This window comes from Carya illinoinensis, chromosome 15 (genome assembly GCF_018687715.1).
Source record: "Carya illinoinensis cultivar Pawnee chromosome 15, C.illinoinensisPawnee_v1, whole genome shotgun sequence".
NCBI classification, from domain to species: Eukaryota; Viridiplantae; Streptophyta; class Magnoliopsida; order Fagales; family Juglandaceae; genus Carya; species Carya illinoinensis.
In genome coordinates, this window is record NC_056766.1 from 1,003,489 (window position 1) to 1,064,436 (window position 60,948).

At 37.4% G+C, this 60,948-nt stretch overlaps 2 protein-coding genes across 3 annotated transcripts; one reads left to right on the forward strand and one right to left on the reverse strand.

Moving 5' to 3' along the window:
• Positions 1-2,200: 2,200 nt before the first annotated feature.
• On the forward strand, positions 2,201-3,142 carry LOC122295806. The gene is made up of 2 exons (XM_043105061.1): positions 2,201-2,671; positions 2,755-3,142. Exons 1-2 carry the CDS (start codon positions 2,384-2,386, stop codon positions 2,836-2,838), a joined length of 372 nt encoding a protein of 123 aa, XP_042960995.1. The 5' UTR covers positions 2,201-2,383; the 3' UTR covers positions 2,839-3,142.
• Positions 3,143-21,907: 18,765 nt separating this feature from the next.
• LOC122296235 (exocyst complex component SEC6) lies at positions 21,908-59,290 on the reverse strand. Of its 2 annotated transcripts, XM_043105777.1 has the most exons (26): positions 58,713-58,824; positions 57,892-57,942; positions 52,007-52,045; positions 51,752-51,840; positions 51,534-51,624; positions 51,105-51,194; positions 50,940-51,019; positions 48,887-48,979; positions 47,683-47,709; positions 46,594-46,701; positions 46,270-46,408; positions 45,967-46,011; positions 44,048-44,103; positions 42,119-42,227; positions 41,382-41,522; positions 41,090-41,269; positions 39,839-39,922; positions 39,621-39,707; positions 26,421-26,465; positions 25,086-25,164; positions 24,727-24,796; positions 23,452-23,539; positions 23,231-23,320; positions 22,959-23,075; positions 22,660-22,722; positions 21,908-22,181 (listed from the first exon to the last, which is right to left on the reverse strand). In XM_043105777.1, exons 3-26 carry the CDS (start codon positions 52,019-52,021, stop codon positions 22,050-22,052), a joined length of 2,118 nt encoding a protein of 705 aa, XP_042961711.1. In that variant the 5' UTR covers positions 52,022-52,045; positions 57,892-57,942; positions 58,713-58,824; the 3' UTR covers positions 21,908-22,049. The 2 variants fall into 2 exon arrangements, with proteins under 2 accessions (XP_042961711.1, XP_042961710.1); XM_043105776.1 differs by lacking the exon at positions 57,892-57,942 and having other exon boundaries at positions 58,713-59,290.
• Between the last annotated feature and the right edge of the window lie 1,658 nt (positions 59,291-60,948).

A 60,948-nucleotide genomic window follows, 5' to 3' on the forward strand; every position in this document is an offset into this window, starting at 1 on the left:
TCTTCGATCCCTAAAAGAGAAATGGGAATCCAGATCACTAGGAAAAACAAAGAGTCATAATCTTCAAACATGTATAGGTGGAGGGCCCCGTTTAAAAGGTAATTACCTTTTATGAATGGAGATATTGGACTATGTATATATATATTATATTATATTATATTATATTATATTATATATCATGTGTCATGTGTGTGTAAGCTCAAGGCTTCCACATTTAATTATGGTAGGGACGCTAGCTGATGATCTTCTTCGAGTGCGTGCTGACCAAGCCATCAAAATGATACAGCTAGGTTTGCTGGTTTATTTAGTGCCTCTCTCTCCCTAGGGAAGAAGGGGAAGACTTAACTCCAAGTACTAACCTACTAACATATGTTTGAAGATTAGGGTTAATCCTATGGAAGTTTGCGAAATGTCCGATCGATGCCATTAAATCCGTGACAGTGAGCTAGCTTAACATCAAGTTTAGGGTTCTATGGAAGTTTACGAGTGACAGCTTGTAGAGAGTTAGGTTAATTAATTCATGCAGATCATGACATTGTTCTAATTGAAATTTATGATATTTTTTTCCCCTTATCACTAAATGTATACATATATATATATTTATATATATATATATATATATATATATGTATAGCGGTTACATACATGATATGTACGGCACTCTGGTGTCGGTTGATGATCATGCAATACATTTATATGGATATCCCACATGTACATTAATTACATACAAAAAAGAAAAGAAAAGAGAGAGATAAAACTAGCTGATCAATTCATAATATAAAACGCATGCCTCTTATCTATATGCAACATATATAATATGCTAACATCTATACACTACAACAGATTTCATATAAATCGTCACAAAAAATTGGCAAACCATCACTAAAAAGCATTTATGTTATAGATCATATAAATGATGCGACCAAACCCATTTTTGGAATGATGGATATATAGGCCGGGCTAGATGCAGTACTTGATCTATCTAGCTTTGATGTCAAAACTTGCAGGCAAAACCATTCAAGGTGCAGCATCGTATGAAAAATGGAGCTGCCTGAGGCCGGCGGCCGGCCATCATGTGTAGTTGTTAGTGTACGTAGATCTAGAAAATAGTTCAGAAATGATAACCATCTTAAGTCAGTTAAGAAATTACTGGCGTATCGATCGCCAACGTCAAAACTAAACTCTGAATTTGAAGCCAGAATGTAAATCCTAGCTACCCTAAAAATGTCGACTCTTCTAGCTAGTGATCACCTTTAACACTTAGACAAACATGAAAACAACACAAAACGTGGTATTTGGAATAGATCAAATCAGTCAAAGCAATAGAAATTATTGGCCTACAGATCTACCTTATTGTCAATGTGATTATATATATCATGAATAACATGATCATCATGTTCCGCAACATGCAGTAGGACTAGGTCATGGTTTTCTAAAATTTTTGCAGCTAGCCTGATATATGGACCAGAAAATTAATGCATGCCTGTCCGTATGTGTGTCAGAGGTGTGAAATATATTAGTGAAAGCAAACAGACAAAAATTAGCTGGAGTAATGAGAAGAGTCGTATAATATATGATTAATTAGGTACATATAAAATTAATTAGATGGAGTAATATTTAAAAGCGTCGTTCAATATATGATTAGGTCCATATATATAAGAAGACAAGAGAGAACGTCCATGAGTTAATAATATCTGACATCCTGATCTGCTGAAGTAGGTAGCCTAGCTGTTATTGCTCTTTAATTCTCTTTACTACCTACCATATGCACTAGTAGCACTTGCCATTATTATTATTATTATTACACGTACTGCCCTTAACATCATCAAGTATCGAGTCTGATGTAATGATCTATATATCTACTACGTACAGTACTCAACGAGGGTACTTACCCTAGTTCTGCACATGATAATGCTCATTGATGAAATGACTTCATTCATATAACCTGTGAGCAGTACTAGCTAGCGAGTACTAGCAGAATGTTCTTGATTTTGTGAACAATTAGAAAAACATGTTATATATACAGTCCTGATCATTAAAATGTGTTTGATCAGTAGTGTCTTGAGATGATTGCAACGACTAGAATCAAAGAACAATTACAAATTTGTATCTATTGCCCTAATAATGTGTACTGTGAGCGTATACATATATCTGTATGTATATATGTATATAGCACAAAAGTAGAAGATAAAAAGGAGGATAATATTGTACTTTAATCGGGCAGACTGGCAGAGGTGAAGCTAGGAACGCAGTTCATTTAAGAATGCAGGAGACCACCAAGCTGCAACTTGTTAGAAGTAGCTGCTCGTAAAGAAGGAAGAACTATCATTTAGGAGAGATATACACGGAAGTCGATGTACCCCAGGAAGAACAGGTTTAAAAAATGGAGGAGTCAAGAAAAAGAGATGTCTATTATTATGCTCACAATCCATGCTATGTTCTTGAAGAAGCTCTAAAGGCTATGTTCAAGTGTTTTGGTTTTGAGACTCAGCCCAGAGAGGATTCTTCAAGCTTAGAACATAAAGATGAGTTGCTCGCTGGAACGAGTACTCAAGATACTTCTTTAATCAGTGAACAGGTTGCAGATACTCCCTTAACATCTGACCCTGACCCACCATCTGCAACAACAGACCCAGAAGCTGATGATCTTCGTTCCAACGCAGAAACTTTTGTAAGCGCCCCCCCCCCCCCCCCTCTCTCTCTCTCTCTCTCTCTCTGAAGAATCTTTGTTTCATGTGTTTTCAACATATACAGGGACTTGCTGAGACTGTAATGGCTGTGCGCGTGCCTCCAAGGCCACCAATAAGCAGATCACGGATTGGTCCACAGATTAATTAACTTCAATCGGTTCTGCTCTCAATTTAAAGATATCTTATCTGTGGGTCAAAAACCTTGCTAAAATATTCTATAATGGGTGCCCCGGTCGAGTACTAGTTGTCTCTATATGTTTCCTCTTCTCCTATCATGTATAATATGGTTCTGCTTATGTTACAGATCTACTACTGAAAAGAAATCTGTGTTGTGTAAAATGTAGGAGCTAGGGCATGTCATCCACTTTTCTTTATGCATGGATTGTAAATCTTCTGAAATCTGTAACACATGAATTTTGTTGATGATGAATGGTCTAATTAATTCATATATATATAGCACTTGTATGGAGATAGATATATAATATTATTTAGAACCATCATCTATATTTGTACGAGCCTAATTATTACAATATTCCCGATGATGAAATATTGTTTGATATCTCTCTCATGAAGGGACGGGCTTACAACAAACCTAATTAGGTAGCTAGCCAGGTTATGCTTGGACTTTGTTTCCAACATTTGAAGGATTTAATTTCCAGGTGGGTGGCCAGGCTGGGCAGCCATAAATTGTCTGATATTAGGACGGTTCATCCAAACCGGATTCCAGTTTCGGGTTCCGACCCGCATTTAATCCGAGCCGAAACCCTAATTGCAAAATCCAGACCTATGCGGTCCGGGTACGGATTTAAAATCCAGGTACCGGATTAAAAAGCCGGTACCCGGTTTCATTTATTTCCCCTCGGCTAAATATCCCCCCCCTCTCTCTCTCTCTCTCATCTTTGATTTTGAAACCCTAGCTGCCGCTTTATCTTTGCCTCGTTCTCTCTCGCTCTCATCAGTCGTGGGGGCGTTTTCTTTTTCTTTTTCCAGATTTGCAGAGAGTCCCAAGCCAACTTCACAGAGAATCCATTTGCGTCTAAAATACAAAAAAAAAATCCAAAGCCCAACGTGTATTTTTCAAACACCAAACCTATTGCTCCTGATTTTCCTGATCTGACAGACCATTACTAAAGCCAGAGGTAGCCGAAGAAGAAGAGGAGGAAGCAGCAACTTTGAGACGACAGAAAATGGTGAAGGATAGGAAAATAGGTGTGGCCATGGACTTCTCAAAGAGCAGCAAGCATGCTCTGCAATGGGCAATAGACCTATAAACCTTTGCCTTCATGGAAGGAGACCCAAGGTTGGGGTGTGAATATAGGTCTCCATGAAAGTAATTTTCTTTCCCCTTTTTTTTCAAAATGTTTTCAATAAACTTTGCTTAAATCTTGTTCCCCTTTTGATCTTTTTTATTTAGTACAAAGATTTGGGATGCTCTGCTTTTGCATCACTGTCAATAATTTCCACCCATGGCTCATTTGGGTTTGTATCATCGTATCTCATTAACGTTAATTTTTTGGTTAGTGGGTTTGATAGTTTTATGAATTTTATGAACATGATTTTAGTTAATTACAAGTGAGGATTGGGATGACAATGATAGAAGAGATATTAGCTATGACTTCTGAGTATACCCTGTTGAGTCGGTGAGAAAATTTGGGTTTTATTGAAGTTCTAAAAGCTTATGATGTTTGTGGCCACGATTCAACTACAACCTCTGTAATTTGTGGTTTTTCTACATTTTCCTTCTTTTTATCTTAATATTCAAGATCATGATCTATACAAACTTTGATCCGTTCTAATTTGATATTGGTTTTTTTTTTTTTTTATTGATTGATGCATTGATAGCATTTTGCAAATCATTGAGAGTTTTGCAAGATTGGTCGCATATAAAGCACTGCACTATTATATAAGAAATGGCTTTTTTCTTTTTTCCTTGGTAAGAAATGGCTCTGGTTGTCCACTCAATGTTTGCAATCTGGGTAGCCTTTAGAACTAAAAGGCTGCCAAGTCAATATCATTTGTAGTTTCTGGATTCTATTGGATGCCAAGTCAATATCATTTTTTTCAACATAAAAAAATTAATAACAGAATGATAGTTAAAAAAATAAAAAGCCCAGTTTTGATCCGGAATCCAGATTTCCGAGTTGTAAAAATCTGGATTAATCTGAGTTTCGGACTTGGTCATAACCTGGGTATAATTGGACAGGAACCCGGTCCGGATATTGAACCCAGGTTTCGGATCGGGTATACCCGGATACCCGGTCCGAAACCCAGTTGAACACCCCTATCTGATATTGAGGCAAATTATAACTGTTGGGTTTTCTAAATTTAGATCATTTTGACACATCTCAATGTGGCACCGGTGTACGTGGTGAATGTCTTTCTTAATTCTCTCAATTTGAAATTGAAAGTCTTGAAAAGAAATAGTATTATGTTAGGCCATGTTAACTGCGATATGTGTGAAAAGTACTTACTTTTGTAGTCATGATGCAGTAGCTCATGGAATCTTCCATATTAGGTTACAAAAAGGAACACATAAAAATCTGTCCTCGATTCTCTCATGCATCTACTATATTTTCCATTCGAGTTTTAGCCACAAGTTCAGGCTAGGAGCTTCAGTTGCAAGTCATGCACATGTAATCCCAATTAGAAGAACTGAGGAGGCTGTTTCTAGTGATACCAGCTTGACATATATTCTTGTATTTATAATGATATTTACATATTTGAATACATAGATAAGATAAAACATTTAAAATACAAAGTTAAAGATTACAACAACTGGATAAAATGAAAACTATCATTCCTAAATTTTCTGCATAACTTTCAGAACTGATTGAAATTTATCTCTAGAGTAAGATTCTGTTGTGTATTGTTCATCTTGTCCAACATTCCCCCTCAAGTTGATGGGGAGGGAGCGTAGCATCAACTTGTATGGAAGTAGTAAGAAATGGGAAGAAGAGAGGCCTTTAGTGAATATGTCTGAGGGTTGATCATAAGTGGAAATATAATGAGCTTGTAAATCCTTGTTTAGAATCTTCTCATGGATGAAGTGACAGTTCACTTCAATGTGTTTTGTCCTAGCATGAAACACAGGGTTGTAAGATAAAGCTAAAGCTCCAATGTAGTCAACCCACAGGCAAGGAGCATAAGTTAGTGGAATTTGAAGTTCACGAAATAGCATTCTCAACCAATATAGCTCAGCCACTGTGAGAGCCATGAATTGGTACTCAGCCTTAGTACTAGATCTAGCTACTACAAGTTGTTTCTTAGCAGTCCATGAAATCAAGCATGGACCAAGATATATGGCATAGCCTGTTATTGATTTGCGATCATTTGGGCTGGTAGCCCAATTAGAATAACAGAAGCCATGTAATTGCAGAGAGCCCTTTGTGAAACGAAGACCAAACTGAAGTGTTCCCTTAAGATACCTTAATACCTGGTTAGCAGCAATGAGATGAACTGATGTGGGGCAATGCAAAAATTGGCAAACCTGGTTGACACTATAATAGATATCTGATCAATGTAAGATATTGCAAAGCACCTACCATTATTCGATACTCTGTAGGATCAAGCAAAGGTTCACTAGAAAACTTGAAGAGTTTGCTACCTGAACAACAAGGAGTTGATGCAAGCTTGGCACCAACCATCTTATTGTGATGAAGAAGATCTGTCACATATTTTCCCTGATGAAGATGAAGGCCATTAGTGGTGTTTGTGACTTGAATGCCTAAGAAAAATGAGATTGCACCAAGATCTTTGACTACAAATTCATGGCTCAAGGTAGAAATAAGTTGAGAAACAGTAGTAGAAGAGTTGGTGGTAACTATTATATCATCTATGTAAATAAGAACATGAATACATATATTATGATGATGAAAAGTGAACAAAGAAGTGTCAACATTGGAACCAACAAAGCCAAACTCCAATAAAGCTTGTGAGAGACGTATGAACCAGACTCTAGGTGTTTGTTTTAATTCATATAATGATTTCTAAAGTTTACAGACATAATCTGGATGTTGAGGGTCTTTAAAACCTTTAGGTTGCTCTATAAAAACCTCCCATTCAAGAAACCCATGGAGGAAGGCATTAGAAATGTCTAGTTGTCTAATGGACCAATTGTAGTGTACAACAAGAGCTAGGACAAGTCAAATAGTTGCTGGTTTGATGATTGGGCTAAATGTCTCGGGGAATTCAATGTTGTTTTCTTGATCAAAATTACCTTTTGCCATAAGCTGTGCTTTGTAACTGTCACTGGAGCCATCAGATTTTTACAAGCCGTGTTTTGTACCTGTCAATGGAGCCATCAGATTTTTGTTTGAGTTCAAATACCCATTTGTTCCTCACTACTTTCTTAGATCAGAACGTGAACATAAAGTCCAAGTTTTATTGGTCAAAAGGGCATTGAATTAAGCCTGCATAGCATCACACCTGATCCTTCATTGCTTGAGAGTAAGTTGTTGGTTCTAAAGTAAGGGTGACTGTCGAAAGAGCTTGAAGAGGATGTTTAGTGGAATAAAAGAGTTTGTAGTCAGAAAATTGTTTTGGTTTTAAGAAGTTTGTTTCGGACCTTGTAACCATATGAGAAGGTAAGGAAGGAGCAGTTTCTGAAGTTGAAGGTAGAGAAAAAGGAGAAATGGTAGGAGAAGTTGATAGAGTCAAAAAGAAGGGTGAATGATTTCATGACTCGAAAGGTGCTTCAGATTCTGTTGTGGCCACTGTAGGAGATTAATTGTAAGAACCTAGTTGTTGAGCATGATTAAGAGCATTTGAGGGAATAGAAAGATCAATAGGAGAGGCAAAGGTGGAAAGAGACAAACTTGGGACAGTGGAAGGTGTAGAACTAGGAGTAGCAACCTCTGCAGGCCGAGTAAGCATAGATGAGTCTTGTGCATCAAAATTCAGTTTATCAAACACCACATGTCTTGAGATATAGACACGACCAGTATGAGCATCTAAGCAATGGTACTAACCCTTTTGGTTAGCACTATATCCCAGGAAAATATACTTCTTACTATGATAGTGTAGTTTATGAGTGTTATATAGGCAAAAAAGGGGATAACAAGCACAACCAAATGTTTTAAGAACAGAATAATCTGGTTGTTTATTGAATGACTTGAAATATGGAGATACATTGGCAAGAACTGGAGTAGGGAGTCGATTTATAAGATAAGTTGAAGTTAAGAAAGCATCAATCTAATACTTCGATGGAAGTTTGGATTGTGCAAGAAGAGATCAACTAGTCTTAGTGATATGTCTGTGCTTTCTTTCAGAGACCCCGTTTTTTTCAGATGTATATGGACGAGTTAGGCGATGGAGGATATCATGTGTTTCAAGGAATGATTTGAATGTGATTGAAATATATTTTCCTCCATTATCAATTTGTAACTGTTTTATTTTACAAGAGAATAAATTTTCAACCAAGCACTTGAATTTAATTAAACACATAGTGATATCGGATTTGTGATGTAAAGGAAAGAGCCATGCAAATTGAGAAAAATCATCAATAAAAACCGCATAGAATTTTAGAATTTGCAGCCACTTATAGAAGATATTGGTGAGGTCCACAATCCAAATGGATTAAGTCCAAAGGAGATGTAGACCTACTATTTCACTCACTAAATTGAAGTTTGTGACTTTTGGCCACTTGACAAGATTCACAAAGTTTATTAAACCTATCTCTGATACCAAGTTAGAAGAATTGAGGAGGCTAGCTAGTTAAAGTGATACTAGCTTGACATATATTCTTATATTTATAATGATATTTACATATTTGAATACATAGATAAGATAAAACATTTGAAATACAAAGTTAATGTAACACCTGGGTCCAGCACTCAACCACTTTCTAAAGTTTTTGGATTTATATGGGTGCCCAACTTAAGAATAACGAGTATCTTTCAAATAGACTGCGGACCCAAAATTTTGTTTGGCAGATACTGACTTTAGTTTTATTGGGTTTGCTAATTAAATTAAAATCTTTATATATTTTTGGATTAAGCAAAATTTTTTTTATGGGTGAAATTGGTGGGACAAGTTGGATTATTTTTAGAGGTTGAATGGTAATCCAAAACTCAAGGAAAAAGAGTCGAAACCTTCTGGATTATTTTAGAGGTTGAATGGTGAGACCTTGTTTAATACTCTACGTTCTTCGTGATGCTCGTCCATTTGTTATGCATGCATGCTTCAATCACGTTCGTTTTACACGGCTTGCTGTTGCTCATCTCTCTTTTTAATTCCTCTCTAGAGTTATGTTTTCAATCCTCTTTATATATATACTTATGCACGTCACAACCAGCCCTTATGCTCGAAAAAACCCTAGTTGCCCCTTCTTTCTCTTCTCAGTTTCTCATTGTCGCTATCTCACCCTTTCCTTGTTTCCTCACTGTCCGAAACCAGCCTCCAAGCTCGCGTCACCGCTTGTGCCTAGCCACCAGTTCATCACAAGAATACCGTTGCATAGAGCACCTTTGTTTTTCTGCCCAAAATTAGAGCATTATTTGTGCTCTCAAGCCATGCATAGTAGAAGCGTGTGATGTTGCCGCACATCGCGAACCACCGTTGATCGTTAGTCCTACTTGATTGTCGTCACCCTCACACTGTCTCGGTATGCACTTATAGACCTCCTGCCATTTCATCACTCTGTGTTCTCTCATTGTGATCGCTCTCTCTCTCATCACTTTGACTCTCTTTCTCATCTTTATTTGTCTCTCATGCCTAGTTATCAATCCAACGAAATCATCATTTGCACCACCATAGCAAGCTCACGGTGACCTTCTTTCCGCAAGATGTACGTAGTTTGTGCTCGTTGTGTAAGTTGTCACACATCTCCTTTTTCCTCACTGTAAGTACAGCCGCAAGACTCTTATGATTTTAGTTTTCAGTCTGCTGGGTTGGGATGACTGTAGTCTCAGGTCATGCTTGTAATTTTAGGTCTTGTTTTTATTTGTCACTTTCCCGATGGTTTGGTAAAGTCAAGGAGATCTTTTTATTTTACTTTTACACAAATATCCTTAAAGTCGCGTATTGGTAAGCTTTCGTAAATCCTTCTAAACGAACTTTTTGAGTATTTGTGTTTTTAAATTTAAATATCCATTTCGGACTTTTATGTTTTAAAACTGATCATTTACGTGAGCTATTTTCCTATGGGTTGGGATTAGGTTTTGATTGGGACTTGGGTTTTAAAATTAGTTTGGGCCGAGTTACATTTTTTTAGAAACTAGTATAATGGGTTTTTCTTTTTCTTTTTTTTTTTTAATTTGGATATTGATGGTTTTAGAAAATGATGATGTTTTAGAATTAAGAGAATTTAAGGATTTTGATAGATTAAATTAAGCATTTTAGGTGTTATTATAAGGTAATTGTTCAATTAGAGATTTATTCAGGTTGCATGTCTTTTCTATAGGTGTCGATTGATTTTCCTTCGCTCTATTGTGCGTAAATTCTGAAAAACTAAAAAGCTCAGGTAAGCAGGGTTCATATGCTAGATTTTGCATAAAAGGAAAATGAAATGAGGTTGACTTTCAAAATATGCATCTTTTGGTTTTTGAAAAGAAATATAAAAAAAAAAAAAAAAAAAACCTCAATTGTTTGTTTCAACATTACTCATGAACTCTATATCAAAGCAAAAGTATTTTTGTCATGACTGGTGTAGACATGAACTTATTTTCTAGCATTTTATTTCTAAACTGTGCAAAAGAGAATGAATATGAAATTTTGTGCATAAATTATATTTTTGTGATATGATTTTGTTCTGTTCTGAAGATATTCTGAACTTTGATATGATATGATGTGATTTCTGAAAACTTTTGGCATGACATTCTGAATTTGATTTGGAATGGTTGTAGATGGCGATCTGTTTGACATATCATGGGTTCTAATAGTGGCTTCTGTCTGGGTTGGTACCAACTATTCTATTTCTGGTACACCCACTTTGGAAACAAAATGATTTTCTAGTGGTCTTTCATGTGTGCACACTCGGAGTTCTGAAAATAATAAGAAAAAAATTCACATTCTGTTTCTGCTTGGTTAGCTACTAGGGTTTGCACAACCTTACCACGGGGGTTAAACGTGGCCTCTGATATGATATGATGTTTTGGTATGATGGTGGTCAGTTATACTATGCCAAAGAGGATTTTGAATAAGTATATTTTTGAACTTTTGCTCTGACATTTTCTGATAACATGTTTTGACTCTGCATTATGAAAATAAAAAGGGTTTCCGTTCTGCATTCTAAACTTTGTAAATGCTCATATTTGCACACTAGTATATGTTCTTTACTTATTGAGTTATTGATAACTCACCCATTGTCTCTAAATATTTTTCATATAATTTTGATGGTTCAGCTGGAGAACAAAAGTAGGGAGTTTTAGCAAGATGTGATGATCGTAGTGGAATAAGTACCCAAGGGTACAAATGCTTATTTGAGAGTCATAGTTAGTAAATTGATTTATTTTTAGATATTTTGATTTGATGAGTTAAGATTATTTTCGAGTCTTTGGGAAGTTTTTAATTTTTGTTATTGAGAATTTCTTTGTTGTCCCTATGAAAGAACATGAATATTTGGGTTGAGTGAATAAATTAATATTTTATGGAGTTTTCTGAATTTTATAGCTGTGATATTGAAGTTGATATTAAGTAATAAGAGCTAACTCTCAAGACCTCCGAAAACGGGGTGTTACAATTAAAGATTACAACAGCTGGATAAAATGCAAACTATCATTCATAGATTTTCTGCATAACTTTCGGAACTGATTGAAGTTTTTCTCTAGAGTCAAATTCTGTTGTGTGTTGTTTATCTTGTCTAACAATCCTGAGTGCTGAACTACTAATCCAAAAGCTAGCTAGCATTATCTTAATTTTTCTTCTTGATCTTCTTATTATTTTCTGATCTATTTGCTGTTTTACCATTGTTGCCCAGATGACTAACACAAGAGGGGGGGTGAATTGAGTTGTATTAAAAAAAATAACAATTATAAATCAAATATATAATATAAAATATAAACAAAATATGAAATAACAATAAATATAAAGAGTAAGGGTAAGAGAGAAGCAAACTCAGTATGTTAACGAGGTTCGGCCCCACTGCCTACGTCCTCGCCTCAAGCTACCCCTTGAGGATTCCCAAATTCACTATTCAACCTCCTTCAGGTGGAGATAGAAACCTATTACACCTTTGAACAACACCGCTACAAAGGATCCGTGTAGAACACCCTCTACACTTGCAATCACCTTACACGTGGTGATTCAACTATTCCCCGTGTAGAATACTTTCTACACACACAAGGGTTATACACACCCTTTTTCTGATACAAAAGCTGATAGTGGGTAGGTTATCAGAAAACACTCCTCAACGAGTGAAATAAGAACAATACAGCGCAAGCTATATCTCTCAAAATGAACAAGGATTAAGGCTCAATGTTTAGAGAAGAGAGAATGAAAGCTTTGAATGAATGTTGTATGCTCTTGGTGTTGTGAATGTGAAGCTCTCAAATGATCTATTTATAGGCATATGAGACTTCATATTCAAATTTAAAAAGATTCACATGTCAAAGACAACATCATTCACTTTTTCAAAAAAATTCAAATAAAAGATTCTTCTTTTTCAATTGTCAAAGACAACATCATTCACTTTTTCAAAGAATTCAAATAAAAAGTTCTTCTTTTTCAATTGTCAAAGACAACATCATTCACTTTTTCAAAAAAATCAAACCTAATCTTTTACTTTTGGCATATGACAAAATGAGCACACTTTCATTTTCAAAAAATTCAAACCTAATCTTTTACTTTTTGTATAAGTCTAAAAAAGCATCAATCACTTTTGAAAATATTCAAATAAAACATGCACATGTGAAAGATGACAATCAATCATCTTTAATATTTTCAAAGTTCAACCCTTTAATCAAGGCATGCACATGCAAAAGATGACAATCAATCATCTTTCAAAATTTTCAAATTTAATTTTCAAAAATATTCATGCACATGTGGAAAATGTATTTTAATGCTTTATGATAAAATATTAATTTTGAGCATTAATCCTAATTTCGAATTTTGAAGAGATTTACAACATTACTCTATAATTTTAATGTGAACTTGTTCCCTTCTTGCTCATGCTTGTTTCCTTGATGTGCTTGACTCCATTGTGTAGACAACTTGAGTTTGAGACTTCTTTATTCTTTGAATTCATTTGTTATCATCAAAATCCATGTGTAGATTTATAATCACATGAAACTTGAAACCTTGAGTTCAACAATCTCCCCCTTTTTGATGATGACAAATATTTGATAGAACTTGAAACCTGTATTAATACTTAAGCTCCCCCTGAAAATATGCGTTAGTTTTTCAAGCAAAAGTATAAATATAATTCCAAGCATATATAACAAGTTTAGCAATTTAAACAGTGTTAATATTCTAGTCTAACACTTCTCCCCCTTTTGGCATCATTAAAAAGGATCCGCAACAAGTAAATAGACTGAAGAAAACGGTGCGTAAGTAGACACTATAGATAATTGAAAAATGGAGCCGTCCGTGACCCGACAAGTGCTGCAAAGCCTCGAGGCCTAACTCTATGAATTTAATACGGCTGAAGATTTAAACAATCGCCTGATGTTGTTGACAAACGGGATTGAAGGCTCCGAGTTTCTATAAAAAAATGATCATTTTCATCTATCGGCTGCCAAAAAATAATCGCTTCTTGACCTGAGTTCTGTTTTTCCACAAAGATAGAATGGCTGAGCAATTCTCTTCCACTAATGTTCCGGACTTGAATCAGGAACCCTTGACGCATCAATCATCAATCTTCTCTCCTGAGGCCGTCAATACCATGATAGAAGCAGTGAACCGTTTTTCTAGTAAGGCTGATTCTGAGATTATTGCAGAATCAAGAATGCTCAGTAGTCAATATGCTGCATCTGTTACGATCTTGTCTCGAAGGTTAATGGTGAGGGTGAGTGAGATTGATCATCTTAACATGCAAATATCTGAGTTACGACAGAAGCTTGCTAATAAGGATAGTGAGAATAAAAGGCTAAAGCAAGAAAACCAAGAGTTGAAAAAATTTGCAGATTGGTATGATCATGATCTGCAACCACGAATAGAAGAGCTGGAACGAGAAAGGGTTCAGATACAAGGTCAACATCGGCAGATAACAGCAGAGGTTCATCGTTTACTAGAGAAATAGGGACAATCTACTGTTAATCTCGCTGGCTTAGTAAGAAAACTTTTGACAATGTGTGTCCAGCATATCTTGTATTTCTTTTGACTAAATAAGATTTGAAGAGAAAATAGTTTGTCTTATTCTTTATGCTATCTCTATAAAATCAGTCCTGAAGTTCATCTAATCCGCATCAAGTTTTCATCTCATCTCTATAACTCATCTGCATTCCTTCAGCATTCTCGTTTTAAGCCTTCTATTCTTTTCTCAATGGCTCATTCTTCTAACATTTCTCTAGATCCATCCATGAGGCATTCTGCATCTCAACCTCCTGCTCTTTCTGCAGCTACCATTGGTGCCATGTTGCAGCAAGAAAATAATAATCTGACTAATAAGTCAGATTCTGATGCTATTTATGACTTGGTGAGTCTTGGGACTCGCTACTCTTCCTCTATTGTGGCTTTTTCTCAGCGGCTACAAGCCAAAAATCACGAAGTTGAAAAGCTCAAAGAACAAATTGTTGTACTTCAACAAATTGTTCAAGAGTCTCACACAAGGGAAGGAATCATTCGGCAGAAGAATAAACAGTTGAAATCTTTATTAGATTCTTCATTCCGCTTGCCGGTTCCCATGAATAAGAATGACATGATATTGTATGAAGAGAATGAGCGTCTCAAACATGAGGCTAAGAATCTCAAATTTATGTAAAAGTATTAAAAAAATCTATCTCTATTTTTATTGACTCTGGTCTATCTTTTAAGAGATATTCATAGCATGCATCATACCTATTTCTCTTCTGATCATACATAATCTATCTTCTGGTAAAGGTTTTGTGAAAATATCTGCTAACTGATCGTGTGTGTTTGTGAACTCTAACATTATATCACCTTTTTGCACATGATCTCGAAGAAAATGATACCTTATTTCAATATGCTTAGTTCTAGAATGTTGTATTGGGTTCTTTGAAAGATTTATAGCACTTGTATTATCACATTTGATTGGAATGTGATTATACATGAGTTTAAAATCTTCAAGTTGTTGCTTCATGTAGAGAACTTGAGCACAACAACTACCCGCAGCAACATATTCTGCCTCAGCAGTAGATAGTGCAACAGAATTTTGTTTTTTACTAAACCAGGAAACTAATGCATGACCTAAGAAATGGCATGCTCCACTAGTGCTTTTTCGATCTATTTTACAGCCAGCATAATCTGCATCTGTGTAGCTGATTAGATCGAAAGATGTGTGCTTAGGGTACCATAACCCTAGGTTAATTGTACCACTAAGATATCTAAGAATGCGCTTAACTGCAATTAAATGTGATTCTTTTGGAGATGATTGAAAACGTGCACATAAGCACACACTAAACATAATATCTGGTCTACTGGCTGTTAAATATAATAAGCTACCAATCATACCTCGATATATCTTCGAGTTAACTGGCTTACCGGATTCATCTTTATCAAGTTTAGTTGATGGGCTCATTGGTGTTCCAATTTCCTTAGCATTTTCCATCCCAAACTTCTTCAGTAATTCCTTAATATATTTTGATTGATTGATGAATGTCCCACTTTTTGCTTGCTTAATTTGCAATCCGAGAAAGAATGTAAGTTCACCCATCATGCTCATCTCAAATTCTTCCTGCATAGTCTTAGCAAAAACTTGACACATATTTTCATTAGTAGCACCGAATATTATATCATCAACATAAATCTGAATCAAAAGAATATCATCATTTTCATATTTAATGAAAAGAGTTGTGTCGATTTTTCCTCTTGAAAAACCTTTTTCAATCAAGAAACCACTGAGTCTCTCGTACCAAGCTCTAGGAGCTTGTTTAAGTCCATATAGTGCTTTTGTGAGTTTGAAAACATGATTTGGGGAAATATGATTTTCAAAACCTGGAGGTTGCTCAACATATACCTCTTCATTTATAAAACCATTTAAGAAAGCACTTTTAACATCCATTTGAAAAAGTTTGAAATCTTTATAACAAGCATATGCAAGTAGCATTCGAATAGCTTCTAATCTTGCGACAGGTGCATATGTCTCATCATAATCGATTCCTTCTTCTTGATTAAAACCTTGGGCTACAAGTCGAGCCTTATTTCTAGTAATGACTCCAGACTCATCTTTCTTGTTTCTAAAAACCCATTTTGTTCCAATAATAGTATAATTTTTGGGTCTAGGAACAAGTGTCCAAACATCATTTCTTTCAAATTGATTCAACTCTTCTTGCATAGCTAGAATCCAAGATTCATCAAGAAGTGCGTCATCAATATTTTTGGGTTCAATTTGAGATAGAAAAGCAGTATGATTACAAATATTTCTAAGAGATGATCGAGTACTTACACCTTGTGAAGGTTCTCCCAAAATTTGTTCCACTGGATGATCTTTCACAAATTTCCACTGTTTGGTTGCATCTTGTATTAAATTTTGATGATCTTTCCTGATGGCTCCATGTTGAACTTCCTCTATTGCTTTCTCTTTGTTGAGATTGAGACTTTCTGTGTTATTTATACCTTCTGTTTCTTCATCAATAGATTTCTTGGAGAGTGGAGAATTAGATTCATCAAATACTACATGCATAGATTCTTGTACAGTTAAAGTCTTTTTGTTGAATACTCTATAAGCTTTACTATTAGTAGAATACCCGAGAAAAATACCTTCATCAGATTTTGCATCAAACTTGCCTAAATTATCTCTGTCATTCAAAATAAAACATTTGCATCCAAATACATGAAAGTAACCAATGTTGGGCTTTTTCTCATTCCAAAGCTCATAGGGGGTTTTATCTAATTTAGACCTTAACATAACTCTATTTATAACATAACATGCAGTACTTACCGCTTCGGCCCAAAAATAACTAGGCAAGTTGTTCTCATTGAGCATTGTTCTTGCCATCTCTTGAAGAGATCTATTTTTCCTCTCTACTACCCCATTTTGTTGAGGAGTTCGAGGAGCAGAAAAATTATGAATAAAACCGTTTTCATCACAAAATGTTTCAATATTTTTATTAACAAACTCTTTTCCCCTATCACTTCGGATACTTGAAATAGTATAGCCCTTTTCATTTTGAATTCTCTTGCATAACTTGGTAAAGGCATTATGTGCCTCATCTTTATGAGCAAGAAAGATGACCCAAGTATATCTAGAGAAATCATCAACAATAACAAATGCATAATATTTTCCTCCTAGACTTGCAACTCTATTTGGTCCAAAAAGATCCATGTGTATCAGTTGCAATGGTCTAGTAGTGGAAATATGTTTCTTAGTTTTAAAAGAAGTTTTTGTTTGTTTACCAAATTGACATGCATCACAAATTTTGTCTTTAAGAAAATATGTTTTTGGTAAACCTCTCACAAGATCATTTTTTGAAAGTTTGGAAATAAGTTCCATGTTGGCATGACCTAATCTTCTATGCCATAACCAACTAGTTTCATTTTGAGCTGACAAGCAAATAGCATCTTGTGAGGTAATTTCTTCAAAATCAATTGTATAAACATTATTGTTTCTAAAAGCAATAAAACAAATATTACAATCATGATCATTCAAAATAATGCATTTATCCATTTTAAAAGTAACTGTAAATCCTTTATCACATAATTGACTTATGCTCAAAAGATTATGTTTTAAACCTTCAACAAGTAGAACATCTTCAATTATGAGAGAAGATTCATTACCAATTTTACCTATTCCCACGATCTTCCCTTTCGAGTTGTCTCCAAATGTCACGTGTCCTTCTTCTTTAGATCTAAGATCAAAGAACTTAGTCTTGTCTCCCGTCATGTGTCTTGAACATCCACTATCTAAAAACCACTTATTTTTGCTTGTGGATGACTTCATGCATACCTATAAAAACAATTAAAATGATTTTTCTTGGTACCCAAGTTCTTTGGGTCCTTTATTTATTAGTATTAGAAGAAACAAGATTTTTAGGTACCCATATGGCCCTAATAGTCATTGTATGATTTCTTCTAATAGGACAAGTATGATAATTATGACCATTTCTATTACAAAAATTACAAATAGCATGTGACATATATGAAAAACTTGAATGATTATAATAATATCCTTTTTTGACAAAATTATTTTTATGAAAAGAATTTTGAATATTAGTCTTTGAGGTAGAATGATTATCAAAGAAATTTTTATAAGGTTTGTATTTTTGTTTTGGCATATATCCCAAACCTGCCTTGTCAAAAACACATCTTTGACTACCAAGAAGTTTTTCAAAATTTCTTTTTCCATTCGTAAAGTTTTCAACAATATTTTCTAAATCGGTTTTCTTCTTATTCAATTCAAGATTTTCATCTTTCAAAATGATACTTTCTTTTCTTAAAATTTCAATTTCGTTTGTTAAAGAAGAATTTTTCTTTTTCAAAGCAGTATACTTGATACCCAATTTTTCAAATTCCTCATAAATCTCTTCTAAAACATTTTGCAATTCTTCATATGAACGATTTTCAATATTATCAAGATTTGTTACCTCAATGTCATCTTTAGCCATAAGACAAAGATTTGCTGATTCTTCATTGCTTGCTTCACTATCTGAGCTACTTGAATCATCATCCCATGTAGCTTTCATTGCTTTCTTGCCCTTGTTTCGATCTTTCTTTAGCAGAGGACAATCTGGCTTGATATGACCAGGTTTATTGCATTTATAACAAATTAAAGTGTCGTTTTTACCTGAATCTTTCTTGGAAAACTTTTTGAAAGATTTCCTCGGAGGAGTTCTATTTTTCTTCAAGAACCTCTGAATTCTTCTTGTTATCATCGCAACTTCTTCATCTTTATCGTCATTTTCCTCATTTTCATCACTTTCACTTTCATGAGGAACAGCTTTAAGTGCTAAGCTCTTCTTTGGCTTTCCTTCTTCTTCTCCTCTTTTCAATGTGTACTCATGGGTGATAAGTGACCCAATGAGTTCATTGACTTCGAGCTTCTTGAGGTCTCTAGCTTCAAGAATCGCTGTAATTTTTGATTCCCAACGTTTTGGTAAAGAGTTGAGAATTTTTCTTACTATCTCCACCTTGGAATAAACTTTGCCAAGAGCTGTCAAGCTGTTTATGATGTTAGTAAAACGAGTGTGCATACTAGAAATAGATTCATCATCATTCATCTTAAACATTTCATACTCATGAGTAAGAATATAAATTTTTGATTCCTTGACTTGCGAAGTTCCTTCATAAGTTACTTCCAAGTTATCCCAAATTTCCTTTGCCGTAGCGCAATTCATTATTCTATTAAACTCATTTCCATTAAGAGCATTATATAATAAATTCATAGCAGTTAAATTTAAAGTATAAAGTCTATCGTCTTCACGATCAAACTCTTCTTCTTCCTTTTTGACCTTTACTCCACCAACCACTTTTGTTGGAATATAAGGTCCATTTACAATACATTTCCATATTTCTCTACCTTGAGCTTGAAGAAATATTCTCATTCTAACTTTCCAGAATGAGTAATTATCTCCACAAAAGAGTGGAGGCCGACTACTAGATTGACCTTCACCAAATGAAGCTGCAATGTTAGCCATAAGATCTTAATTCAAAAGATAGTTAATCTTATAATAGAGCTCTTAGCTCTGATACCAATTGTTGCCCAGATGACTAACACAAGAGGGGGGGTGAATTGAGTTGTATTAAAAAAAATAACAATTATAAATCAAATATATAATATAAAATATAAACAAAATATGAAATAACAATAAATATAAAGAGTAAGGGTAAGAGAGAAGCAAACTCAGTATGTTAACGAGGTTCGGCCCCACTGCCTACGTCCTCGCCTCAAGCTACCCCTTGAGGATTCCCAAATTCACTATTCAACCTCCTTCAGGTGGAGATAGAAACCTATTACACCTTTGAACAACACCGCTACAAAGGATCCGTGTAGAACACCCTCTACACTTGCAATCACCTTACACGTGGTGATTCAACTATTCCCCGTGTAGAATACTTTCTACACACACAAGGGTTATACACACCCTTTTTCTGATACAAAAGTTGATAGTGGGTAGGTTATCAGAAAACACTCCTCAACGAGTGAAATAAGAACAATACAGCGCAAGCTATATCTCTCAAAATGAACAAGGATTAAGGCTCAATGTTTAGAGAAGAGAGAATGAAAGCTTTGAATGAATGTTGTATGCTCTTGGTGTTGTGAATGTGAAGCTCTCAAATGATCTATTTATAGGCATATGAGACTTCATATTCAAATTTAAAAAGATTCACATGTCAAAGACAACATCATTCACTTTTTCAAAAAAATTCAAATAAAAGGTTCTTCTTTTTCAATTGTCAAAGACAACATCATTCACTTTTTCAAAGAATTCAAATAAAAAGTTCTTCTTTTTCAATTGTCAAAGACAACATCATTCACTTTTTCAAAAAAATCAAACCTAATCTTTTACTTTTGGCATATGACAAAATGAGCACACTTTCATTTTCAAAAAATTCAAACCTAATCTTTTACTTTTTGTATAAGTCTAAAAAAGCATCAATCACTTTTGAAAATATTCAAATAAAACATGCACATGTGAAAGATGACAATCAATCATCTTTAATATTTTCAAAGTTCAACCCTTTAATCAAGGCATGCACATGCAAAAGATGACAATCAATCATCTTTCAAAATTTTCAAATTTAATTTTCAAAAATATTCATGCACATGTGGAAAATGTATTTTAATGCTTTATGATAAAATATTAATTTTGAGCATTAATCCTAATTTCGAATTTTGAAGAGATTTACAACATTACTCTATAATTTTAATGTGAACTTGTTCCCTTCTTGCTCATGCTTGTTTCCTTGATGTGCTTGACTCCATTGTGTAGACAACTTGAGTTTGAGACTTCTTTATTCTTTGAATTCATTTGTTATCATCAAAATCCATGTGTAGATTTATAATCACATGAAACTTGAAACCTTGAGTTCAACAACCATGCATGGAAGACGTGCGTCTTGATCCATGGAAATTAATGTCTGATCAGCTGGTATCTAGAGATACTAATTCTATTGGTGATTTTATATTTGGGGCCCAGTTATAATGATCAGTCTTGATAGCTAGCTACATACTCAGCATTTTTCATTTAAATGCATGGCGTTCACTGAGAAAACCAATAGTTAACCAAGAATAAATTATGGAAATTAGAAGCTAATGAAAATTTTTCTATGCTAATGAAAAAAACCGATGCTAGAAAAGTTCACGATTCAGTATCATCATGGCCGAATGAAGTATTTTATTACAATTTGGTTTAAAAGTAAATTAAGTACTGATCAGTACTACTTCTCATGTTATGCACATGCATTTTCAATTCAACTAAAAGAGATGGATGAAAGATCAAATTAAACCTATAGCACCTTCCTCAGGAGTCAGTAGTGTCAAAGGAACCGAGCCAGTGTCTCTCTTTGGTGTAGGCCAGGGTTCCGAATCTCGGCTGTATACCTTCCCCATTTATGGCCTTGGCCGAACACCAAGGTATTTGCTAGGTTGCAGGGTGCTTCTTCTTCTTGGGTTTTAGTAAAGCAATGGAGTGAGATTTTCCATTGATTTTTCTGTTGAGAACTTCAACTAGCTAGCTGGTGGTAGATATCTAGTCTTTGGAGGCTCGCCATGTGGGTTTCACGCATGCATGGTAACTATACCCGCATGAAGTCCACTAGTATGGTCAAGTGGGTTAGGTTAGATTCATAGCCAGCGACAATGTAAGCAATACGCGTAAAACCTATATTTGGTTCTCTAAAGCTTGTTTGCTCTGTTTCCATTCCTTATTTTCCTCGCAAATGACACATGAATTAGCATCAGAAAAATGCGTAAATCAATTCATGCACGATACACATACAACCGTTTTTACAGTCAAATTTTAAATTGAGATTCTTTCTATAAACGATGTAACTTTTATAATTTATTTCACAAAAATGCTCATAATTTAAAACAGCATTGCATGAAGGATTGAAAAAAATACTAGTACGTGTATCATTTTCCAAAGGGGAATTAAAGGTAAGATGTTAAAATCAATTAACTTCATACGACTTGAATTCATTTCCAGAGAAATAGAAAGAATAGAATGTACAAGAAACGCAGGCTCTTCATTTCTAATCAAAATTAATATAAATGGGAAATACTCCATTGAAAAAATAAAAAAGATTACAGGTCTATACAGCTGATAGCGTTGTTTTTCTGATCATAACACAGGTGTTGAAGTTGCACTATTAAGTCAGCTTTCTCCAAATAGATCCCTTGGAGGCTGATAAGCACTTCACCTTCGGGAAAACAAAACCTGCCTTTGGGGGGTTACCATCAACAAGGGAATTCTCGTATATCTCTTTGCACTCTTGCACTACCTGTTTGACACGCAAAGCAGACAATATCAAACCTGCAGAGGACAGATTCCAAGCCTCTTCCTACCAAGCAATGACATTACAGACAGCTAAATGAAATAAAAACAAATGACATCGAATTTTGTTTCTCGTCTTGCAGAATAAGAAAATGTTTTCGTCTTATACTAGTGGTCGAAGGAGACTGTCCCTAAACAGTCCCCAAAGTTACATGTTCAAAATTAGATAAAAATTAAAACACGAAATATTCCGCAACAGTTTATACACACAAATAAGCCAACTTTGTCCTTACAGCAAGAGCAGCTACACATTTCATTAGCTAGTCAATTGCAACATTTACTACTTAAACCCCTTCTGTAAAACACTCTCAAGTGATTATTTCCCATGGGCATCATTATACACCCCAAGGAAATTCGAGACTATTCATATTTTAGTGTCCAATAAATAGTACATCTCTGAGCTCAGGAAAATAATTATAAATTACCTCCTTTGCGTCCTTCCTTGGTATGCCTTCTCGTAATCCAACAAGCTTCTCAACAACCTCAGGCTGTAAGAGGGAAAGATCAAGACTTTTTAACAGAAAAACCCAAAGCAGAAACCTTCAGATACTTTAGGGCCAGATTTCTACTATATTAAACTCCATGGAAGAAGTAGCATAAACCAACAACAAAGCGTTTTGAATGCCGACTTAATGCTACTCTTAAAAGAAGGTTTCTTTGGGAGTTTGAGAAGCAAGATTGTGGTGCAAAATAACTCAAGAATTTCATTGACAGAAGAAATTACCGGGCAGTCAGGTTGATGCTCGAGAATATTTGTGTATATGAGCGTGAAGGTATCCAGACTCTCTGCCGAAGCAAGTTCTCTTAAATCACTCAATATCCTGACTCTGTTTTCCACTTTCTGCAACCGAGTCAGGAAGATGGTGATAAAAATTAATAGATACAACAAACCAATGATAAAATGGTTAACATCTCGATGATAGGGATTTCTTTCAAATGAAATACTTCATGTGGAGGAAAAAAAAAGACATTGTACGAAATATAAACAGCACTCACAGAAACACTTATATATTCCCTAAAAAAGTCCATGAGAACCTCTTCATCTAGCCTCATCCGCTCTATGGTCTCTTCCTTGATGTAGTTCCTCTACAGTCACAAGCATCAATCATTAAGGACCATCATGTCATGGCAATCAAAATAACAATATAAATACAGGAGAATACATTCAATTGAACTTCCCAAAAAAATCATGGTTAGCTTTAATGCAGAATAAAAACCTGTAATAGAAGATGATCAACATAAACAATTACTGTTTCCTCCAGGCAAGCTTCAACAAATTTCCTAAAAGATCTTTCTTCAATGTACCTTAAATTCAGAAAATAACAATCCAATCATAACTATTCTAAATTTTACGAGACAAAGAAGTAACAGAAGCATCATTGTACCAAAGTATAAAACTTAAAGAGCGAGAGAATCAAGTGTTTTTCAACACCAAGTTTTGCTCTAACTAAGGCAGTGCCCCAAAATTAGTGATAACTAAAGAAGTCTTGGTTCAAATTAATGAATAGTTTTTGGTGTAAACTGAAACAAAACGATCATTTAGAAGGAAGCTCAATCACAAGCATGTGGAATTAACATGTACTAGAAGTTATATCTTGGAAGTGTAAGGAACCAGTCCTTAAGAATCTCTTGAATTTAATTGCAACATGTGTCAGCGTTAAATTAAAGGGCAGAGGAGAAGATCAGGACATGCACCAACCATAAGGTCTATACCCTTGTTTTCTTTTTTGATTGGTAAACAACATCTTATTGATCATAAGAATAGGCAAGAGCCTAAGTATACGGGGCTATCCCCTTGTAAAATGTGAACTGCCACTCCTTCTAAATTCGGACAGGAAAACAGGGAAGAAGTAAATACAATAAGAGGTTTTGGGGCAGTAGGGCTGGGGGTGGAGGGGTGGAGGGATTAATATTTTCCCCTAACAAATAAACAAGATGGGCGATAGTGGCCTACAGTCAAGAGAATTTATGTGAATACATATTTGACCAACATAATGGATCAAATCGAGAAATGAGAGACATGTCATCCTACGTTTTAGATAGCCAGTCCTGAAATTAAATTTTGCATATCAAGCAATGTAATCAGCACTTATTACCTGCATGCTTTTACCTTCTTTTTGACCCCCAAAATAAGGCATATCCTTAAAAGTAGAAGATCCAATCATGTATCCTATTAATCTTAGCAAGTCCCGTATTGGTACATAAATCATGCTCTAGTTTTGAGGTATAGAAAAAAACTATCAATACAAACTCAGATAAAATCATAAAATCAAGGATATCAAATGGTTGTAAGGTGGAAGGGCCACACTAAAGGCTGTAAATCATGTCCATGCTAATACAATACTTTTAATAGGAAAAAAATAAAGGCAAACCATTGATAATTCAAGTCAAATCCTTGCTTTATGCATCGAATCAACAAAAGCATGTTGTGCTGAAACCTTAGGACTGAAAAAATAAAAAGGTCGCTGGGGGCAAGGAAAAAGAAAGCTCACATCTTCACATCCGTAAAATAATCACCGAATGTTGCAACCAGGTACTCAGTAACCTGTCCTTCACACCACTCTGGAATTTACAAAAGGAAAAAACCCAACTCAGATGCAAAAAGAGGGTTTCAAGAGATGGTAAGAATTTTGATTAAGCTGTTCTCCAACTAAAACACATTAATTATTAACAGGTGAAAAAATATTGCATCAGAATATCATGACTGCATGATTCCATATCCCTAGTAGATTACATTTCAAGCAATTTGCATCAAGTTAGTCCCGGGATCTTTTGCAGCTACAGCGTCAAAATTTTTCAAGCTATTGAAAGCGTAGCAAATACAGAAATAATATAAGGAACAATCTCTTACCTTTTAGATATAGCTTTATGAGTAGCTCCTGCACTCCTGGGTCCTCAAATATCACACGAACAGTTTGATGCACAGACTCCTACCATCAGTGTAGAATATAAACATGATAATTTGATTCAACATGTTATATCCATCAATATTTATTATGTATGATAAAACATTATAAATTGATGTAAGCAATCTTCTCATAACACTACAATCAAGAACCCATCTTCTCATTTCAATTTAATCAAAATCAATGTCGTGGATTGTTCTGAGCCTATCAAAAAATTCTTCTATGATTAGTGTTATATATTAAAAAAGAATAAAAAAATAAATAAGTATTCTTCTAACGTCATAAGGCAAAGCCCGAGTACAAGAAGATTAAATAAAGATTTACTTGTGTATTTTGTAACAATAATCAAAATATTTATAGTGGCTAGATCTATTTTTCACAAAAATGTAAGCCAGCCTGCTAGTAGCCTCTAGGGGGGGGCTCATTGCCACCTCTGAAACAAATAAACTCAGCAAACCTTTAACCCAACTAGGTAGAATATATTTTACGGATTCTTTTTCACATAATGGGTGTCTGAAACATGAATCATCTTACCCTATATAGAATCATACTTTTTCTTACCCCTAGTCGTCATAACCCTCTTTCCTACCATACCCTCTTTACCACATTACCCATGTTTTTAAGACTCCTCTCTACATTTTTTCAGTAATTCAACTTGCAATTAAACCAATCTTCGTAAAACATATATTGATTTCTGTTGTACATGATGAAACCATCTTGAATGACTCCATGTTTTTCTCAATATGGGCTATGCTGAATTTTACTTGAGTGCCTTCTGGTGTTATCTTTTCCAGTATCTCTACTCATCTATCTTAACATTCTCCTTTCGGCTACACCGTGAACATGGTGTAATTTAAAGATGCAACTTTATATGGAGGTTCTTTGAAGATAACAAATTCTGGTTAAGTATATTAAATTCATCAAAAATATGTACAGAGAGCAAAATCTAATGTTGGACTGTTGAAGAAATGTCAAGCTGACTTCCCAATTACAATAGCATAACGTCTAAGATATTTCAATTGGTGGGTATAGATAAACTTCACAAATTTAAGTTGAGGTCCCTTGGGCAACCCAGCAACTTGTCAAGAAAATGGGTTAAGTGAAAATGATGTCCCAATGGTTGTGTGATAACACTAAAAAAGGATAGGATTCCATGACAGCATGCAAGCCACCAAGTACAATCCACATGGAAGCTTTAAATAGGGAATGCAACTGGATCATGTTGCAATAGAATAGTGAACAGCATGTATTCCATGCAAAACCTTCAAATTTGATCATACCTTTGCAACCTCTAGGAAGCCCTTGCAAGTGTCTTCAAAATTAACCTATAATTGAAATAGGAGAAAAATTTTAAGAAAGAAAAAGGATAGGCATATATTTTAAAAATTCCAGTATATAAACTTCGAGCCTATACAAAATGATAAGAAAGGAGAAAAAGATAGCAAATGGGATGATAAAGATCACACCAACAGGAGCTAGAATCAAAATACAAAAATAACAGCATGACAGAAATATACACATGATCTACACATTAACAAAAGCTACCACGTGTAGTTTATTAAAGAATCTAAGTACATGTGCTTTGTGGTGGGCCTCAAGATAGGAAGAGTTATGCTTATAGGTTAACCATGGTGAGCAAACCTTTAGGGTTTGTTGAATATATTATGGTCTAAGAAGATAGGAAATAAAGGCAACAGAAGCTATTTCTTTGAGAAAGCCGGTTGCACGAATTTGCTGTGAGTGGCCATTCGAAGAGTATTGGGTCTGATTTTGGAAAACTATCTCTGAAACTCTTTAGGTCTTTGGGTTCCAAAGCATATAAGAGAAGTGATACCATTTGGGTTTGTAAAGAAAGAATAAAAAGACAGAAGGCATTATGAATGCACTTTGGCTGGTGTTGCAGTAGTTGTAATTTCCCACAATTACCCAGTCTTGTGCCAGCGAGGCATTGAATGATGACTAAAATTGGGGAAATAATAGATTTTAGGAAACATAGGAGTCAAAAAAAAAAAATGTTGAAGGATGAGATTCACAAATCAGAAGAGTTGGAAGAGTTTTTTTCTTCCAAGTATGAAAGACAATTTTATTACTACAAATGAAATAGGAAGTATGAAAGACAATTTTATTACCACAAATGATATAGGTGAAGCCCATGAACAACGGAAGTATACAAAAAAGAAGACCTAAATACATTCTAAGAAGCAGAAAATGACAATAGAAAATCATGAGCCGAGACTCTATTTATCACTAAAGCAGAAAACCAAAGCAATAAAGAGTGCACAAAAAAGTTCCAAATTTTCTCCAAAGTAGCTACTTATCTTTGAAACACCGCTCATTTCTTTCTATCCAAATAGACCACATAAGATACAAAGGAACCATCTTCCAAACTGCATCCACTTGAGCACAACCATGAAGCCCATTCCAACAAGCAAGAAGAACAACCACTCTCAAAGGCATCACCCAAGCCAAACCTGTTCTACAAAAAATTGCATCCCAAATTGCCCTTGCTACCTCACTAAATGATCTACATATTCCCCATGCTTCTTACACATTGCATAAAAAATAAGACCACACTTCCTCAAATTGTCCATCGTCAAGATTTTCCCAAGAGAGGCAGTCCATATGAAAAAAGCAACTTTGGAAGGCACATGAGACCTCCAAATACACTTCCAAGGAAAAAGGAGGACCATTCTGATATGTCAACAGCTTATAATATGATCAAACTGTAAAATTTTCACTCCCCTTGGACTTGCACATCTATCCCCATCATTACCACCAAGCCTCAAAGAGTATAAAAAGCTGAAACTTCATCAACTTCCCAATCCTGAACAGCTCTAGTAAAACATACATCCCACTGAGACGAGCCATTAGAACGAACTAGAAGATCAGATACAGATGCATATCGATCAGAAACCAGACGAAAAATGGCTGGAAACTCCCTATAGAGGGCCCGATCACCACACCAAATTTCAAACCGGAAACAGATCCTAGATCCCTCTCCAACAGCATAACTAACATGACTTACAAACCTCTCCCAGTCATTTCTAATGAACTTCCAAAGACCTACACAGTATGCTCCCCTTACCCCATTAGAACGCCAACCCCCAAACACTTCCATATTTCTGATCAATAACCTCCCTCCAAAGCGACTCCCCAACCTCCATTCAAAATAGGATAACAAACTTTACTCCAACTAACCAGATGGAATTTAGCTTCCTCTTTCAGTCCACCCCATCAGAAAGCACGAAATAACTTCTCAATCAGGTTGGCCACCCCTGCAGGCAATGGAAATAAAGATCGAAAGTAAGTGGGAAGATTGGAAAGGGTGCTCCTGATTAAAGTAATCCTGCCCCCTTTAGATAAATACAACAGCTTCCAACCAGCCAACCTTTTCTCAAATTTCTCAACAACCCCATCCCATATATCACTAGCCTTAAAAGGCGCCCCCAATGGGAGGCCTAAATATTTCATTGGCAAAGAAGCAACTTTACAACCCAAAAAACTAGACAAACTCTTAATGTTGCGTACCACCCCCATTGGAACCATATCAGACTTTCCAAGATTCACCTCAAGGCCTGAGACAGCTTTAAAACATAATAACACTGTGTTAATGCTTGAATCTGACCACAATCCGCATTGCAAAAAAATAAGAGCATCATTGCGAAGAGAAGATGAGAAAGTGTGACAGACCCATTATTAGCATTACCCACCGAAAAACTGGAAAGAAATACATTTGATGGCTGTAAGATAAAAGGATCCAAATGATAGATGAAATGTTGCAGGGTAATGACTTGTTTGCTCTAAAATTGTTGGAAAGTTTCCAAAAATCTGCCTAGTCAACTCTGCTGTATTCTAGGAGATATTGGCTGTAAATGTGTGAATATTCTAGGAGATTTAGTTTCCTTAGAAGTTAGCATTTAATTTATTCTTTCCTTTTCCTTCTGCTGTAATCTATTTATACTGCCTTGTACCTGTGTTACGAATTCAATGAGAATTATTCCTACAAATTATTCTCTCAATCTAGATGGTATCAAGAGCAAGGTTCCGTTTCTGATTCATGTAAAAACCCTACTCCCTCTTCTGTTGCTGTCAAGCCTTTTACCATGGCTGATACTTCAAACAAGGCCAAATTAAAAAACAAACCAGAACTAAAACCTACCCATTCTGAACCATACTCTGTCCAAATTACAAACATATGACTGAATGGGGTTAACTTCCTACGAGGGTCACAATCAGTCAGGATGTATATTCGAGGGAGAGGGAAGATAGGGTACTTGACTGGTGAAACCAAGGAGCCTGAGAAAACAGACTCATCCTATGCTGTATGGGATGCAGAAAATTCCATGGTGATGGCGTGGCTTGTGAATGCTATGGATGAAGAAATTAGTGCCAACTACATGTCCTATTCGACTACAAAGGAGCTCTGGGACAATGTTAGTCAGATTTAGTCTGACCTTGGAAATTATTCTCAGATATACGAATTGCAGCAGAAAATCAGCAATACTCACCAAGGAGAAGGCAGTGTGACCAGGTATTTCAATGTTCTTAAGGGACTTTGGCAAGATTTAGACTTATTTAATGATTAAGAATGGAAAAATTCTAATGATTGCAATCATAATAAGAAGATGGGGGAGAATGCCAGAATTTTTAAATTCTTGGCTGGACTTAATAATGAATTTGATGAAGTTGGGGGAAGGATTCTAGGGAGACAGCCATTACCTCCACTTGGAGAGTGGTATTTTCGGAGGTGCGAAGAGAAGATTGTTGTTGGATTGTCATGATGAAAAAAAAGGAGGATGAAACTGTGGAGAACTCTACATTAGTTGCTGCCAACCCTGCTCCTTATTGTGCTACTAGCACAAATTTGTCCACTGCCAATATTTCTGCACAGCGGTCCTATTCTAACCAAAGGGGGTATGAAGATAAGTCTCGGGTATGGTGTGATTATTGCAATAAACCACACCACACTAGAGAGACTTGCTGGAGACTCCATGGAAAGCCTGCAAATTGGAAGAGCAGCAAATCTGGAACCTCTGGCAGCAACTATATAGCCCCTAGAGCCAATGAAGCAAAGGCTAATTTCCTAAGTGTTGAGCAGGTGGATCATCTTCTTCAATTGCTGAAATCCACTCCTACATCCAGTCCTCCTACTGGTTCCTTGGCCCAAACAGGTAATACAGTACCTACTCCTGTGGCTTAACTCTTGCACCATGGATTATTGATTCTGGTACATCTGACCATATGACCAGTAATTCACAATTTTTTCAATCTTATTACCCTTGTCCTGGTAATAAAAAAAGCCAGAATTGCAGATGGAAGTTTCTCATCCATTGCAGGAACAGGTTCTGTCCAAATCTCTGAGAAAATTGAACTAAAATCTGTCTTTCATGTTCCTAAACTTGCTTGTAACTTGTTGTCTGTTAGTAAACTCTCACAGGATTCTAACTGTCGTGTCATATTTGTGAATTTCAGGACCAACTCTCAGGGAGGATGATTGGCAGTGCTAGGATGATTGATGGACTCTGTTATTTTGATGAGACCCTATTCAACATTAAACAAGCTCAGGGTTTGAGTAGTGGTAGTGCAAGTTCTATGCCTGTACAAGAACAAATAATGCTTTGGCATCTTAGACTTGGACATCCTAGTTTTCTCTATCTAAAACATTTGTTTCCCAGCTTATTTAAAATTGTCGATTGCAACTCTCTTCATTGTGATACTTGTCATCTATCCAAGAGTCATCGGAACACTTATCAATCAAAAGGTTATCGTGCTTCAAAACCTTTTTATTTAATTCACAGTGATGTTTGGGGTCTCTCAAAAATCACCACTGCATCTGGAAAAAAATGGTTTGTGACATTTATTGACAATCATACACGGTTGTGTTGGGTGTATTTGATGAGTGATAAATCTGAAGTTGAAAAATTATTCAAGGATTTTTATCATATGGTTCAAAATCAGTTCCAAACACAAATAAGTATCCTTAGAACTGATAATGGTACTAAATACTTCAGCAAAACTTACTGTTGAGCGCCCCTCGCCGGAGTTGATTTCTCCCTTCCCTCCCTATCCTCCCTATAATCCTCCCCCTTCCTCACCTTTTCCCTTATCTTTCTTCTCTCCCCCTCTCTCTTTCTCCCCTGTTTTTTCTGCGATGGATAACATTAGGCATTTTACAGTGGAGTCCAAAACCTTTGTTTTCTCGAAGTGGGTGCAAATTGTTTTCGTATTCTAGAGAAAAGCAGACGCATGGCTCTTTATCTACTTATCAATGGGGCGGCGGCTTCATGGGTGTTGAAAATGGTGGTGGAAGCTGCCGAGACTAGGTGGTGTGAGAATTTCTTTAGAAAAATGAGGATCGGCAATGGGTTTCTCACCCTTCATCTACTCAGAAATGCTAGGGGCTGCTACCTCCACCTAGAGGAATTCATCAACGGCAGAAGAAGAGGCTCTCTGATCATCCCTGAAGGCACCAAGAGTTGTGGATGGGAGGGGTTTGCCTACAATCTCAAAAAGGTGGCCGAGCGTGAGGCGGCACTTGCTGAGGCTCCAAGTCGGGTTGGGGAGCTTGGATTCAGGCCATCAGCCATGCCGCCGGCTTCTTATGCCGCGGCTTTGTCTGGTGCAGTGGGAGAGTGCAGTAATGCAAAGGAGTTGCAGTCTGGTTTTTGCCCAGCGGTTGCGGAGGGGACTCCTGACAGTGGTACAAAATTAGGTGAAATAGAAGGGGTGTTCTGGGATGTTAAATCCAAACTTTCAGGTGTACTCCAAGAGATTGCTATTCTGATGAATAAAGTAGACACAGGACTCGGCATGTTGATGGGACGGAGTAAGGTGCACACGTCTGTCTCGCTCCAGCCAACCTCGAAAGACTTTTTTCCCTTTATGGAAGGGAAGGCCTCTGCATGTGCAGAGATAAGAGAAAGCTGTGGGGCTTTGGTAACCAGTTGGCCTCTTGGGTCTTTGCCTGCCTCTGGGCTTAATAGGCCTCCAAGCCCGCAAAGGGAAATAAGAATATTGAGCCCCCAACAGGCTGGTTCCCCCACCCGGCAGCCCCCCCTTTCACGGGCCTCGGGCCCTCTCCCTCGGGCTTCAGGCCCAAGTCCTCAGGAGGGTTCCCCCACTCGGGTCAAGCCTGTGACCTGGCAAGTATCTTCAACACACGGATCTCGGTCCCATGACACTCCTTCAGGCTCCATCAACCCAACCCCGCCGGCCACCCTGCCGGCGTCGCAGACAGCACTGACCAACTCCAACAACCCTACCGGCATAGTCGATGCATCGCCTAGGGCCACAACGGCAGCAGGTGTGTCCTCGATAGAGTCGCCCATGGAGGAAAACGACGTCACCGTCGATCCTCTAGCCTCCGTGGGCCCGAATCCGGCACAGAAGCTTCCAATCTGTCTTTTGGAAGCTCCTAGGTCCACTTCCAAGGGCCTTTTCTCCACCCGGGATGAAGATCTCTCCTCCCCAACAATCTACGTTGCCCCTTCCTTGATGGATTCTTCTATGCTTACCTCCAGGGTTCTCTGTACACTTGGGAAGGCCTTGAACTTGGCTCTGAAGAGGAGGAAGAAGGGGAGGCAGATTTAGGGTCAAGTCTTATAGTACCTTTCATTGCTATGGGGAATGAAGGGGATGTTACGGGGAGTGAAGGTGACGATCCCAACCCACTTTGCTTGTTGCCCTCGGCGCTGCCGTGGTCTGACCCACAAACAGATTGGGTGCTGAAAAAGGTAGAAGACATTCGGCATTGCGCGGGGATTTCTTGCGTCCGCTTCGAGGACCAACTACGTTGTTCACAGCCATTGCAACAGAGCAGTCTCACCACCTCCGATCCGCCAACAAAAGAGAAAGGGAATTAAAGAGACTCTCATGCTCCGTAAATTATGATCGAGAAGGTAGTACTAGCAGGGAAAGAATTACTGATAGGGTGAACTTAAGTGATCCATGAAGCCCAAAATCCTTTCATGGAATGTTCGGGGTTTAAACAATCCGAACAAACGCCTTAGAGTGAAGAACCTAATCAGGGATTGGAAGGCGGACATCCTTTGTTTACAGGAGACCGAATTGAAGTACGTAGATAGGAAAATTATTAGAAGTTTATGGAATTGCGCTTATGTGGGATGGACTAGCTTGCCTTCCAAGGGCGCATCAGGGGGCATTATTGTGATGTGGGATAAGAGAGTTGTTGATTTGGTGGAAGAATCCATTGGGGAGTTCGTGGTTGCATGTCTCTTTAAATCTTTGGAGGACGGGTTCGCGTGGGGCTTTGCAGGCGTTTATGGCCCGAATAATGATAATAGCAGGAAGCTTCTTTGGGACGAGATCGCTGGTTTGTGTAGCTGGTGGGAGGGTCCTTGGTGCATTGGAGGCGATTTCAACACCACTCGGTTCTCAAGTGAAAGGTCGGGGGACTCCAACTCGGGATCATCCATGGCTGATTTCTCAGCCTTAATCTTCGATTTGGACTTGCTTGATCTTCCCCTAGGGGGGGTGACTATACTTGGTCAAACGGGAGGGCATGGTCTCGCCTAGACATATTTATTCTCTCTCCTTCTTGGGAGACACATTTCCCCACCCTTTGTCAAAAGCGCCTTCCCAGACTTTACTCAGATCACTTTCCACTTATGTTGGACTGTGGAGGTATTCACAAGGGGCGAAGATACTTCAAATTTGAGAATATGTGGCTAAAGGTGGAGGGATTTATGGACAAAATCAAATCTTGGTGGTCCTCTTATCAGATTTCGGGCACCCCCAATTTTGTTTTAGCCGGAAAACTTAAAACCTTGAAAAATGATCTAAGAACATGGAATTTGGAAACCTTCGGGAATCTAAATAACCAAAGATACACTTTTTTACAGGAACTGCAGCGCTTGGAGGACAAAGAAGCGTTTGTGGCCCTCACGGATGAGGAGAAGGAAAGGAAAACGGTGGTGATAGCCGAACTGGAAAAAATCACGCTTTTGAAGGAGAAATCCTGGAGACAAAAATCACGAGCCCTTTGGTTGAAAGAAGGGGACAAGTGCACTAAATTCTTCCATAGTGTCGCCAATTCTCATATACGAACTAACGCCATTGTGGTTTTACATTCCGACGGGAGGATTATCTCCAACAAGGCAGCCATCAAGGAACACATTGTGCACTTTTACGACCAGTTACTTAAAGAGCAACATTCCTGGAGGCCTAAGATAGATGGGTTAATTTTTGACTCTATTGATGCATCAAGTGCAGCGTGGTTAGAAAGGCAGTTTGAAGAGGAGGAAGTGCTTAAAGTTCTAAAAGGGATGGAAAAAGACGAGGCCCCAGGCCCTGACGGTTTCACTATGGCTTTCTTTCAAGCTAGCTGGGACATCGTCAAAGAGGACATTATGAAGGTTTTTTTTGAATTTCACTCTTTCTTGAAATTTGAGAAAAGTCTCAACGCCTCCTTTATCGCCCTTAATCCGAAAAGGGCAAGCTCGGTAGAGGTGCAGGACTTTCGCCCCATTAGCTTGGTGAGTGGGGTTTACAAACTTATCTCCAAGGTGCTAGCCCAGCGGATGAGCACCGTTATGGAAAGATCATATCGAAGTCCCAAAACGCCTTTGTGAAAGGGAGGCAAATTCTTGACTTCGTTCTTATTGCCAACGAATGTCTGGAAAGTCGGGTCAAAACTGGCATTCCGGGTATCTTGTGCAAGCTGGATATGGAGAAAGCTTTTGATCATGTAAACTGAGATTTTTTGATACACATAATTGGCAGGTATGGTTTTGGGAAAAGGTGGTGTCAATGGATGAAACATTGTATCTCAACTGTCAGATTCTCCGTCTTGGTGAATGGCACTCCCGAAGGCTTCTTCAATAGCTCCCGGGGCCTGCGGCAAAGAGACCCTTTATCACCTTTTCTCTTCATCTTAGTAATGGATGTCTTAAGCAGAATGTTACATAGTATGGTGGAGGGTGGTCACATCTCGGGTTTCTCAGTGGGTGGCTCCACCCATGGTAATCTCTCTATTTCTCATCTTCTCTTTGCCGACGACACATTGATCTTTTGCGAGCCAGACCCTGATCAGATCCGCTCTCTAAGGGCTCTATTGCTCTGTTTCGAAGCCGTCTCCGGATTTAAGGTCAATCTTGCTAAATCTGAAATGGTTCAAGTCGGTGAGGTCGACAATCTAAGTGAATTGGCTGCTTTTCCGGCTGCAAGGTATCATCCTTGCCTATGAAATATCTAGGTCTCCCGTTGGGGGCCTCCCACAAATCCAAGTCTATGTGGGATGGGGTGGTCGAGAAAATTGAACGTAAACTTGCGGGTTGGAAACATCTTTATCTATCCAAAGGTGGCAGAGTCACTCTTATTAAGAGCACACTATCTAATCTTCCCACATATTTCCTCTCTCTTTTCCCCTTGCCTGCAGGTGTGGCACAGACTAGAAAAGACCTTCCGCGATTTCCTATGGGGTAGTTTGGAGGATGCAAAAAAATTCCATTTGATCAAATGGGAAAAAGTATGCACACTCATGGCAAATGGCGGATTGGGGTTCCGCAACTTGAGAATTCTCAACAAGGCACTATTTGGTAAATGGCCATGGAGATACCATAGGGAACGAGATGCCCTTTGGAGAGAAATTATCGACAACAAATATGGGAGCTTGAGAGGTGGTTGGTGTTCCAATGCAGTAAGAGGGGCTTATGGCGTAGGTGTGTGGAAATTCATACACAACGGCTGGGAAAATTTTTTTGCTAATTGTAGATTGGCGGTTAGAATGGGCAATCAAGTTAGTTTTTGGCACAACACTTGGTGTGGCGAGTTAGCTTTGAAGATCACTTTTCCTTCCCTGTACAGGATTGCGTCAGATAAGGAGGCCACAATTGCTGATAATTCCGACAGCTCCTCTACCTTCACGCATTGGTCAGTAAGATTCACCCGAGGGCACAAGATTGGGAATTGGGAGACATTGCTGATTTTTACAGTGCGTTACAAGCATCAAATCTACATGCTGATAGAGAAGATCATCTCCTTTGGTCGCCCACAGGAAATGTGCGTTTCTCAGTACGTTCCTTTTACAAGGTACTCTCGGCACACCCCTCCACTGCATTCCCTTGGAAGAGCATTTGGAGGACTAAGGCACCTTTAACAGTGGCCTTCTTCGTATGGCTAGCATCCCATGAGAGTATACTGACTATCGATAAACTGAGAAGACGTGGCCTCTACCTAACGGATTGGTGCTTTATGTGCAAACACAACAGCGAAACAGCGGACCATTTACTTCTTCATTGTGAAGCTGTCACGGTTTTATGGGATGGCATCTTTACAAGACTAGGCTTGGCATGGGTAATGCCTAGAAAGGTGGTTGATCTTTTAGCTTGCTGGAGAGGAATTCGGGGCAAGGGGTAGATTGCAGATATTTGGAAAATGGTGCCACTTTGCCTAATGTGGTGCACATAGACTGAGAGGAATAGTCGATGTTTCGAGAATAAGGAGCGATCTCCGAAAGGCTTTAGGGATTTCTTTTACCACACTTTAGTCTTATGGGCATCCTCTATTGTACTGAATGGCACTTCTTTTTCTGAACTTTACGCTGCTCTTAGCCTGTAGCAAGGCTCTTTGTATACCCCTTGTGTACTTGGGCCTTGCCCTTTTCCATTCTAATATATTTCTTCTTTTCAAAAAAAAAAAAAAAATACTTCAGCCAATGTTTAGGAACTTTTTTGTTAGAAAAAGGTGTTCAACATCAATCTACTTGTCGTAACACCCCACAACAAAATAGTATTGCGGAGCAAAAAAATCGTCATTTATTAGAGGTTGCACGTGCCCTAATGTTTTCTATGCATGTTCCTAAATATTTATGCGGTGATGCTATTTTGACTGCCTATTATCTCATTAAGATGCCTACTCGTGTTTTGAAATACATCACTCCTTTAACTTTCCTAAAGGAGCTTTTCCCTACTTGTCGAGTAACATCAGATTTACAACTAAAAGTTTTTGGCTGCACTGTTTTTGTTCATATACCAACCCATCTTTGATCCAAACTTGATCCTAGGGCAGAAAAATGTGTTTTCCTCAGATATGCTCCTAATAAGAGAGGGTACAAATGTTTTAACCCTATTACAAAGAAAACTCACATCAGTATAGATGTTTTTTTCCTTGAAAAACAGCCTTACTTTAGCCATAACTATGTTCAGGGGGAGAAAGAGAAGAGTGAAGATGAGTTTTGGCAAACTTCTAATCTTTTTCCTTATGTTTTCATTGACATTGACATGAACATCCATATGACCTTAGAAGGTCAGAAAACTGAAAATTTATCTAGTGAAAATAATGGAAATCCGAGTCTACCTGTACAAGGCATAAGTGATTCACAACCAGGGGGAGAAATACTACCAGAGACATCTGAACTTCGTGTTTATACTAGAAGAAGAGATCGTCATAATAATAGAAATCCTTCTTCCAATCCGGACCAAAGCCAATCATCATCACCTCTACAAGTTGGTCCTTCCAATACACCAGGTAACTCTTCCACTCCTACTCCTTTTGTTGACAATTCTGTTGATCTAGATTTACCTGTAGACCTTAGGAAAGGAGTTAGAACCTGCACCACACATCTATTGCCAACTATCTATCCTATCATAGACTCTCCGATACCCATAAGGCCTTTACATCCAATATTTCTCAGCTGTTTATTCCAATAACCATTTAGGAAGCCTTGGATCACCCGGAATGGAGATTGGCTATTCAAGAAGAGATGAATGCACTAATTGCTAATGACACTTGGGAAATTGGTGATCCACCAAAGGGGAAGAAGACTGTGGGCTGTAAATGGGTATTTACAGTCAAATTCAAGGCTGATGGTAGTGTAAAGAGGTACAAAGCAAGACTTGTGGCAAAGGGGTTCACTCAAACATATGTAATTGATTACCAGGAAACTTTTGCTCCCGGAGCCAAGATGAACTCAATCTGTGTGTTAGTATCCCTAGCAGTCCATTCCAACTGGCCCTTGTATCAATTAGATGTGAAGAATGCCTTCTTAAATGAATGGAGGCCTAGAGGAGAAAGTTTTAATGGATCAACCACCAAGATTTGAGGGCAAAGAAGGCAAGGGGAAGGTGTGCAGATTGAGGAAGTCTTTGTATGGACTCAAGCAATCTCCTAGAGCTTGGTTTGAATGCTTTGGTAAGGTAATAAAGAGCCACAGCTACTGCCAAGGTCAAGCTAACCACACTATGTTCTATAGACACACTGGTGGAGGCAAAGTAGCTATACTTTTAGTCTATGTTGATGATTTTATACTGACAGAGGATGACAACAATGAAATTGAGAGATTAAAGAAGATTCTTGCTAAGGAGTTTGAAATCAAAGACTTAGGTAACTTGAAATATTTTCTTGGCATGAAGTTTGCAAGGTCAAAGAAAGGTATATTTGTTTCCCAACGAAAATATATTATTGATTTACTTGGAGAAACAAGTTTATTAGGGTGTAAAGCTGCAGAAACACCTATAGAGCCGAATCTAAAACTTCAACCAGCTAAACCTGAAGAAGTAATCGATAGAGAACAATACCAAAGATTGGTAGGGAAACTCTTGTATCTCTTTCACACACGACCTGACATAGCCTTTGCAACAAATGTGGTAAGCCAGTTTATGCACCCACCAGGACCTGAACATTTTGATGTTGTATACAAAATCCTAAGGTACCTAAAGGGGACTCCAGGTAAAGGCTTATTGTTTGGAGGTCATGGGAGTTTGCAAGTGGAAACATACACTGATGCAGATGGGGCTGGAAGTGTCACTAATAGGAGATCAACTTATGGCTATTGCACATTTGTTGGAGGAAATTTACTAACACGACACAGCAAGAAACAGAATGTGGTGGCAAGGAGTAGTGCAGAGGCTGAGTTTAGGGCTGTTGCTCATGGAATTTGCAAAGCACTGTGGATTAAAAGATTGCTGGAACAGTTGAAAGCTACTAATTCATTACCAATGAAATTGTATTGTGATAATAAAGCTGCGATAGCTATTGCTCACAATCTAGTTCTTCATGATAGAACAAAACCTGTGGAGGTGGACAAGCATTTTATCAAGGAGAAAATAGATAGTGGGGTAATTTGTTTGCCCTATATTTCTACAGCTGAGCAAGTTGCAGACATACTTACAAAGGAACTGCCGAAGAAACAGTTTGAAAACTTAATCAGCAAGCTGGCCATGGAAGACATCTTCAAACCAGCTTGAGGGGGAGTGTTGGAAAGTTTCCAAAAATCTGCCTAGTCAACTCTGTTGTATTCTAGGAGATATTGGCTGTAAATGTGTGAATATTCTAGGAGATTTAGTTTCCTTAGAAGTTAGCATTTCATTTATTCTTTCCTTTTCCTTCAGCTGTAATCTATTTATACTGCCCTGGACCTATGTTACGAATTTAATGAGAATTATTCCTACAAATTATTCTCTCTCTAGAAAAATATTCGAAGAAGAATAAGAAGAGATAACTTAAATTGATAATAATATCACCTGTTCGGCATAGTTTTGTGGAAGAGCTTCCATGGTGCTATTACTTAGCTCCATTGCAAGATCATAGCACCGCAGATTGTTGTTAATCTGCACACAAAGCCAAATAGCTAACATTATTATTTATATGTACATTGTCTACAGCAGAAACATAAAAAAATTCTATTTCCATGAAAGCGCCAAAAAACATCTCAGGCTACATGATCAGATGATTCACAAACCATTGCACACAAAGGTTCCAGACCAATGTCAGAAGCAGGTTCTTCAAGTCTCTTCCTCTCAGCGGCTTGAAAGTCATTCATCACCTGAAGCAAAACAAACTGTGTAAGTCCAAAAATGGGGGAGACTAAAAGAATTTCATGCCAAGCTCCTAGTTCTTTAACTATGATTTCTCACTCTTGTATATGTCACGTGTACTTGGGCTATGCCTACCTATATTATTAATAAAACTCTTTGTTCACTGATAAAAAAATGATTTCTGGCAATAATAGTTAAATAGGATGTCAAAACAAAATACTTGTGATATCATCAAGAGAAAGATAAGACATCATTTGCATATTTCCCTCATAAATGAAGCAATCATACGTCTTCCACGTGCTCAAGGGCTTGTCTCACAAGGAATGTGGTGAGAAACAATTGGGTAAAATTTAGAATGGATACATAAAGTGGAAAAGATCTGATTTTGTAGGAATTTGTGAGTAATCGAATTTCATTCAAACACAAAAAAAGACACTAACCAAGTACATAAGTAGCATACAACAGGTACACCTAACTGGTAAAAGAAAAAAGATCAAGAAATCCATGAAAGATATGAAAGCTATAAGTATAAAAATTCAGTCCTTAAAATCTCGATAATTTCTTTCTTGCTATATACACCTTATAAAGCAAGACAGAATCATCTTCCATAGTGTATAACTTTGATGACTACACCCTAATAAATTTTAAGAAAAAACAATGACTCATTAAGTTAATTCAAAGAAAGTATACTTCCAGCTAAATGCCGACCATTCAACTCAAAATAACTTCATAATGAAGTACTTGCATCCTCAACAACTTGGTCATCGCATAAATCGAGGAAACTATCAGCAGAAGATTTTCAACACATAGCTAGCCATAAAATTAAAAGAAGTAAAGAAATAAATCCTCGAGCAACCAATAATCTAAAGTTCAATTTTACTGGATAGTCTACAAAATAGGATTTGGAGATATCTATGCTAGCTGCTGGTAGTTTCTCTCATCATTTCTCTTGTTGGTTGCCTTTGGCTTCCAAAAAGGGTGTGTTTTATCCAGACTACTCCCAGTTGCGACAACCACAACCATGTAGAAATTTGAACAAAAATTTGTTCCATCCATGATTTACATTTCTATCTCTTTGTTGAAGGTTTCAGAAGTTATGTTTTACTTTAGGGAATATAATTATCCCAGTTATTGAAGTGTATCAACTGTATCAAAGGAAAGTTCAGCTTACTTACCTGAATGATTGCCAAAGCAATTCTGTATAGCATGACATCAGTGCTATTATCCCGAACAATTTGCACTTGCTCTCCAAGAATCCTGAATAAATCAACAGCAGCTGGTGTATACAGCTTCCCATCTTCTGTTTTCTTTGGTGCTTGTACCTTATCAGCCTCCAAGATATTTAAGTACCATTTCTAGAAAACACAACCAGTAGAAAGCAATAGTTAGATGAGAGAAGTTATTTGAGCAGTATCATAATATAACAAACACAAGTGGAAGAGATTTACAAGGTAGGCATATAATTACCCTTGTTGTAGCTTGCATTCTCTCTACATATGAATTCATGAGGGGATCCATGGCACCACTCTCAGAACAAACTTGAGCCAAAGACTCATCAACACCAAGCCCAATCAGATTATCTTGGTATTCAACAACCCAACCAGTTACCTAGTTGTACGAAATGAGAGAGAAATATAGTTGGTAATAAGAAATTCATATGGTAATACAGAATGCATTATACCTAGCTATAAAAATCAGAAATGAAGCTTGCTTAGTAACAGAATAATTCTTATATCAAAGAAAACAGTGGTACAAAAAAACAAAGTGAAACCATTTTCCAACCCAATGTACTTTTTTTTTATGGAACCCCAACATTTTATACACCCATGCACTTTAATTGTAGTCACTCCTATTAAAAGTGTCAGTCTGATGTAATTATTAGGGAGTTGGGCACTACTCTAATGATGTAATAACTTGGATGTAGAGCACCATGAATGACCTCCGGAGGCCAATAAATTCATTGGTCAGCAGCATCAGAAGCGCAGGGTGGAGCATATAATCAATTCAACCAACAGCATTATGAAATCTATAATAATAATAAAGGTACAATGGTAAATCTGTATTTGTCCAAAATCGATGCATTTTAAATCCAAAGTACAAGTAAAAATCTCAGTACCAGTCACTTTCATGGTCGGTTTACTTCTACAAAGGCTCGCTTCAGAAAATAAGATTTGTTTAAAAATAGTAAGGAATAGGAAAAGTACCTTCAAAATCTCAATATTTGTTAATTCATTGGCCCTGTCACTGAGCAATCTGAGCATCTGAATAAACCTCTCAGTATACAGATTTACCATGAGTTGGAATATTTCATATCTGCCAGCATTGAAGACTGAATCAGTCCAAATAAAAGTTTACCGTGGAAGATTTTCTTCTTGATAAATAAGATGATATTTATTAAAATCAGGAAAGAAGAAAGAAATTATCAAGGTACACAAGTGCACTTTAATTACACCTAATGAGAGACACGAGATCGTGAAAATCCTAGAAGCTAAAGCTAGGAAGAAATATGCAACTACCAACCAATGGTATAGTGAAATGAACATAGTTTAGCTTGGTGGAAGTGGTTGTATTTATCCAAGGGCCGGAGGATCACTTTGATTTTTTTTTTTTTTTTTTGGATCAGTAAAGAAGAATTTTATTGATGATATTGATAGGCATAGCCCAAGAACACGAGACAGGATGATAACTTTGATTAAGAGTACTCTCCAATTTGTCCACTTACTACTTATCTCTCTTCCCCATTCCTATCAGTATAGCCCACTGCCTTGAGAAACTTCAACTGGGTTTCTTGTGGGGCAGGGTTGGTGATGAAGTCAAGTACCACCTTGTTAAGTGGGCAAGGATTTGCACTCTGGTTTCTTCAAGAGGTTTGGGTCAAAAACTTGTTATAGTTCGATGAAACTGTATTGGGCAAATGGTTATGGTGTTCTGCCACAGAGAGGGGGACAATGTGCTGATAGTATGTGGGGAGGATGACGTACAAATGAGATTGGTGGGGTCTTTTGAGATGGTGGTGCGCAAAAACATTAGGAGAGGCTGAAGGGATTTCTTAAGTGTCGTTAGATTCGTGGTGGGGAGTGGGTCTAAGATCAACTTTTGGCACAAATTGTAGCATGAGGATAAACCATTAAAGACAGCATTCTTGACATAGTTTAGCATTTCCCACTGCAAAGAGGCATTGGTAGCAAAAATGTTACAAATCTCTCAAAATAGATCCCAATGGAACGTTACTTTCATTTTACATGTGCATGATTGGGAGTTGGGGATGATCTCTTTGTTTTTAAATGTCTGTACTCGCTAAGGCTGATAAGTGGTGGAGCTGATAAAATATGTTGGATTCCCTCCAAAGATGAACCTTTCTGGACAAGTCTTTCTACCACACATTCTTCCCACAAGATGACCCCCATTTCTTTGAATATTTAGATAAATAAGACGACATCGAAGGTAGCTTCTTTGTTTGCTGGCAGTTTTAGGGAATCTTTTAATGGTTGATAACTTGAGAAAGAGGAATGTAGCAGTAATGGATTGGCGGTGTATGTATAAGCAAGGCAGAGAAAGTATTGATCATCTGCTGCTTCACTGAAAGGTGGCATGAGATCTATGGGCAATTGTATTTCATACTTTTGGGCTTGTGTGGATCATGCCCCAACGGGTGGTGGATTTGATGGTGTGTTGGAAGTCCCCTCAGAAGCCACAACATACAGCTTTGGAGGACGACCTCGTTATGTTTCAGTTTAATGTGCTGTATTTGGAGGGAATGAAATGCTCCGACCTTCGAAGATTGCAAGAGAAAAGTTTTAGATTTAAGGGCCATCATTGAACTGTCTTTATATTTGGGTGGCAGCGCACAATAGCTTCTGTTCCTTGTTTTTCTTTCCTTCATTCTGCCAGTTTGTTTGCATTTGGAATTCAGTTCAGCAACAGAGGGAAGCTCAAATAAATCCAAAAGGTCTTTCTGAAGCCTTTCTACTGGACTAGAATTGGATTTGGTGTACTGATTCATCAAATACTAGGTTAAGAAAGCTAATATCAATGACAAACATCAAATCAAGAGGCATAAGAAAACATTAGCCGAAATCTTGCTTTAAACAAGAGAAGATTAGGGAAAAAAAGGTAGATTTGGCAATCCACACCTTGGAGGAAAACAAGGGGCAACATAATCATAAATATCGCCAAGCTCTTCTCCAATCTGAAAGAAACTATCAACATTATGAACGAAATCTAAATAGGTAGCATTAGAAATAATGATTTTTAATATATGAGCATGAACAAAGAAAGTCATGATACCGCATATAAATTATTATATGCAGGAGAGAGAGAGAGAGAGAGAGAGAGAATTACTGGAAAACGGACAAAACTTTAGCAGACCATAAAAGCGAAGTTCAGTCCTTCCCTAATCCTATACTTGGCAATATCATTATACAATTATTTAAAGCTTTCTTTCAAGCTTGCCTAGATGCGATTAGCGGAGACATTATCAGGGTAATCCTAGACTTCCACACCAGCAATAGTAAGTTTGCAAAAAGCATTAATGCCACCTTGATAGCACCCATTCCTAAAAACACTGTTGCAAGATCTTAAAGACTAGCACCCATTAGCCTTTGAATGGAGTGTACAAAAAATTTGATAAAGTCCTTGCTAATCAGTTGATAGGGTTATCAAGAAGATTATATTGAAGACACAGATGTAGAAAAATTTTAGACTCTCTGCTTATTACTAATGAATGACTAAATTGTAGGCTCAACTCCAGGGAGTCAACTCCCACTAGTTTGAGATATAGTGATCAGTTATCTCTGCTACTGTTTTTTTTTTTTTTTTCTTTTTGTCATGGAGGCTCTTAGCAAAATATTATCAGCTACTATTGATGGAGGTTCTATCTCTCACATTTCTATGGAGGCTAGTAATCTTGGAGTGCTTTGCATTTCCAGTGTATTGTTTTCAAATGATACCTTGATATTTTGTGGGGCAAACCCGGACTACCTCCACGCTTTGAGGGTCCCTTTTTATGCCGGTGTTATTTCTGAGTTGAGAGTGAATTTGGCGTAGCCAGAGAGGGAGGCCTTGTGGACAGTCGTAGCGGATTCTTAAATTGGTTGTAGTTGGAATTACTGTTATAATGACGTACATGGCCTGCATGGAGCAGGTTATGGAAATATATCAGTTAGGGATGACAAGTTTTTTCAATTCATACAATACTTCAGGTGGGTTGTAGCTTTAGAACTAGATTTTGGAATGACTTACGGTATGGTGAGAGGACTCTCGAGGAAGCTTTCCTAGAGGTGTATGGTATTGCCCGTGTAGAGGCTTCACTGGCTGATTTATTCGAATATTGAAGTACGTTGATGTTTTATAACACTTCTGATTGCATCAATAATTACTAGAGGTGAAAATAGTCCATGGCTTCATGACAACAAATTGTGAAAGTTGGAAGAGATCGAACTCTAACTGGGGTGAATCTTAGGGAAACTTGGTCAATTAGAAGCCCACGTAGAGATCTCAAAAGGTGACCATTAGCTACAGCACATGGTCAATATATTATGACTATTGCTACCATGAAAACAAGGTTTTTACTTTATCCTTTGTTAGTTCCTTTAAGAACCCCAGGCTTTTGCTTTTTCAACAACATAAAAGGTTTCTCTTTGTTTCTCTAGAAGCTTCATCGAAGTAAACTTAGGCTTCCACTGCATTATATAGTGCATAAATTCATGCTACATAACATTCGGCCAAAAACCCATCCATCTGCACTTGCCAGGAAACCCTCTTCTGCTCTTATCAGCCAGAAAGTAAAAAGCCAATTATGAAGTGTCATAACAGAAACATTATGTTTCTGTATCCAAGAAAAACCAAATGATCAAAACACTTCTCCTTTTCAAGTTTTCCAGAGTGGTATACATACTAATCATTTCTCCCCACAATGAAGATCCACATCAAGGAACAATCACATTTGTTGGATATTAAGGGGAAAAAAGGAGATAAAAACTCTAGTCTCCAATGTCTACCTAAAAGTCAAAACACAAATATTTAAAATTTTGTAAGGACCAGTTGTACTTACTGTTCGAGCTTCCTCCAATGCTGCTCTAAGGTCCTCAAAAACAAGCTGATGCACAAATTACAGGCATGATAAGATATAGTTTTAGTTTTTTAGTAAAGATAAATATTATTTATTTGAATGAAATAGGCACAACCCATGTACACAGGAAGTATACATAAGAACACCTAAATATATTCTAAGAGAACTGAATTAAAGACAGATAATAAGATATAGTAAGATATCTTGAAGATATAGTAAGAACACCTAACTATAATAAGATTAGAATGTATTTATTCTCTAATTGAGTACCAATTAAAAGAATACCTCCGTCAGAAGTTTGTTAAATCGTCCCTCAACAGTCTTCCTTATTTGCTCATAGCATTTATCCTTATAGCCTTTCCCCTGAACCTTCAGTTTTTGCTGCATCAGAGTTCTTGAAGAAGCTGTTACAGTGGTAGACTTCCTGGTGGAAAAATTATGATTGATAAGGCTCTCATCTATTGTTCACTTTTTAAAAGAGAAGGGGAAAAAAAACACACTTCTGGGGTAGACACAAACATCACCATAGAATAATCAGAACTATAATTGGCAAACCAAATCAAGGAGAAAGCTAATACATAAAATGGAAAACTGATCCAAAATACTCACTTGGCATTTCTACGAGGATTAGCAACTGATGCCATTGCACCAACCCCCTCAGCCTCAGCTGCTTCCTCAGCAAGTTGTTGATCAAGGATTTCTTGCATTTCAACAACCCTGGACCAGAAAAGTAAAAGTAGAAATGGAAGATGATTATACATAACAAAACTAGCATAAGAGTGAATCAACTGGAAGTGCCTTCATAAAAAAAAAACCCATATATTGACAAGCTCATAAAAACTCAAGAAAGGTTTGTGATAATAAGACAGAATAACCTCTAATTTAACCAGAATCATAACACGAAAGAGAATATTTCCACAACCAACCCTAAAATATTCAAGTAATGCCTTTTTTCTAACTGCGACCGTGTGTCCAAGAACAAAGTCCCAACTATTCTTGGGGGTGCACAGACGCCTAGCAAGGAGTTTCTAGCAAGTGCATCTCAGATAATTCAAGGAGAAGTTCCCAAAGTCCAATGGCTGCTAGAAATTGTTTGCACCCTAGAGGGTTCAAACCTTAGACCTAGAGGGAGCACACCACCAAGACCAAGGGCCTTTACCACTTGAGCCAACCCCTAGGGGGTTGCCCTTTTTAGGTGTTTATATAATCCAAATAAAACAAATAATGCTTATATCAATTCCCACCTATGTTTTAAACTATAATGGCCCACCTTGTATTGCTCTCATGCTTTGGGTTTGTGAAGAACTACAACATTCAACTACCTATAAGAAAAATGGAGCTATGGCATTCCATGCATATCCACAAGTATCAACATAAATACATAGCTATGAATGCCATTCTATTACTCCAATTCTTTGATTTCCATGTAAAAAATAATTTCTATCAATAGTATGTTCACCTACTCCCTCAAAATAGAATACGAGTCCAAGAGTTTTAGCAATGATGTTAGTCAATTCCATTATTTTGTCCACTCCGACTCCCCAAAAAAGTCATACGTCTTACGCAGCAAATACACTTCAACATTTTCCCCAATATTCTTGAGCCCATGTTTGTATCACTGCAAATCAATTAGTGTTTTGATTGAAAAAAAAAAATTGACAAGAAAATAAAGAACAAAAACCCTCATCATAGGCATACCTTAAAGCACGAACCAAAGTTTGTGGGCTGCAAAAAAGAATAAGCATACATAAAAATAAAATGACCATTAGAAGGATCACAAAATAACGAGTAATTTAAGAAATAAGGACTTTAAAGAATATGGATCAGAAAGGAAGGAAGATAAATCTATAACTAAGGGATGCAATTTGAACATCACTGAAAAAAAATATATATATATTAGAAGGCAGCAGGTTTTTGTTGAAACACCACAAAGAGAAAAACTTTTTGTCACAATGGACTCTCTTTGATAGTAACATCAAACTTGTAAACCCGGGTGAGATTAAACCTGTGATATGACTTTTCACCTCTTGTTTATGAAAGAGGCGCCGCTGGACCATTATAAAACTTAAGTCCCTCCCCATCCCAATTTTTCCAGCTAACCCTAACTTCTTGACAAATAATCAACTCATCTGAGCTATTCAGTATTCACATCCAGCTGTTTTGAAATTCTCGCCTAAACAAGCCTCCTCAAACTACTAAATAAACGTGGAGTCATAAACAATCATGAAGCCAACAACAAAATGTAGAAAAATCAGTCCCCACCAAAAAAGCCCAAAATTACCCTTTAAAGCTTCAATTAAAGAAGCTTTATTATTCAGCTACTTTGTGAGAGATCTCTCACAAAGCTAGGCTGAATTTTCTGCATCGATGCAGTGTATGGTTCTCTACGGTCTCCCTTAAAAAGTGGGGACTGATTTTTCTGCATCGATGCCTGTATATCAGATATGACACCTTCATGTGGGAAAAGAAAACAGGTTGACCCACACGCATCTCCTTTTCTTAACTTTCTCTTCTTTGGGTTCATGAAGGTATAGAAGGGAAGAGAGGGAGAGGGGCAAAGATAATAAATGTCTTCTTGAAATCTCAAGAAATTCAGAGATTATTTTAGCAACCTATCAAACTGATTTCCCAGAACTTTTACTTAGTGGTATTTGCAAGTAAACCAGATCAGAATACAAGAAAATATTCCAACATTTTTTGAGAAGTGGAAGTGGAAGTTGTGGAACAAAGGCACAAATCTCAGACCACTTGAAAGAACCAAATATGAAACACTACATCATATCTCAAGTAATAAAAGCTTAAACAAAAGGAACCTAAGCGCAGTTGATTGAAGGAAATAAATTCACTGTCATATGCCAAAAAATAAGGGAATGATCACCATTTTCAAGTTTTTCCAGATTACCTTTCTTTAGAAAGTTTATAGAAGTTGGAAACATGACCCCATAATGTCTTCTCAAAAGTCTCCCAAGTCTGATCAACATCTTCAAAATATTCTCTGGGCCACATTCCAAAATTAAGAGACAGGGGTCATTAAGCTATAAGTTCAATTGACTGAAAGTGTAATATAAATTAAATCAATGTTATCATTGTCTATATCATTGTTCTTGCAGCAAGAAAGATCATGTTTTACCCAAGAAATTGCAGGTCAAATTCAAGTGTCAATTTAAGAAACTGCAAATGCTGGGTTGAACCAAGTATTAAAACATTATGTGGCAAATAAAGGTAGAACTACACTGAACTAACCACTCAACTGCATCATTGATGTCAAGCTCACTAGTAAAATCATAAAAATGTTAGATATGGTGGTTGCTAGAACAAGTTTTTTCCCAATCCTTAAATGGTCTTTTCTCCTTAAGTAATGCAAAGTTTAGTAGAACTGCATAGGGGCGCAACCCAAGCACACAAGTAGTACACAAAAAGATATACCAACTAGCAAGAAGAATAAAAGGAATTAAATTCCTTAAAAATCTAATAAGCTGGAGGATTTGGATATTATGGCTTTTAATTTTGTCAGTGTCCTCTCACGGTCTTCAAAAGTTCGGACATTATGTCATCACCAAATGCACAACATTAGGCACAGAGGGTCCAGCATTCAAATATCTGAATTTCTACAACCACCACAGGGATTCCACCAGCATGCCAACAACTCTACCATCCTTTGGAGTATAATCCATTCAAGTCCAAAAGTGCTAACCATTGCTGACTATAAGCTCCTAGCCAACGCACAAAAGTTTGTTGTGAAACTGGCAAGTCTTGATAGCTTACACAAAGACAAGTCTATGGGGGATTTCCCCCTGCCCCAAAACAAGAAAGGGAGGGGGAAAATTTAGGGGGGTCTTTTTGGTCATTGTTTTCTTTTTTGATAAGTAATAAAAGATTTTATTCCCAAGAAATAGGCATAAGCCCAAGTATACAAGACGTATACAAAGGAAATACCTACTACTTTCAAAGAACAAAAGAAAAACTAAAACAGAAACTGGAAAATGTCTTCTGTTACAACAACTTTAGCCCACATTCTCAAAGTACTAAAGAAGAAATCCCTAAGATCTCCCAATGATCGTTCTGTCTTCAAAGCATCTGCCATTCTTTTCAAGCCATAGACACCATGAGACAAGAAGGAATTTTTGGTCATTGTTCACTGTAAATTTTTTTTGATCGATAAACAAAAACTTTTACTGAGCATAAAATAGACAAAGGCCCAAGTATATGCGTGCTAGTTAAGTTTCACTGTAAATTTTAAAAATAGACATTTTAAAATATTTTATTAATAGTGCCCTAGCCGTCCAAAACCATTCAGGCCTCATTTGGATTGGGGAGTGATCTCATCTTATCTTATCTCATTCAGGCCTCAGTCTTGTCTGCCCACCTCTAGACTTCAATCCTGGCTTCATTCTTGAGCTTCTACATCATGACTACTTTTTTTTTTTTTAGAAGTAAATGGTAGTATTAATAAGGACAGGCATAGCCCAAGTACACAACATAATGACTACTTTTTTACAATTATGTAATGACTATTGCACTGCTTTTGTTATATATGTAATTGTTACTTGTGTTGGGCTCATTCTAAATATTATAAATGCGACTGGGGTAGAAGCTAGAAATTATTCCTTGCTCAGAAAATTTTTTAATGTAATAAATTCTTAATACGAGAGCATATTTCTTCTTCTTATCCTTTTCTATTTTAAAAATTTAATGTCTTTGATTTTATCCATCATGGGGTAGCAAGTTTTGCTCTGACTAATGTTAAAAGATGTGTTGAGCAGTTAATTCGTAATCTTGAATTGAATGATGTAGGCTTGGCATATAATCTCCCACAGTTGGATTCGCCAATATTGACTAGTGTAGGAAATACCAATGAAATCAAGTCACCCTGATTTTGAAACTTTTCAATCTGTTAGGTTGGATTCTAGACGCACCCAACTCTGTGACAAAGAAATTTACAAAATGATACAGACCTTAGTCTGCCAACCTCTTCTTTGTGAGATCCTGCAGCTGCTAATGCAAACCTCCGCTTCCCATCAAGAGCTGTTAACCTCTATGAATAAGCAAAATCCGGAATATGAAGATACAGTCATTTGTAAGTGTTGTTCAAGGTAACAATACATAACAAATATTATTACCTCATAAGTATTAACAAGTTCTTTATCATCGCTCAAAGAATCACGAGCTTCAGCTGCTTCCACAGAAATGGACATCATGCCTTCAACATCCTAAAAAATTAAGTTGTCAACTAGAGAGCAACTAAACAGCAGAGTAAGTAAAACAACAAAGAAGTAGGTCCTAAAGCTATGCCTCTAGAGTTATTTTTTCCCATTCCCTCTTTTGCAAGATAGAGTCTCGTCAGGCTATTCCAAGCCAACTTGATTGGTAATAGTCACATGTAGCATGGTAGTAAGGCTGAATCTGCACTGGGCCTTTAATCAGATAGAGGGGAAAAGGTTGAAAACAAAACACTACAACTCATTTTCCAGAGTGCACAAAATGTAAGTGCACTAACACAGACACAAAATAATAATGATAAAAAGGTTATGTAACTCAGCCACACTGACCTTCAATGTTGTATTCAAGTTGTTCCTTGCATTGCTAAGGAGCTTTATTTGATCATGGTTTTCAATTAATGTTTGGCATTCCTGACAAAGCCTGATGCACAAGACAACCATATTAGCCACAAAGCCAGATACATCCATATTGTGATAAAAGTCTAAAAAACAACCACCTCTGCCCCCCAAAAAGTTAAAACACACACTGAGTTCTACTGTCAACATACTTCTCAATAGAAACGAAGTTTTCCCGGAGATGGTTTATCGTGTTCTGTGATGAGGAAAGAGATTCCAGTCCAGCTTCTGCCTGTTCAACCTGCAGGCAAACAATTATTGTGTAAGCACATTAAAATATAAGACTAGACAAACGTTTGCAGCTCCATAAATGTATAAAAAAGTAGAGCAAGGAAGAAAAAGATGGTGAGAGAAATTCCAACATAGCAGCATTCCCCACGAAAAAGGATTAGAATATGTGCATATACCTGCTCTGCAACCATTGTGCTAAGTTGTGCATCATTTGCCTGAAATTAAATAACAACGGCAACATTGAGTATGACAATCTAAACGTTTCTATAGAAATTCTTCAAAAAAATAATATTATGCTACTATAGTGAAATATTTTATATCATTATAAAAAGACATGGATGAACTGAAACGTCTAACGCCACCAAAATTAATTGCCTCGGCACAAATGATCCAGACAGATGCACAAAGGTATCTAACTGTGGGCTGAACCTGCTGTAGGTCATCATGCCCTCATACTGTTACGAGAGAATTACGGAGAGGATTTTATGGGATTAGTTTTGTAACATTAGGCTGGAAGACGCAGTTGTAAATTAGGTAGAATTAGGTACCGACTGCTGTAAATAGTTGACATACGTACCTTCCTATGTGAGCATCCTATGTAAATATATTTTCTACATAAATGAAAGAAATCTGAGAGAAAGGCATTCAGACCAAAAATTAACATGGTATCAGAGCCCCTCTGATTTCCATCGCTTTGGTCTTAATCACAGTGGTGTGGTGGCTGCATCTCTTTGAGGCTGTCGGCATCATCTGATGGTTGTAGTGTGGTAGTCGACCATTTCTGGCGTGGCTGACAAATGTGCTGGTGCTTGTCAGCAGATCGGTCCTTGTCGGCAACTTCTGGGTTGTTTCTGGTGGCCATAGACACACGGGTGTCTCTGTTAGTGCTGATAGACAGCTTCTGTGGAGAGGTGTGTGGTGTTTGACGACGTCTGGAGTGGCTGGGCTGCTTCTGGTGATCAACAAAGTAGCTGTTTCAATTGCTGGACAAGTGTTTTTTTTTTTTTTTTTTGGGGTCTGGTCTTGGCAGTAAGTGGATTCTCGGCAGAGGCATTTCTGGTTTGCCTCTCTGTTTTGTGCTTTTTATTATCTTATTTTGGGCTTATTTTGGCCTTACCTTGGACAGTACATGGGCTGCCAATTATTTTGGGCTATTTTTTGGCTCATTTTGATTTGAGCTGAAAATTATTTCCATCCACTTATTTTATTTGCATTACGTGGTTGGGCTTATTTTAGTGGACTGTTCATCATGTCTATTGAAAATACTATTATCCGATTTACTGGAAAGAAGTTTTCTACATGGGAATTTCAAATTAAAATATTCTTGAAAGGAAAAGAATTATCAAGTCATATTGATAGTTTTGTTCAAGTTCCCACTGATGAAAAAGCATTTGCTCAATGGGAGGTTGATATGCTAAGGTAATCTCTTGGTTATTGGGGATGATTGAGTCTCATATTGTGACCAATCTTCGTTGTTTTACTACGGCTCAGGCTATGTGGGATTATCTTCACCGTATTTACCACCAGGATCATAGTGTTTGGAAATTCTAACTAGAATTGGAAATTGGTAATTATAGTCCAGGAAACTTACCTATCGCTCAATTTTATTCTGGTTTCATTAACCTTTGGAGTGAGTACTCTGCCATTGCTTATGCTAAGGTTCCCACTACAGCCCTCACAGCCTTTCAAACAATTCATGCTGATAATCAATGCGATCAATTTTTAATTAAGCTTTGATACGAATTTGAGCACGTTCGCGCTGGTTTATTGAACCGTGATCTGGTTCCTTCTTTGGATCTTTGTTTGGGAGAATTGTTGCGTGAAGAACAGCGGTTATCCACTCAGATAAGTATGACTTATGATAAGGTCTTTTCTAAGACTGTGAATGTAGCCTATGCAGGACAAGGGCGAGGGAGGAACAAGTTGCAATGTTTCAGTTACAAAGAATTTGGTCATACTACTCATAATTGTTCTAAGAAAGTTTGTAACTACTACAAGAAAGAGGGACATATCATTAAAAACTGTCAAATATGGCCTCAGAATCGCCAATCCCAAGGTTTTCAGGTTGTTGTTCAGTCCTCTGCTTCTTCGTCTATGCCACCTACTGTAAGCTTTGATTCATCTGTTCTCACACCAGCAATGATCCAACAGATGATTGTGTCTGCTTTTACGGCCTTAGGCCTGCAAGGTACAGGTACTAAACTCAACTTCTTGGATTGTTGATTCAAGCGCTTCTAATCATATGAGGGGTCTCCATGGTATTCGTAAGTATAGAAGCCTGCAAAATATTCAGATTGCTGATGGTAGTACTCTTCCTATTACTGTTGTTGGTAATTTGGGCTCTTCATTTCATGATGTTCTTGTCTCTCCTGAATTGTCTACCAATTTAGTCTTTGTTGGACAATTGGTTGATAATAATTATGATGTTCACTTCTCTCGTGGTGGTTGTCTTATGCAGGATAAGGTGTCAAGGACGGTGATCGCGAAGGGGCCTAAAGTAGGACGTTTATTTCCCTTATAGTTTTCTATTCCTACTGTTGTTTCTCTTGCCTGTACGGCTACTGCCAATACTCATGAAATCTAGCATAAGAAATTAGGTCATCCTAATTCTGTCGTATTGACTCATCTTATGAGATATGGTTTTTTCGGCAATAAAGATTCATTTTCTTCTTCTCTTGTATCTTTTGATTATGCCACTTGTTGTCTTGGTCAAAGTAAAATTTTACCTTTTCCTGCGCATGGTAGTCGTGCTTCTCACTATTTTGAGATTGTGCATACCGACATTTGGGGTGTGAGTCCTGTTATTTCTCATGGTCAGTATCGTTATTTTGTGACGTTTATCGATGATTATAGTCGATTCACCTAGATATATTTTCTCCGTTCTAAAGCTGATGAATTTTCTGTCTTTCAAAAATTTGTTGTGCTTGTCCAGACACAGTTCAGTACGTGTATCAAAACTTTACGTTCCGACTCAGGAGGGGAGTACATGTCTTATTATTTCCAAACTTTTCTTCAGCAAAAGGGGATCATTTCCCAATGTTCTTGTCCTTATACTCCTCAACAAAATGGAGTCACTGAGCATAAGAATCATCATCTTTTAGATGTTGTCCATACTTTATTGATTGATTCTTTTGTACCTTCTAAGTTCTAGGTAGAAGCTCTATCTACTGCTATCTATTTGATCAATCGTTTGCCTACTACCACTCTAGATTTTGATTCACCCTATTTTCGCTTATTTGGCATATCTCCTAAGTATCAATTCATTCATACTTTTGGGTGTGTTTGTTTTGTTCATCTGCCACCTGTTGAGTGTCACAAACTTGCTGCACAGTTTGTCAAGTGTGCCTTTATGGGATATAGTCCTACTCAGAAAGGATTTGTTTGTTATGATGCTCATGCAAACAAATTTCGAATCTCACGAAATGTGATTTTTTTTTAGAATCAATATTTCTTTCAATCTCAGGTTATTTCTAATCTTCCTATTACTCTTCTTTCTGCTTTTGATGATGTGTCTTCTTCTATTGAGCAATTTAAACCAGGTTTAGTATACCATTGACGTCCTTCCCCTGCTTCAACGCCCCTTCTAGATATTGGTCCGTCATCTGATTCTGCGGCTCCTATACCCCGATGCTCCACCCAGGATACACATCCACCGGATAGGTATGGTTTTCCTCATACTTCGCTTATTGCCACTCTTTACACTATTTATGTTCCTCACTCATATACCTAGGCAGCCACCCAAGCATGTTGGCAACAGGCCATGCAAGAAGAAATCCAAGCTCTTCAAGAAAATCACACTTGGGATCTTGTGACTTGTCCATCTGGTATCAAACCTATTGGTTGTAAATGAGTGTACTCAGTCAAGTTTCGGTCTGATGGCTCACTAGACAGATATAAGGCTCGTCTAGTGGTTCTTGGGAATCGACAAGAGTATGGTATTGATTATGAAGAGACCTTTGCACCCGTTGCCAAAATGACAATTGTGTGAACTATTTTGGCACTTGTTGCATCGCAGGGATGGCCTCTTCGGCAGATGGATGTGAAGAATGCTTTTTTACATGGGGGCTTGAAGGAAGAAATCTATATGTCTCCACCTCTTGGCATGTTTATTACACCTTCCTCAGAGGTTTGTCGACTCCACCGATCCTTGTATGGACTGAAATAGGATCCGCATGCTTGGTTTGATAAATTTCATTCTACCCTGCTTGCTTTTAATTTTACAGAGTCAGTTTGATTCCTCTCTCTTTCTGAGCAAGACGTCTGCAGGAATTGTGTTACTTCTAGTATATGTTGATGACATTGTGATTACTGACTCTGATAATGAGTTAATTGAGCAATTACAACAGCATCTCCATGCCTCTTTTCACATGAAAGATCTTGGTCTCTGCAGCACTTTCTTGGTCTTGAGGTGCAACTTACTCCGACTGGTACATTGTTACACTAGCACAAATATACACAGGAAGTTATTTCACTAGCTGGTCTCCAATCGAGTAACTCTATTCTTACTCCCTTGGAAGTCAATCTTAAGTTTCGTCAGGAGGACGGCAAGCTCTTATCAAATCCATCCTTATATCGACAGCTTGTTGGGAGTTTGAACTACTTGACGATTACTTGTCCTGACATTTCTTTTGTTGTGCAGCAAGTTAGTCAATTTATGTAGACTCCACGACATCTTCATTTAGCTGTTGTCCGCCATATTATCCGATAACTAAAGGGCACCTCTACACGCGGGTTGTTCTTTCCTAAAGACTCTCCCTTACAGTTAGTAGGGTATAGTGATGCTGATTAGGCCTGCTGTGCGGATACTCGTCGCTCTATTACTGGCTGATGCATGTTCTTAGGCAATACACTCATTTCTTGGAAGAGTAAGAAGCAAGACAAATTTTTCAAGTCTTCTAGTAAGTCAGAGTATCATGCTATGTCTTCAACATGCTCAAAGATCACTTGGCTTCGTGGGTTATTAGGAGAACTTGGTTTTCCTCAACTGCATTCCACTCCTCTTCATGTTGATAATACCAGTGCTATTCAAATTGTTGCTAATCCTATATTCCATGAACGTACAAAACATATTAAAGTCGATTGTCATTCCATCCGTGAATCATTTGACAAACATGTGATTACTCTTCCTCACATCTCCACCGAACGTCAAACTGCAAACATAGTTACAAAAGCCCTTTCTCGGCACCGACATCAGTTCTTGGTTGACAAATTGATGCTGGTAGATCAACAAGCATCAATTTGAGGGGGGGTGTTACGAGAGAATTACAGAGAGGATTTTATGGGATTAGTTTTGTAACATTAGGCTAGAAGACGTGGTTGTAAATTAGGTAGAATTAGGTACCGACTGCTGTAAATAGTTGACATACATATCTTCGTATGTGAGCATCCTATGTAAATATATTTTCTATATAAATGAAAGAAATCCGAGAGAAAGGCATTCAGACCAAAAATTAACATATAAAACTGCACTAATTATTATGACTCATACATCATGCCATGTTTTAATGTTAGGCTTACAATAAAAGTTCACATTCAATTGTTTCATCTTGTTAAATCAGATTTTCCAACTACTACCATTTCTGAACAAGCAAAACAATAGCAGACCCCTAGAGGTAATCAACTTTCAGATTTTGATGGAGAACATTTCTAAAACCTGAGTAACAGAGTATTATCAACATAAATTGTCTAGAAATGCCAGAACTAATCGTGCACAATTTACTATACAAAGCCATAGATGCTATACCAATAATCAACAAGCATATACACCTTTCCTCCCAACTTCTAAGCTATATTGACACATATCTCAATTTCATTTATTTTGTTTGTATCTAAATATCCATAAATGCTAGAATCTGCAATCTGCTAAACATAACAAACCTTAAATGACATCATAGTTGTCAATAATAGAGGTTTTCCAGCTAATTATAAAAAAAAATAATAATAAAGGACTTCCACTTAACTTCATAGAACTTGGTTGTAGGAATCTTCGGTCAGGTATGTTACATGGAATGTGATATGAGTCAAATAACATGCACTAGAAGTAATGTGATATGCCACTTACCTCAAGATGAAGGAAGAACGAGTCCAAGAGATAGGCTTATTCACATCATATCTAAATTACTAACTAGAAGTTAGGATGCAATAAGATAGTTGTAAAATAAGATAGTTGTAAATTAGAAGTTCTATAATTATATCATTTTAACTAAAACACAAAATGTTCAAATCAACTTATGTTGTTTCTTTCTGAAGGTGTTAACAGGAAAGAAAAAGGAAGGGAAAAAACACTTCTGTGTTGTCCATGTACTAGAATGGATGAGTGACAACCCCTGATCACGTTTCACAAGGGTTATAGTGAATCATGGTAACTCTAAATGTGGATCGTTTAGTAATTTAGATGGTCGGAATAACAGGTACTAGAAAGCCCCAGATTCACTGCAGCCCCCAAACCACCAAGATCATGATAAACAGCATCAATGTAAAAGAATCATACAGGACCCATAACAGAGTGCAATCTAATTTATACACTTTTTTTTTCTTTGTCATGATAAAACTTGGAGGCCGAGGTCCATATTCAATCGTAAACGTTTACCGCCTGAGACAAGGCCCCATTTTCCCGAATTTCTAGACATTTACACAACGATAATCACCCCTCCAATCATTAGATAGTAGTCAGCCTAAGTTATCAATTATAAAAACGAAAGCTGCTTTTTTTTTAGAGGTAATAGTTAACTAAATAAAATAAACACAACCAGTTTTAACCTCATCCACCAGTATTAATCCCATGACAAATCCTTACTAAAAACATCTCAGAATCTGGGAAACAAAAAAAAAAAAAAGGGCATGTTCGATCAGATACATGGGCAAATTGCATGGAGTTGGCACCTGTTGACGCGTAATGTAATCCGCCTTGATCGATGCGATAGACTGCAGTAGATCCGGCAGCGGCAATAGCTTTGCGACCTCGCGCACCGCCGATTCCTTGGCCTCAACAGCGAGATCTTCCACCATCATTTTCGCTCAACTACACAGTATCTCGATTGATGGAAATTAAAATTTAGAGCGTTTGGAGAAGCCCCCAAAATTTAATAAATCAATTAATCGGTTCAAAGAATCGGAAATTCCGAACAAATCCCAGTTGCTCCAAAATCCGTCGAACTTCGAGGAAATTCAGTTGATTTTTGACTAACGACCAGCACCACAAGTCTGTAAGAATTTTTCGACAATTGACCACCAACGCCGTCCTTATTCTCTAGTTTTCCAGGCAACAATTGTCCACCAAGTTATCGATTAAAAGACCCAAAGACAAACCAGAAGTAAATGGTAATAAAGCAGGAGCACCCGATATCATCTACTTCCTTCTCTCTCTGTCGTTCGCTTCGAACTTGCCCTGATCGCCTAGTCTGGGTCTAGACCAGCCCAGCCCAGCCCAGCCCGTACTTGACCATTTTTTTTTTTTTTTTGCGAATAAATCTTTTCGGGCTTTTTGCTGAATAAAATAACAGAGACCGTATATATATCAGACAATACGAAGTATACTAATTTTTAATATTAAGTGGGCTTTTTAGGAAAATTGTCAAGGATGAAATAATAAGGCCTCGTTTATTTGTACAAAATTTTTCATCTCATTTTATTTAATCATTATAATTTTTTCAAATTTTTATACAAAATAAAATAAACAATTCAACTTTTTTAAATTTCAAAATAAAAATAATATAAAAAAATATTCTAATTGTTAATGTAGTGTTTCGCATGCCTTTGAGCCAAGTTCTAACAATTTCGAGTCTCCGGTATTTCACTTGCATACTTAGAGAAAACATAGAGAGTTGGGACCTTTGGTAGAGGTCAAAGATTCTCCGATGATTAAGTTAGTATTTCCTTAATAATTCATGTGAGAGTGTAGAGGAATTAGAGACCGCTCTTCATACCTATAGATCGACTTTTATACTAAGTTTTTTGGGAGATTATCCATACCTTGTGTTAAGGGTATATGTCCCATCAATTATTCTTTTAGTCATAATCCTTTAATGTGGCGTAGTTCGTAGGGTGGAGTCCTAGGATCAACATCATTAATGCAGCATCGCTTTTTGTCCCTTTTATCTTACAGGTACATGATGTCAGGCTTCTTCTCACTTGCTATCAAAAGATCAAAGTTCCTCGCGTTTCTCATTCACCTACCTGCGTAGGTTCTTTGAAACTAGGTGTCATAAGGGAGTGTCGGGATGATGTGTTCTTTCCTTCCTTGCATTTTGGGACTTTCCATGTGATTATGGTCATAGGTTGATCTCAGCTTTGAGGCTGGGGGCCCTTAATGAGCTGAGGGGCCGTCTAGTTAGGCTAGGCTTCCTGTATTTGGACTTGTCTTTTGGGCTTTCGGCTCGAGGGGAAAAATCCTCTTATAGTTACCATGTCAATTCCTATCACTAGTCCGATGAGAATTTCTTCTTGCTTTTGTCTTCATGCCTTCTTGCGGTCGTTGCCATTTGATATCTTTTTTTTTTTTTAAAGGGGTTGCCATTTTACTCCTCGGCTCTTCCATGTGTCAAGTTCTTGGACACCCTTGCTTGGTCTTTTCATTATTTAATATGGTGCGCGATGGTTCTCCTCCTGACTTTATTGACACATTTTCTGATGATTGTATTCTAGCACTCAATCACATCTGTTTTGTCCCTTTAGCTCCCTCCATGTCACATCGTAAAGTACATGCCGCAGGATTCGCACTAGGCTCGTTGGCTTCATGGGGTGCATGTGTTCCCATGACTCTAGGATGCCAACCGTCGCCTAGAGCCTATATAAGCATGGTTCTACCCTCTTTTTCTCCTCTTTACTACATTCTCATCTCCTTGTGCCCTAACCTCCTTGTTTTCCATGTTCGACACTTTTCTTCTTCCGTCACTCCTTTTAACTTCACACTTAATGGCTTCCTAGAAGGTCGTTCAACCTAAGATTCCTGGTGAGTTAAATCACCTCGAGGTTCATACTACCAAGCAATTCTTCATTGGTTACAACTGGCACTCAGAGCCTACCCCTGAGTTCTTGTCATCATTGGTTTCCACCTATCACGTCTTAGAGAATGTGGTTTTTGAGATCCCTGGACCACAAGAAGGGGCAATCGACGATG

Bases quoted from the DNA above. Each gene is read 5' to 3' on its own strand.
- LOC122296235 (XM_043105776.1), bottom strand. From the start codon at position 58,841: ATGATGGTGGAAGATCTCGCTGTTGAGGCCAAGGAATCGGCGGTGCGC. The intron at 44,104-45,966 runs GTAAGTACAACT...AGTTTCTTTCAG, and splicing joins CATTGGAGGAAGCTCGAACA to ATTGGAGAAGAGCTTGGCGA. The intron at 39,708-39,838 runs GTTTGTGAATCA...CTTTGTGTGCAG, and splicing joins TGGAACCTTTGTGTGCAATG to ATTAACAACAATCTGCGGTG.
- LOC122295806 (XM_043105061.1), top strand. From the start codon at position 2,384: ATGGAGGAGTCAAGAAAAAGAGATGTCTATTATTATGCTCACAATCCA. The intron at 2,672-2,754 runs GTAAGCGCCCCC...CAACATATACAG, and splicing joins GTTCCAACGCAGAAACTTTT to GGACTTGCTGAGACTGTAAT.